The sequence below is a fragment of the Notechis scutatus genome, chromosome Z (assembly GCF_049901735.1).
Source record: "Notechis scutatus isolate UNSWTSFEM ecotype Mainland chromosome Z, rNotScu1.2, whole genome shotgun sequence".
NCBI classification, from domain to species: Eukaryota; Metazoa; Chordata; class Lepidosauria; order Squamata; family Elapidae; genus Notechis; species Notechis scutatus.
Window position 1 is genome coordinate 116456482 of NC_142025.1, and position 72089 is coordinate 116528570.

At 39.7% G+C, this 72089-nt stretch overlaps 2 protein-coding genes, 1 long non-coding RNA gene and 1 pseudogene across 3 annotated transcripts; all 4 read left to right on the forward strand.

The window, feature by feature from the left end:
• The first annotated feature begins 8270 nt into the window (after positions 1–8270).
• On the forward strand, positions 8271–18228 carry LOC113428046 (vomeronasal type-2 receptor 26-like). The gene is made up of 5 exons (XM_087945613.1): positions 8271–8836; positions 9270–9564; positions 13970–14197; positions 15341–15467; positions 17153–18228. Exons 1-5 carry the CDS (start codon positions 8622–8624, stop codon positions 18055–18057), a joined length of 1770 nt encoding a protein of 589 aa, XP_087801739.1. The 5' UTR covers positions 8271–8621; the 3' UTR covers positions 18058–18228.
• Positions 10135–12028, forward strand: LOC148129173 (uncharacterized). Its single transcript, XR_015745657.1, has 2 exons — positions 10135–11246; positions 11664–12028. It is a non-coding gene; the product is annotated as an uncharacterized LOC148129173 (long non-coding RNA).
• Positions 18229–25824: 7596 nt separating the features above from the next.
• On the forward strand, positions 25825–28556 carry LOC113428120 (vomeronasal type-2 receptor 26-like; annotated as a pseudogene).
• Positions 28557–32450: 3894 nt separating this feature from the next.
• On the forward strand, positions 32451–50158 carry LOC113428119 (vomeronasal type-2 receptor 26-like). The gene is made up of 6 exons (XM_087945612.1): positions 32451–33003; positions 36685–36979; positions 37751–38584; positions 42786–43013; positions 44599–44725; positions 49097–50158. The coding sequence occupies exons 2-6, from the start codon at positions 36899–36901 to the stop codon at positions 49999–50001; spliced, it is 2175 nt and encodes a 724-aa protein (XP_087801738.1). The 5' UTR covers positions 32451–33003; positions 36685–36898; the 3' UTR covers positions 50002–50158.
• The last annotated feature ends 21931 nt before the right edge of the window (positions 50159–72089 follow it).

Genomic DNA, 72089 nt, shown 5'->3' on the forward strand with positions numbered 1-72089 from the left:
ACCATTCATTGTCAACTTGGTTTGATAGTCCAAGAACCAAGGATTGGTCAATAGGGCCATTTTCAATTCTGTAGTCAGCTTATGTTCCAGGTGTTTGGGGTTGCAGTTGGCTTGGGCTCGAGTGGTCTCTTGGCCTGCCGATTGAGCTTCTGAAATTAAGGCTTGTACTATTTCCTCTTGGTGGTTGTCAAACAGGTTTTCTGGACAGAGCGTCCGCCAGTATGATTTTCCCTCTGGGGATATATTTAATGTTGAAGTTGAATCGTTTGAAACATTGGGCCCAGTGGACATGTTTGGGTGATAATCTCCTAGGGGTCTTTAGAGCCTCGAGGTTCTTATGATCAGTCCATACATCAAAGGCCTCTGGCGCCCCTTCTAGAAAATGCCTCCAAGTCAACAAAGCCCATCGTACGATGAATGCTTCTTTCTCCCAGACTGCCCACCTTCACTCAGTGTCTGTCAGCTTTTTGGACACATAAGTCAAAGGCATCAATCGGCCTTCAGAGTCCTTTTGCAGCAAAACAACTGCCACCGCTACATCACTTGCATCCATTTGGACAATAAAAGGCTTGGTCGCATCTGGGTGCTGGAGGATGGGATCATCTACGAAGTGGTGTTTTAAGGCCTCGAAAGCTTTCTGACAGTCCATAGTCCAAGCCAGGGGTTGACTTGGCTTCGGTTTGGTGGGCAACGGGCCCATTTTTAATAGCTCCGTCAATAGGAGGGCAACTTCAGCAAAGGATGGAATGAATTGTCTATAGAAGTTGGCAAACGCCAAGAAACTTTTGTTTTCAGGTTCTGGGGGGTTGCCAGTCCAGCACCGCTTTCACCTTTCCGGGGTTCATTTCAATCCCCAGGTTGGATATTCAGTAGCCTAAGTAGTCCGGCGACTCTTTGTGCGCCAGACAGTCTGCTGCTCTATGGCCGGCTTGGCCACATCGGTAACATTTCAGCACCCTGGTAGGTTGGGTACAAGCAGGTTCGGCTGATCTGGTTGGCAGTCTCCTAGCCACAATTCTCTTAGGCAGGGCTGCTGGAAGGGGTTTCCTATGTGGGTTGATGCTGCGATCTAAGCTGAGGGATGCGACATACCATGATTGTAAGGTCTCTGGAATTCTCCTACCGTGTTTCTCCAACAATACGGCCTCCACCAATAGGAAGCCCCAGCATGATTTATTGGCATAAAATCAAATTAAGTCCCTCCCCCCAATTAAGGCCCATATTAAACATGCGAAATGGGGGGAATGGCGGGGGAATGGCGGGGGGCTTGCCGTTAGGAAGTACTTTGTTGCATGCCTGGATATGGTGCTGCCTGCGTTGGTGGAGCACTTCATATCGGGAGACCTTCCGCCACCGTTAATTTCCCTTCTCCCTTGCTGCCATAGCGTTACAGCAATGCCGCAGCATTTGGCGCAGCCACGTGCAGCCAGTCAGGGCTCCTCCCTGCAACCGCAGCCCTGAGGAGACACTTGGCTTCAGGCGCTCCTGTGGCCGCCTTCCCTTTGCCTTCGATGGCAAAGTGAATTATTTTAAAACCTCCGCTCAACCTATCAGGGCCGTGCGAGCTGAGCAGAGCCGGGAAAGCAAGCCGCGGGTGTTTCCTGGTTCTGCCCAGCCCGCACGGCTCTGCCTGTCCTGGCGGGATGAGCAGAGGTTTTTAAAATAATTCACTTTACCTTCGAAGGCAAAGGGAAGGCGCCACAGGAGCGCCAACAAAACAAATCCTCAAGGTGGGCTGGAGGGAGGTGGCTACGTGTCCCCGGGCTGCTTCAATGCAAGGTCCTGACTTGCAGCATCCTGCCATTGCCGCCGCATCCTTTTCGCCGCCGCCTCCCTCTCCGACTGCGAAACTCGTGGTGCTTCGCCAAACGCTCCGAGCGAGGCGAGCTCTTTCATACATAGAGAGGGAAAGACGCCGACGTGCTCCGAGAGGCTGGCTCTTTTCTCTAGCCGAGGCTGACATCTGACTGAATCTCTATCCCGCTCCTTTATCCTCACGATAAAGGGGTCGGTAGTGACGCTCTCTGGTGCGGCCACCTCAGCTTGCCAGCCTTGCCCCGCTATGAGATGATACTGTGACAGCCGCTGCTGCCGCACTCCCTTCTCTTTCCTCGCCTCTCCTCCCTTCGCCGGCAGGAGTGTGCGCGCCTGCTGCCACTGCCGCCGCTCCTGAGGCCATCTGGGGTGGGCAGGTGGGAAAGCAAGCAAGGTGGCTGCGCTGTCTTCTTTTCCCTCAGCGAAGCGCCGCCGCTTGCGCCGCCACCGCCACCTGCGATGGGCGAGGAGGCGGCGGAGGCACCAAATGTCACCAAGGCAACGAGTGCCTCCCCGCCGGGCCTCCGCTCATCCCGCCAGGGCCGTGGCAGAGCGTGCGCGCTGGGCAGAACCAGGAAACACCCGCGGCTTGCCTGCCACGGCCCTGGAGGCACTTCCTGTCAGCCTCGGCTAGAGAAAAGAGCCAGCCTCTCGGAGCACGCCAGCGTCTTTCCCTCTCTATGTATGAAAGAGCTCGCCCGCTCGGAGCGTTTGGCGAAGCACACGAGTTTCGCAGTCGGAGAGGGAGGCGGCGGCAAAAAGGACGCGGCGGCAACGGCAGGATGCTGCAAGTCAGGACCTTGCATTGAAGCAGCCCGGGGCACGTAGCCACCTCCTCCAGCCCACCTTGAGGATTTGCCTTTGTTGTTGGTATACTTGGCTTCAGGCGCTCCTGTGGCCGCCTTCCTTTGCTTTGAAGGTAAAGTGAATTATTTTAAAACCTCCGCTCATCCCGCCAGGGGCGGCAGAGCCGTACGGGCTGGGCAGAACCAGGAAACACCCGTGGCTTGCTTTCCGGCTCTGCTCAGCTCGCACGGCCCTGATAGGATGAGCGGAGGTTTTTAAAATAATTCACTTTACCATCGAAGGCAAAGGGAAGGCGGCCACAGGAGCACCTGAAGCCAAGTGTCTCCTCAGGGCTCTGGTTGCAGGGAGGAGCCCTGACTGGCTGCACGTGGCTGCGCCAAACGCCGCGGCGTTGCTGTAACGCTACGGCAGCAAGGGAGAAGGGAAATTAACGGTGGCGGAAGGTCTCCCGAACATCCAAGCTGTCGCCGCCCACCCACCCGAGGATGCAAGGGGGAAATAGTCACCCCCGAAAAGACGGCCTAGCCGGTTTTTCGGGGGTCAAAAAAAAATAAGGCCCGGCCTTATTATGTGAGAAACACGGTAATTTCACAGGCTTTCTTTACTTCTGGATCAATGGCATTTTTAAAATAGTGTAATATCATTCTTTCAGGCCAATCCATGAAGTGGCTTGCGATCCTTCTAAAGTCCCAAATAAATTCTGACAAGGGTCGCTTGCCTTGCCTCATTTCCATTAACTTCTCTTCATTCTCTGCTACCCTGTCTGGATTTTCAAATCTGAGCCTTAATAATTTAATAAATCCATTTACATTGTGTAATTCGGGAGCTTGTTCACTGTGTAGTTGGGCCACCCAGTCTGAAGCATCCCCTTCATTCATCCCATTTGTTATGGCCGTAACCAAATCATGCTCTGTGGTGTATTTGTTAAGCCTGAATTCCCCAACAGTGTTAAGGAAAACAAACTAAACAGAATGTGTAGCGTATTCAGATAGGCAGACAGGTAAATGTGTGAGATAAGTTTGTATTTTAGTTAACACGCAGTAAAAAACAGATACGCTTGTGCTATCAGAAAATATAGTTTATTCCATTAGGAATTATAGCATAGTCAAAATAAACGGTCCATTAGTCATGTATCATTTCAGTCAGTCCAGTTGAGGATACTCAATTTGCAAAGTCCGTGTTGAATAGCCAATGTCAGTTCACTTACAATAAATCAGTCCGTATTTTCTCTTCTCTCCGTTGAGAAATAAACACTCTTTTCTCTCCTCCGTTCCAGTAAGGAAAAACGCAGTCATCAATCCATCCAGTAATTAGGGATCATTAAGCCAGAGAGAGAGAGCTGCAATTGACTTGCTTCTTTTATGGTGCTTTTACAACCACACCCTTAATTACATTCTTGTAGTTAAAGTTACACACACTTTAACCAACAAACCATGATAACTTATTTATTATTTTTACCCAAACCAGTTAGGGTAAACAATGTTATACCTAACAGTATTGATCTCCAAATTTTTCTATATGGGATCAGATTCAATTGAGGAAGTAATTGAAATGTTCATGGCAGCCATCGAATATGGCCTTAAAGGGTATTTGGTCTGGCCTGGGTCATGGTTGTGGAGGTGGCACAGGCCAGGCCCTGCAGGTTGTACTGAAATGAAAGGAACTGGCCTGGTGGTGTACGTAGGCTGGGTAGGCCCCCTGTATCCTGGCTGGGTGGTGCCTCTCTGGAATAGGGGTCCCTGTGGCCTCGCTGCCAGTTGGGGCTGCATTTGTGGTTGCCAGGAGGAAGATTGGTGTGGCCTAGTTCCCTGGTCAGGTGGAGGGGAAGTGGCTGCTTTCTGTTGTCTGGGAAACCCCCCTTCAGACCAGGGCTGTGTTGGTGCTGGCTGCCATTGGCATTGAATCCACCCCTGGCCTGGATAAAATCCCCACTGTGGAGGGATACTCTCTGCAGGGGGCAAAATTCCCTTTGGAAAATGAAGGGATTGCCTTGGAAGCTGCAACATACCTCTATCAGTTGATGTGTCTTTCTGGCTTCCTCCAACTGGCATCTGTATAGTCTCCTCCCTCCAATCAGACAGAATAGCAATCTGCCTGGGGCTTGAGAAAGATTTCTCTTCAAACAGCTGGGTTACCTCTGGGTTATAACAACTTCTTGAGTTGAAACGCTTCAGTATAGCTCCCAAACCTCTTTCTTCTACTGTCATTCTGAAAGCATCCATCATCTTCTCCAAACAAAGGCTTGCAGATTCAATTAATGTTCTGGAGGGAGGGCCCCCATACTCTCCCGCCTGCATATCTCCAACTTTGGCTAATTGTTGATCTTTCTCCATCTCAAGGAAAAAAACTCCGGGGTATCAGCCAAGTCCCTTCAAAAAAAAAGTTTGACTTGGGAAATAAATGTCAGGCATCCAGAAAGTATCCATGATATCAATCACTCTGAGACATTTTCTCTCCAATTGATTTATTTAGAAACAGATCTGGCATGTCAAAGGTAATTTCCCAAGTGAAATTATTTTCACACGTTACACAGAATCCACCTTCTCTCCTCCCTTCTCTCCTCCCACTTCTACACTTCATAAATCACAATAACCAATTAACTGCCACTGGGATTTCTTCATACGACATACAGAATAACCTTGAACTTTTCAACTCCTCCAACTCTCTTTAAAAGGGGGGGGGAGCTGAATTTTAAAGCTGACAGTTAGCTTAGGAATTCTTAGAGTTGAAGTCCACAAGTCTTAAACTTGCCAAGTTTGAAGACCCTTGCCCTAGTCCTTCCTTTTTCTAGACTAGCTAAACCCAAATCCTGCAACCATTCTTCATATGCTTTTTGTCCCCAGCCTCTCACTCGAGTGTTACCCATCCACTTTTCCATTTCATTGAAATCCCAGTATAGAAAGTGAATTTAAAGACCAATTAGTCCCATATATGGTCCACTATAAAATCTCCAGCAGATAACCATTGATGTCCTGGGTGAAGAATTCCTCCAAAAAGCAAAACAAAACTCATTACTTCAGATGTCCCCTGATGTTACACACTATCTTCATACGATTAAAGATAAAGGTTCCCCTTGCACATACGTGCCAGTCATTTCCAGCTCTAGGGGGTGGTGCTCAACTCTATTATAATGCCAAAAGCCAGCGCTGTCCAAAGTCGTTTCCATGGTTATGTGGCTGGCATGACTAAATGCCAAAGGCATACAGAATACTGTTACCTTCCCATCAAAGTGGTCCCTATTTTTCTAGTTCCATTTTTACATGCTTTCGGACTTCTAGGTTGGCAGAAGCTGGGACAAGTAACAGGAGTTCACTCTGTTATATGGTGCTAGGGATTCAAACCGCCAAACTGCTGACCTTTCTGATTAACAAGCTCAACGTCTTAGCCACTGAGCCACCACGTCCCTTTGAGTAAGGGGAAAATCAAAAATACTTTCTGAGTCTGATGGTAAGAAAGGTTTAATCTAGGAGCAAGGCAGAATCATTTCCTTCTATTCTTGCTGATATTCCCAAGGTGCAGATCCTAAATCAGAATCTCAACTCCAAAAATGTTGGAATGTCACAATTGCCCCATGAAAATCAGAGAGATCATCTCATAGCTTGAATTTATAATCAGAGGTGGCTGGCCCTATGGAACTTTGTGCCTTAGTGTCCTTTTATGTTATTGAGATAATTTCTGTCACTCCACAATCTTATCTACCGATTATTGTAATTTTAAGGAGAGCTTGGGCCCATAGTCAATGTCAGACCCAAGCAACCGGAACAGAGGTGGTATTCAGCAGGTTCTGACCAGTTCTGGAAAACCAATAGCAGAAATTTTGAGTAGTTCAAGAACCAGCAACTGGCCCCGCCCCATGTATTCTCTGCCTCCCAAGTCCCAGCTGATAGGCTGGTCTTCTTTTGTTGCCCTGCATGGGAGAATAGAATTGGAAAGCAGGTTAGTGGGGTGGGGAGAGAATGGAGATTTTACCGTATCCTTCCCTTGGAATGAGGTGGGAATGGAGATTTTGCAATACCCTTCCCTTGGAGTGGATGGGAATAGAATAGAATAGAACAGAACAGAACAGAACCAGAACCACTAGTGAATAACTTTATAATTATTGAAACTTTATAATTATTATTAGCATTAGTGTTAGCATTATTGTTATTAATATTGGACTGTATAAGTAAAATAACTCAGACAATGCAATATTCACTAATCACTTATGTTGATTAAAACAAAACAAACAAACAATAAATCCCTAAGAAAATAATAGAATAACCCTTACTGACCCCTTTGAGGTATATTGTGCTCAATGGTTGTCCAAAGACATATATTTGGAGAATGTTAAGATTTTGGTTCTAAGTATTTGATATGAGATGAATCCCATGGTCAGCTGGGGGAATTTGGGCCAGTCATTTTTTCTTATGCCAAACCCACCTCATAGGGGTACTGCTGTGGGAAAATTAGGAGGAGATAAGGTATAGGACAGGGGTCTCCAAACCTGGCAACTTTAATATTTGTGGACTTCAACTCCCAGAATTCCCCAGCTAGTCATGCTGGCTGGGCAATTCTGAGACTTGAAGTCCACAAGTCTTAAAGTTGCCAAATTTGGTATAGAGTTTTCTGCCTGAGAAGGGAGGTTGGGCTAGAAGACCTCCAAGGTCCCTTCCAACTCTTGTTATTCTATTCTATTCTATTCTATTCTATTCTATTCTATTCTATTCTATTCTATTCTATTCTATTCTATTCCATTCCATTCCATTCCATTCTATTCTATTCTGTGATGACCCAGAGTGTAACACAGATGTAACAAAATCCAAAACTTAAATAAATGTTCTTTAATGCCTCCAACTTGGCCCCACTGTTCAATAATTCGCAGTTGGAGATAAAACGTACTCAAAAATAGTCTTCAAAAGAAAGCAATACAGTCTGAACTTAATGAGCAGATAGAGGTGAAATAAAAAACAAAGCAAACTACAATGATGAAATTTCCACAATGGAACAGGATAAGTAATTACCAAATTCAAGGAGATAACAAGGCACAGTCTGTTGGAAGGAGGCCAACCAAGATAACTTCAGCCCAAGATAAAATATGCTTTGCTTCTGGCAACTCTGTGTTGTAACCATCTCTCTTATATACTAGTCTTCCCAGCTGCAACCAATGAGGAGGATCATGGCCGTGTCCTCTCTCATAAGCCAAGTTGTTGTCTTCTCCGTTCCTCCCTGTGTGTCCTAGGATGCAGAGGGGATGGGCCTGGTTCTTCCTCTGACTTCCCAGCCAGGTTCTGTCCTTCCCCAGCCTCCTCCACAACCTCCGGAGCCACACCTCCACTCCCTGTCAGCTGTTCCTCCTCTCCCTCAGAGTCCGACTCTACCAAGGGCATGACTATTCTATTCTATTCTATTCTATTCTATTCTATTCTATTCTATTCTATTCTATTCTATTCTATTCTATTCTATTCTATTCTAGTCTAGTCTAGTCTAGTCTAGTCTAGTCTAGTCTAGTCTAGTCTAGCCTATTATGTGTTTGATAAGGTTGAGTTATTTGTAAAAACAATAAAGGCAGGGAATAAATAAATAAATATTTTATGTAGTATCTTCTTAAAGAGCTACAGAGATGTTTGTCTTCAATGATGTAACATGGAAGTGAAATAATAGCTCTAAACCCAGGGGTTTTGTTTGGCAAAGGTGACTATTTATTGGCAATTAAGCTAAATGACTACCATTTAACTCTTTGATACAGCTCCAGCAGCTTTCCCCAAAAATATTGAGAAACAATTCCAAAGAAGTTATAAGTAGCTTCATATCTTGCAGTTGAGCACAAAGAGACAGGCAGGATCTTGTCCCTTTGAATTGTGCCAGTGATTTCAATTTATTGGACTTTGCTTGTTTATCAGTACATGCTTTGCTAACTTCTTGATGTCACTCGTTGGATAGGAGAACTGATATCCTTCCAAGTGTTAGCCAAATGTCTTCCTAGATTTTGCCATTGATGGAAAAGAATTGCTGAACAAAAAATGTGGAAGACAATGATTATAATGTGGTTACTGGTTGACATTAAGTGCTGGACCAATGCCACAACTTGCCCCCAAACTCATACGTCTTCTATCCTTCATGAATGGTATAAACCAGGAAACCTCCTCATTGGTGGGATCACAGCTCAGATTGTATATGTACTTGAGGAAAATTCCTTTGAGGAACATCCTTCAAAGAAATCATTTATGCCACCTCTGTAAGAATTTCTTTTCCTTTTCCTTACTCTCCATATATTGTTGGAGACTGCAAAAATCTATCGATTGTCTGTCTGTCTGTCCCTCCACCCTCCCTCTATCCATTTATCTCCTGACTTTTTTTATAACTTAAGAATAGAATGTAAGAATGTAAGAAAGTATTCACTTGCACTTCAACTTGCATTGATCATAATAAAAATAATAACCTTTTGTATGTTTTCTAGCTCTGCAGTTAAATTGCACATCATATTTTCCCACAAGCTAGTCCAGTTGTAGACATCCATCTCATGATGCATCAAATGTTTGTCACTGTTTTTATATGGTGTCTACTGTCTATTACAATTTTCAAGTTTCATATTTTTCCTCTTGCATCATTCAATACATTCTTCTTTTCTCAATTAGTTTCATTTCACTTGTCTCCAATTATGTTATCAGAGCCATTTTAAAGTTGTATCAGCATTCCCTGATTTTGGCATTTGCGGTGAAACAGATAAATTCAAATCCAAGACTCTTGTGTAATGTTACTCTGGGATTTTTCATCTGTGATAACTATTTTGATGCCCAGCTGACTTACCGTTCCACTTTGGACCTGCTCTTTCGATCAGACCGGTTGTTTTTCAACTACAGATGTGATATCAAAGAGAATCTCATTTTGGCCATTATTGGTGGATTTGGTGCTGATATCTCATTCTTCATGTCAGATGTCATAAGTCTTTATAAAATCCCGCAGGTAAAATACAGTATGTATTGACATGTATGAAAACTCATCCATATGGCAAAATTGTAAGGAATTGGAAATAATCACTTATCAAGTAGAGATTAGATCCAGCTTGAATGATGCATAAGAGATCCTGATGAATCTTGGGAAATAGAATTGAACTACTGTATATTTGATGCATCGCATTGCAGAAGGTGAGAATTTAAGGTGCTGATGTTGATGTAAATCCATCCTGATCCATGGAACCTAACATGTCTATCACTTTCTGTCAGCCAAACCTAAGTTATGCTTAGAGACCTGTGGAAGTGCTCTTAACTGCCTGAACAAAAGGCAAGATATGAATCTAACAAAGAAATCAATACAGTAATGGTCACAAGATTTATTTAGAATTGAAAATGGAATCCCACACATGGAAAGAGTTTGGGAAAAATGCACATATCTGCATGTTGTTTAAGAAAATACAATTCTCATGTTTGTTGAGACATTCCAACCAGAGGTGGTATTAAGGGGTTCTGACCACTTCTGGAGAACCAGTAGTGGAAATTTTGTGTAGTTTGGAGAACTGGCAAATACCACCTCTGACTGGCCCCACCCCATCTATTCTCTGCCTCCCGAGTCCCAGCTGCTCAGCTGGGTCTTCTTTTGTTGCCTTGCACAGGAAAACAGAGCTGGAAAGCAGGTTAGTTGGGTGGGGAGGGAATGGAGATTTTGCAGTATCCTTCCCTTGCCATGCTCACCAAACCACACCCATCAAGGCATACCATGTCCACCAAGCCACGCCCACAGAACCAGTAGTAAAAATTTTTGAACCCCACATCTAATTCCATAAGAACCAACTGAGCATCTTATTTTAGCTTGCTTATGGCTCCTTTGCTCCAAAGAAGCATGGAACAAAGATGGCGACTTCCTTTTACCGGATGGCACCAGATGAAAATCTTCAGATTGCAGGAATTATCCAGTTGCTGAAGCATTTTGGATGGACATGGGTTGGTCTTTTAATTCTGGATGATGACAGTGGAGACAATTTCCTCCAAGCCCTGGACCCACTTCTTTCTGAGAACAGGATCTGTGCTGCCTTTGTGGTGAGAATGCCCAAACAAGCTTTTTTTTCTGTGTTTCAAAATGCAATTGTGGATAGGATAAATAATTATTGGCTGGACATCAAAATCAATACATTCCTCTTCTATGGGGAAAGCACCACAGCAATGCTTCTGTTTATGTTCCTTAAATATACATTTTCTTTGAAAATATTGGGAAAAATGTGGATTCTGACAGCTCAAATGGATTTAACTTTAACGAGTCTTCATAGACCGTCAGATTTGAAATTGTTTGATGGAGCAATTTCCTTTGCTATTCATTCCAATGAACTGCCAGGATTTGAAAAATTCCTTGGGGCTCTCAAACCATTCCAGACCCAACGGGATAGTTTATTGAAAGAATTCTGGGAACAAGGCTTTGATTGCCACTTTTCAGGAAGTAACACATTGGCAGAAAGTAATGAAACATGTACTGGGAAGGAAGAGATGAATAACCTTCCTCAGCATTTATTTGAAATGACCGGCCACAGCTACAGTATCTACAATGCAGTCCATGCTGTAGCCCATGCTCTTCATGGCATGAGCATACATAGGTCTAAATACAAAAGAGTAGCTGAAAGTATAAGGGACAAACTTCAAGATCAAGGGACCTGGAAGGTAATAACTTTTATTATATAATCATAAAATATGAATAGGAGAACTAGTAGGAAAGATAAGAAGGATAGTGCTGTGGGAATTAGATGTTCAGCAGCATGATGGCATGAGGCAAAATCTGTACTTGTGTCTATTTGTTTTGGTATGCACTGCCCAATAGCAGTGTTCTGAAGGATTGCGTTGAAACAGTTTATGTCCCAGTTGTGAGAGGTCTGTAGATATTTTCAGCCCTCCTTCTGAAACGGACAATATACAGGTCCTCAATGGAAAGTGGGCTGGTTGCAATTGTTTTTTTCTGCAGTCCTAACTTTCAATTGAAGCCTGTACTTGTCCCCTTTTTGTTTGCTGTACCAAACCAGACAGTTATAGAAGTACAAATAATTACTGCATGTACTTCTTCCTTTTTCTCAAATTATCCAGGAGGCTTTGGAGAAAAGAACCCAGATTGTTGGAGGCAACATGCTGTCTCTGTAAAACCTCTTAGAGAAGGCTGTAAAGCACTATGAAGTGGTATATAAGTCTAAGTGCTATTGCAAAAGCCACTTATTCAGTTCTGGAAATAGGTTGAAATTGAACACTGATAGAATTCTTTTCATTTAAGTAAGACATTGACATGATCCACTAAGACAAGACAATTCACATTGTCCTGAATGATGGGTCAGTGTTGCAGATGTGTCTTCTCAGCCCTCCCCAGCAGTAATTTATTTATTTATTTATTTTTGTCAAGCAAGTATTAGATAACAGGTATAAGTATAAACATGGTTATGAATACATGAAATGGATACGAATATAAAGAAACATTAGGACAGGGATGGTAGGCATGTTGGTGCGCTTATGCATGCCCCCTACAGACCTCTTTGGAAAGGGGTGAGGTCAATAGTAGACAGTCTAAGGTTAAAGTTTTTGGGGTTTGAGGAAGAAACCACAGAGTCAGGTAGAGTATTCCAGACATTGACCACTCTGTTGCTGAAGTCGTATTTCTTGCAATCAAGTTTGGTACCTTGAGTTTGTATCTATTGTGTGCTTTTGTATTGTTGTGGTTGAAGTATTCAATGACAGGTAGGACATTGCAGTAGATAATTTTATGTACTACACTTAGATCGGGCTGAAGGTGGTGTAGTTCTAGGTTGTCTAGGTATAAAATTTCAAGTCTGGTGGCATAAAATATTCTGCTACGAGTAGAGAAGTGAAGAACTCTTCTCATGAAATATTTCTGGACTTTTTTGACTGTATTAATATCCGATATATAGTGCGGGTTCCAGATCGATGAGCTGTATTGGTCTAGCAAATGTTTTGTACGCTCTAATTAGTAGTGCAATATTACCAGAGAAAAAGCTATGTAATGGCTGAATGTCTTCAGTTTGGGTGACTATGATACAAGTATGGCATTCAGGATTTGTTCAAGGCACCCAAGTTGATATACCTTCATTCTGTACCTCATGTTCACCAATCTGATGCTGATTTTGTCAAGGCTGGATGGAGTGTGTTTCAACATGGATTCTAGATAGGAGAAGTCCCCAGTCTGGAATAACTTCTTCATAGGTTGAAGCCACCAGTCTTCCTCATATTTTTGCAGGAAATGGTCAAGAGGAGATTTTAATGGAAGAAACCTGAAGGAACATGAGTGTCTCATTTCAAAATTTCAAGGTGATAGCTTCACAAAGCAGCTACTAAGGGGCATTTTGAACCTGGAAATGGGTCCATTCCTAGTCACCAGAAAATGAGAGGGATCCCAAGACACTGGAAAAATTTGAAAGATGAGTGACTTTGTAGCTTAAATATTATGCAGGTAAAGGAACTGAATGCATTTAGCCTAAAGAGAGAGAGAGAGCTTAAGGGCAACTTGGTAACAGACTTCCAGGAATTGAAGGCAGGGGTGGGATTCTTCTGGTTCGGACTGGTTCTGGTGAACCCCTTGTTCCAATGTTCAGCTCACTCTGAACTGGTTCACTGCAATGAGGAAGTGGGTCTTCCTGCTCACCCGCCCCTGTTCTTTCCTGTGCTTTATGCCTTTGTTTAGAACACAGTTGATTTGTGCGGCACAGCATTTTGCTGTGCCTCAGCTGTTTCCTTCACAGAGGCTGCAGTTGAAAGTAAGTATGGGCTTGCCTTTTAAAAATGCAGAGCACACATGATCACCGATTATACTGGTGGAATCCCACCCCTGATTGAAGGACTGTTAACCTAGAAGAAACTATGGGTTTATTCTCTATAACATCTGAGGGAACCCAAGAACATATCAATCTGAGTAATTTCTATGTCCACAATTCCCCATTTCTTCCTCCATTTTGTTACTTAAGTAAACTACTATTTCCACTAACAAAAGATAGTTCTCATGAGTTAGGTCAGGTGTCAAAAGAAGCAACAAAAATGCTTGCTTCCAAATCTCATTATAAAGTCTGCAAATGATTGGATTTTGATATCATTCAGTTCCAGAATGCTCTGATGTGTCTTATTTTGCTTTTAAATCTAAGTTTGAGGATGGTAGGTATCTGGAACAAGCCATTATGATATCAATACAATAAAATGTGTTCATATTTGTTTCTCTTGTGGAAACCCATAATTGTGATTTTTGCAAGCTGAGATGGGATAGTCACGATTATAACTGATTGATAGAAAAGTCATACTATTTTCATTTCTATAGATATAATTTTCAAAAATATAAATTTCTGGATGTTATCCATTGGTTTGTTTTCTTTTCTTTGTTTCCTGTCCTTTTAATTTAGCTTCACTGGTTTCTCCAAGGCCTTTCATTTAATAATTCACTTGGAGAATCTGTGTCCATTGACCACCATGGAGAAGTGCTTTCTGGATTTGATATTGCAAATCTGGTCATGTTTCCAAACAACTCCTACCGTAAAGTGAAAATTGGAAAGATGGATCCCAAAGCAATTGAAGGAGAAAAATTTGTGATTCATGAGCATTTAATTGTGTGGCACAAAGATTTTGAGCAGGTATGGATTTTGAAGCACCCATGTTTCCCCCAGAATAAGATACTGTCTTATTTTTTTGCCACCAAAAAAGGCACCAGGTCTTATTTTCGAGGGATGTCATCTACTGACTAACCTCACTTGTGTGCATCACCCCCGTCTCCTTTTTGCTGTCAGAGGCCTTCAGTAACTTCTTCTTCTGCAGCTGGCAAGGCTTTTCTGAAGGCCTCTGCAGCCGATAACAAAGCTCCAAATCGATCCAGAACTCTGTTATTGGCTGTAGAGGCCTTCAGGAAAGCCTTGCCAGCCACAGAAGAAATGGCCCAGCAAGGCAGGTGTTGGGGTGTGCAAGGCCTAGCTGCAATGTCCGAAGGTAAATGTAAGGAGCTCCACCCCCGCATCCCAACCCTAACTTAATTTTTACCCATGTACTCTGGAGTGGATGAGGTCTTAATTAGGGTTGATTCTGGGGTTAGGGTTTATATTGGTGGCATGTATAAAAATCAAGCTAGGACTTACTTTCAGAGTAGGTTGTATTTTCGGGAAAACATGATATTTTATAATTTTCGATGAAAAATTTGGAGATCAAAGATCAGCTGTATTAAAGAATCTGTTTCATATTTTTATATCAGTTGGAATTAAGTATTCTATACTCAAATATGGGAGTTGTCTCCTAATCTGGAAGAACTATAATTGGCAAATAATTTACAGGGGGGCTTGGGAAGATGGAGTTTTTGCTGAACTTCTTACTTGGTTGTATGGACAATAGTGTAAAAAATGAGTAACTGATTCCTAAAATTATGGTTAGACATCCCAAATTCCATCAAGTAGATAAGTAGGAAGAAAATCCTAAATTTAGAATTTAAAAATTTCATGGAGTAGGAACTCAAAGGCACAATTAAGGCTGCAATTTTTTTGTATGTTCTACTTGTGTAAAGCTATATATTAAATCTCACAGTAGATATTTTTTTAAATCCAGAATGGTGAAGGGAGGGAAAAGCTTAGATGAAACCAGCTGCATTATTTAGGAAGTGTCAGAGAACTTTCTAGTGCTATACTATATGCCATGGTCCTTTGACTTCTGCTACTTTATGTATGCAGGTAGATTAGAAGATACCAGTATTACTCAAATCCTTAGTTTTGAATTCCATCCTGGTTTATCAACAGGTCTTGCCTCATTCAGTGTGTAATGATCCCTGTCCTGCTGGCCATCAGAAAAAAAAGAAAGAAGGTGAGAAATTTTGCTGCTATGACTGTGATCCATGTTCAGATGGGAAGATGTCAAATATGTCAGGTAAATTATTCTCTATTTTACTCTACTCTACTCTACTCTACTCTACTCTACTCTACTCTACTCTACTCTACAACATATTATATTTTTCATTGCAAAATTCACCAAATGGTAAATTACTTTTATTTATAGATGGAGCTGATTAGCTTGCTTCATTTATTCCAATATCAATTCTCATACTAGAAGATTTTAGTTGGCTGAAAACATAAAATTTAGTATTACTATGGTGAAAAGCTTTCAACTAATTCCTAAAATGAACAAAAAGAACATTAGATAGAGGCCCTGGATTAAATTGTGCCCATGCAACTCTCTTTTCTCCAGGTTTCCAGATTCGGTCTGGTTTAGTTTAGTTTACTTTATTGTCATTGCACCTCATACAATGAAATTAAATACCATCTTCAGTGTACATTATAACTATAAAAAGAACACAAATACACATCCTTCACATTCTATACAATTTAATTGAAAACCCAATATTGCATTAATATTGCACTATACAATAATATACTATACAATATTATACTCCGGATTTGGAACCAGAGAAGAGACATCTAGAATGTTGCTGACACTCAACAAAAGATGAATTTGGTCAAACAAGATTTAGAGTTGCAATTAAGATCTACCTTATGATGCTTAGGGCTGTGAAGTGTCAGTACCTATCCACACTTCTGAATCAGCAGATTGCCTCCCTCCAATCTTAGCCCTGTGTGTCAGATCACACAGGCATGACTGGTAAGAAGGAAATGAATAAAATATTCCTGGAGTATGCAGAAGAAATTGTGTCACATTTGTCAGATGCAATTACTGAAATTTATTCCTGATTGGATATTGGCCTTGATGCTTGACTGGACCTTGAAATCCAGAGAAAATTCCCAGGCAGAATTCTTGCATGATTATTTAGGAATGATTTGAGCCTGTTGGAGCTGAGGATGTGGAGAGAGTTGGGATTGTGAGTTTAATCACCTGTTTTCTAGATCTATGCCCCACTTGGGTTGTAAAAGTGCCCCCAAGAAAGAGACAGACAGATGACAAACAGACAGAGAGAAAGCTAGATATAGAAAGAGAGGAAGGGGAGATCATATGTGTGTGTGTGAGAGAGAGAGGTGGGTGGGTGGGAGGGAAGGAGGGAGGGAGAGACGAAGAGAGGAAGAGAGGGAAGGAGGGAGAGAGAGATTGAAGCCCAGAGAAAAAAAAGTAAAGTTTGATCATGTGATTTAAGTCCAATATCAATATTGGACATGCATGTAATAAATATGACACCATTTGAAAATGTGAAGGATTTCTGTAGTAGCATTTTTAAAAATGACAAGGCTTTAATCAAACCTTTGTGCCTACTATTTGGCATTTTGAAATACCTCTCATATGCATCCATGTCTAAGACTTGGAAAAGGAAAGACTGAAGAAAGCTTATGGTGCTAATGAAGTGTGATTACCACTAACATATTCCTACTCCAATAGCTTACTTTTATTCTCATCAAATAATCAAAATCCAGTCCTTTTCAAAATTAACTACTTTAATGGGGGGAGGATTCAAATCTGAGAATTCCAAAACCAAAATTCTGAGGTTTGTTGGGTAGACTTCTTGTGGTTAGCTTTGAAAAACCACTGATCTAATCTAATACTTCATTTGTGCTGTATTGATCATTATGATTATATTCCATGTTTCATAGCCTTTATCTTATTTGTAGACATGATTGCCTGTTCTGAATGTCCAGAAGATCAATATCCAAGTAAGGACAAAGTTCGATGCATCCCCAAAATTTTAATTTTTCTAACTTTTCAAGAACCTTTAGGGATCAGTTTGGTTGTGGTTGCTACTTTGTTCTCAATCATTACAACATTCATACTTGCAATATTCATTAAGTATAAAGACACTCCAATGGTTAAAGCTAACAACAAGGACCTGACTTACACTCTCCTTATCTCCCTTCTGCTTTGCTTCCTCTGCTCTTTCCTCTTCATTGGAAAACCCCTTAGATTGATTTGCTTCCTTCGACAATCCGTGTTTGGCCTTATCTTCTCTGTGGCTATTTCTTCTGTATTGGCCAAAACCACCATGGTCATTGCAGCATTCATGGCCACCAAACCAGGATCTAGCATGAGAAAATGGTTGGGAAAAAGACTGTCCTTCTTAATTGTTTTTCCTGGCTCCTTCCTTCAAGCAGGCATTTGTCTGGCATGGATGATCACTTCTCCCCCCTTTCCAGAACTTAACATGCGATCCATGACTGAAGAGATCATAGTAGAATGTAATGAAGGGTCTGTTGTGATGTTTTATCTTGTCTTGGGCTATATGGGGTTTCTATCTCTGATCAGCTTCATGGTGGCTTTCTTGGCTAGAAACCTGCCTGATACATTCAATGAAGCCAAGTTCATCACTTTCAGCATGCTGGTATTTTGCAGTGTTTGGTTGTCTTTTGTTCCAACGTATTTGAGCACCAAAGGAAAGTATATGGTAGCTGTGGAGGTCTTTTCTATCTTAGCTTCTAGTGCTGGGTTATTGGGATGTATCTTCTTCCCCAAATGCTTCATTATTTTGCTGAGGCCTGACCTCAACAGCAAAGGTCAACTTGTAAAGAGAAAGTATTTCTGACTACTAGATGGTGGCTGCATAGATTTCTACTGTGAAATGGAAATGATAATCCTTTTAAAGAATAGAGCAAAACTAAATAGCTCTGGCAATATTACCAATATTTTTAATGTATAATATAATAACAGTGTGTGACAAATTCTTATAGCAATAGAAATAGTCATAGCATTTAGACTTATATACCATGTCATAGTGCTTTTCAGCCCTCTCTAAGCAGTTTACAGAGTCAACATATTACTCACACAATCTGGATCCTCATTTTACTGACCTAGGAAGGATAGAAGGCTAAATCAACCTTAAACTGGTCAGGATCGAACTGCTGGCCATAAACAGAGTTAGCTTGCAATACTGCATTTTAATCACTTTGCCAACACATCCACTCCTTTCGAACAAAAATGGAAAATAAAATCTTTCACTGTATAATGAGTGATTCTGCTTTTAATTCTTTTAGTTCTGATTATTTTCATGGTCAATTGGGTCTTTTTCAAAAAAGATGCATTTGGTACCTGAAAAAAAGATATACTATCTGGGTAATATATTTCGGCTTTTATCATTCTGAAGCAGAGTAGAGAAAAAAGAAAGGGAAGGAAAAAAGAAAAGAAAAATGTTATAAAGAAAGAGCTTCTTCTTAGCAGCAGTTGCCATTGAAATTATCATAAATACTTGCCTGAATTTGTTGAATCATATGCCTGAATTTGAATCATATGACCATGGGGATGCTGCAATGGTTATAAGTGCAAGGACCAGTTGTAAGTTACTTTTTTCAGTGTTGTTGTAACTTTGAATGTTCATTAAATAGATAATTATAAGTTGAAGACTATCTGCAATGTCTTTCTCCTTGCAATCATGCCATGCACACCATTATTACACAGGATTCTTCTGATGATTATCTCATGAATGCTGACATTTGTTAATGCAAGGGAGGTTTTTTAGTTCCTAAATGTTAACTCTGGGATTCTGTACATTTCTCTGTCTATGGTTATAGCATCCAGATAATTCTCAATGTATGACTATACACTGAGCAACTATTTGAAGTAATTATGGTGTTGAATGAAGGGACCTATGACCCATGTTCAAAGTTATGGTCATTGCACTGCCCCTGGGGTCATGTGATCAGAATTCAGGAGTTTCACACCCTGCCTCGACTTAATGACCGCAGAGTCATGTTAACTCACTGATCCCTTCCTCTAATATAACCCCTTTTGACTTTCCCTTTTGACTTCAACCTCTTGTTGCTCCTACTTTGGCAGCTTTGGCTTAGGAAAAATGAAAAAGTCCCCCTTGAAAAGAGTTCCTATGGGGCCAGGATGAAGGAAGACATACTGGTATGATTTCAGTAAAGAATACTTCTTTCTAGTCTGGGGTCAGTAAAAAATCTTGGAGACTGTAAATCAAATCACTCTCATTTATAGTGAGTTAATTAAAGTGTAGTCTATTTGAATGAATGCAAAGCATTCTTCCCAACCATTTCTATAGTTTTTGGAGATTTGGAGATTCAAGGTGTTGTAGGATGTAGTGCAGAGCCATATTAACAGCATCATCTTTTAATCTTTTGCTTGGTACGTAAACTGCATGAGATCTAACAGTGGATCTGTGGTGGTTTTCAGGTGGGACAGCACTAACCTTTCAAAGGTTTTCATAACTACAGATGTTAGAGCAACTGGTCTGTAGTTATTCAGTTCCTTGATGGAGGGGTTCTTTGGCACTGGGATGATGGTAAAACGTTTGAAGCAGGAAGGAACATAGCACATCTCTAGTGATTTATTGAAGATTTGGGTGAAGATGGGGGCTAATTGGTCAGCACAGACTTTTAAGCAAGAAGAAGATTCTTATCTGGCCCTGGTACTTTTCCTGGCTTTTGTCTGTGAAATAGATCTTGCACTCCTTTTTCTGTGATCACCAGAGGTTGTGAACCTAATGGGTTGGGGTCAGTTGTAGGAGGCTTGGCTGTTGTTGGTGTGTTTGAGATGGGGCTTGTGAAGATAGGTGGCTGTAATTTCCTTTCAAACCTGCAGTAAAACACATTCAGGTCATCTGCTAGTTGTTGATTTCTTTCTGCCTGGGAAGGAGGTTTGCTCTAGCCAGTGATGTTTTTAAGAGTTTTCCACATGTTTGCTGGTTCATTTGTTGAGAACTGATTCCTTAACTTTTCAGAGTAGCTTCTTTTTGCTGCTCTCTTGTTAATATGTTTCTGGCCTGATTGTATAGCATTCTGTCACCTTTTCTGTAAGCTTCCTCTTTGGAATGATGTAGCTGCTTAAGTTTAGCTGTAAACCAAGGTTTATTGTTACTATATATGTACAGGCTCCTTGTTGATACACATAAGTCTTTGCAGAAGCTGACATATGATGTTATGGTATCTGTGAGCTCATCTAGGTCTGCAGAGGTATCTTCAAAAACATTCCAATCAGTGCAATCAAGGAAAGCCTGGAGCTTCAGCTTTGCTCATCAGACCAAGTCCTCACTGATTTAATTATTGTTTTCATGGTTTTAAGTCTTTGTCTGTAAGCAGGTACAAGGTGAATCATGCAGTGATCAGAGTGTCCCACAGCTGCTCATGGTAAAGACCTATAAGCATCTTTTACTGTTGTGTAGCAGTGATCTAAAGTATTTTTGCCTCTGGTGGGACAATTTACATGCTGGAAATATTTTGGGAGCTCTTTCCTTAAATTTGTTTGATTGAAATCTCCTAAAATGATGGGAAGGAAATCTGGGTGTTTGGCTTCAGCCTCCATAATTTGATCAGCTAGAGTTTGTAATGCCTTGTTTACACAGGCTTGTGGAGGAACATACACAGCTATTAGGAGAAATGAGGAGAACTCATGTGGAGAATAAAATGGCTTGCAGTTCATATGTAAAGACTTTAAATTTTAATCATGGAATTTATATATTATATCCTGAGACCAGCTGTTGTTGATATATAAACATTCCACCCTTCATTTTACCTGATATCTCTTCAATTCTGTCTATCTAAATATCTCAAATCCTGGGATGTATATGCTGTTGTCATCATGAATTTGTGCATTAAGCCATGTTTCGGTAAAACAGAGAACTGCTGAATTGTAGAAATCAGAATTGCATCTATTTAAAAGACATGTTTCATCCATCTTGTTAGCAAGTGAGCATAAATTAGTCAGAAAGACTGAAGGGAGAGGGTTCCCCCCCACATTCCTTAGTCTATTTAAAATTCCCGTTCATTTACCTTGTCTCCTTTTCTGGCACTGCCACATTTTTTCCTTTGTTTGTTGTAATCCATAGGACTGGGGAATTAGTTAGAATCTCCTCTGTGTTTTCAAAGACAGGTGGGGGTGAGGAATCAGAAAGCTGCTCCTTAAAGAAACATTGCCCAATTCTTAGCAAATGGTCTCGTGAGTATGAAATCCATTGTGAATTGCAGAGAATAATAAAGAAAAAAAGAAATCATTAGAGAGCATTTCACTGGGGCAGTTGTTGTTGGCACCATCTTGGATCATATGAGGAGAAGATTAGTACCATCAGGAGAAGAGTAGTACCATCTAGAAGGGGTGTCAAACTAGTAGCCTGCGGGCCAGATGTGTCATGCACAGGCTATGCCATCCCAGCTCTGTGAAGGGGGAAAACATCACAATATGTCATGTGATGGCAATGTGGCATGCCAAGTTTGACACCCATGATCTAAGGATAAACTAAGCCTCTTCTTATTTCTTAAATTAGTGAGAAAACAGTGGAAGAAAGTGATTTACTCATTACTCAGGAAAAAGCTGATGTTAAATGTTGACATGATTCTCCTAATTCAAATAAGTAGTGATATGATTCACTACTATAAAGCAATTCACAGTGTTGTAAGTGAAGTCTTTTCTTAGTCTACCCCAGCAATCCTGGCTGAAGATGTTCATTGCTGGATGGTTTTGACACAAGTGTGGAATTAAGCCTACTAGCTATGGCCCCTACAGCAGCCAACATCTTGCACAGAAAGAGGAAGCTCAAGGGCAAAGCCCAAGAGAGGGTATAAATAACACTCGCTCTCCACTCCATGTGGTCAACTGCTGTGGCCCTGTCCATCAATAAATCATCTTTCCAATCAGCCTCCATGTTTCCAGTGTCTTTCTTCCCACTTGGAACTGAACCAGATGAATATTTCTTCCAACACTACCATCTAAAGGTATACTGAGGTTCTTCCTCCTTCTGAATTTAGTGAGGAGGTAGTAGACAAAAGTGAGTTACTCACTTCTGGAAAGACCTGTGTTTAAAACACCTGTGCAAAATGAGTTATTCACTTCTGTCAATAGGTTGACATCAAATGTTGATACAATTCTCTTCATTCAATTAAGGTAGCGATAGGGATTCAGTACAACAAAGCAATCCAATTTGTCTTGAAGTATGGATCAGTGCTACAGAAGTCTTTTCTTAGTCCTCCCCAGTAGTTCTGGTTGAAGGTCTTTAATGTTGGGTAGTTTTGATTCAATAGCACTTAGACTTATATACCACTTTACAGTGCTTTACAGACCTTCCTGGGTGGTTTACAGAGTCATCATATTGCCCTAACAATTTGGGTCCTCATTTTACTTGGAAGGATGGAAGGCTGAGTCAACCTTGAGCCTGGTGAGATTTGAACTGCCAAATGGCAGGCAGTCATCAGTCATCAGTAGTAGCCTGCAGTAATGCACTCTAACCACTACGCCACCATGGCTCACACTCACAAGCATGGGATTACCATTCTCTTGAAGTCACACAACCTGTAATATGTGCCCAATCTGGGGTCAATCTTCCCAAGGCTGAGTAGAGTGTGTCAGAGGACAGATTCTATATAAAAGGAATCCCCATCTTGGCACAGGATGAAGGTACTATGTTTGCAGAAAGTTTTGTAGGACAAGGCTGAAAGGGATTTTTAAATGGAGTGACCTGAAGCAACAGAGTGCATTTCAACAGTGCAATTCTCCATAACACCTGAAAAAACCATAATTTTACCAATGGAATAATTTATACTTCTCTAAGTCTCATCCTCTATTTTGAACCCAAAGGAAACATCAATTTCACAGCCAAAGGCCATGTCTCTTCAGTTGGGTGAGATGACAAAATAAACAACAAAAATACTTGCTTGGTTTAGTGATACTCCTTCTTAAGATTGATTGTCAGAAATCAGGGCAACTTTAGTTGTGTCACTTTTATTTCCATAGAGAAAAAAATCATTGAATCTTGACAAAATCCACTGCTTTGTTTCATCTTATTTATTCACTCTCCTTTTTTAAAAGTTAGCTTCATTGGTTTCTTCAAGGCCTTTCATTTAATAATTCAATTGGAGAAACAGTGACCATCAACCAACATGGAGAAGTGCTATCTGGATTTGATATTAGAAATATTATGATGTTTCCAAACAATTCCTACTGTAAAGTAAAAATTGGAAAGATGGTTCCCAAAGCACTTGAAGGAAATGAACTTGTGACTCATGAAGATTTAATTATCTGGCCCAAATATTTTAAGAGGGTATGGATTTTCTGATATTTTATTATTTGGAACAGTTTCCCTGAGCTGGTGCGGTTCTTTACTTGGGCAGCCAGATGCCCGCAGCAGCAACAGGCAGTTCCGCCCGGGCTCCGCTCAGGTGTCCAGCCTGGGCTGTCAGGAGTTGCTACCACCGGCTCAGCTCCGTGCGGCTCCAGTCCTGCGTTGTCTTGGGAAGGGAAAGGCAAAACCAGGAGCCACTGAGCCTGAGCCTCCGGTGCTGCTGCTGCCGTTGCAAAGCGCCGCCGTGGCTCTTCCTTTGCCTTTCCTTCCCGAGGCAACGCGGGACTGGAGCCGCCAGCGAGCCGCGCCGGCGGTAGCAACTCCTGACTCAGGAGGCCTCCGAGGGGAGGGGAAGGAGGAGAAGAAGGGGGGAAAGGGTGGGGTGGGCGATTCCCAAAAAAAACAGAATTCTGATTTTAATTGGAAGAATATCATGTCTGCGCATTAGGCGCAGTGACTTGATTTTGTCTGTCTGTCCCTCCACCCTCCCTCTATCCATTTATCTCCTGACTTTTTTTTATAACTTAAGAATAGAATGTAAGAATGTGAGAAAGTATTCACTTGCACTTCAACTTGCATTGATCATAATAAAAATAATAACCTTTTGTATGCTTTCTAGCTCTGCAGTTGAATTGCACATCATATTTTCCCACAAGCTAGTCCAGTTGTAGACATCCATCTCATGATGCATCAAATGTTTCTCACTGTTTTTATATGGTGTCTAAGGTTAAAGTTTTTGGGGTTTGAGGAAGAAACCACAGAGTCAGGTAGAGTATTCCAGACATTGACCACTCTGTTGCTGAAGTCGTATTTCTTGCAATCAAGTTTGGTACCTTGAGTTTGTATCTATTGTGTGCTCTTGTATTGTTGTGGTTGAAGTATTCATTGACAGGTAGGACATTGCAGTGGATAATTTTATGTACTACACTTAGATCGGGCTGAAGGTGGTGTAGTTCTAGGTTGTCTAGGTATAAAATTTCAAGTCTGGTGGCATAAAATATTCTGCTACGAGTAGAGAAGTGAAGAACTCTTCTCATGAAATATTTCTGGACTTTTTCGACTGTATTAATATCCGATATATAGTGCTGGTTCCAGACCGATGAGCTGTATTAAAGTATTGGTCTAGCAAATGTTTTGTACGCTCTAATTAGTAGTGCAATATTACCAGAGAAAAAGCTATGTAATGGCTGAATGTCTTCAGTTGGGTGACTATGATACAAGTATGGCATTCAGGATTTGTTCAAGGCACCCAAGTTGACATACCTTCATCCTGTACCTCATGTTCACCAATCTGATGATGATTTTGTCAAGGCTGGATGGAGTGTGTTTCAACATGGATTCTAGATAGCAGAAGTCCCCAGTCTGGAATAACTTCTTCATAGGTTGAAGCCACCAGTCTTCCTCATATTTTTGCAGGAAATGGTCGAGAGAGAATTTTAATGGAAGAAACCTGAAGGAACATGAGTGTCTCATTTCAAAATTTCAAGGTGATAGCTTCACAGCCATCAGTCAGCAGAAGTAGCCTGCAGTAATGCACTCCAACCACTACGCCACCATGGCTCACACTCACAAGCATGGGATTACCATTCTCTTGAAGTCACACAACCTGTAATATGTGCCCAATCTGGGGTCAATCTTCCCAAGGCTGAGTAGAGTGTATCAGAGGACAGATTCTATATCAAAGGAACCCCCATCTTGGAGATCTTTGGCACAGGATGAAGGTGCCATGTTTGCAGAAAGTTTTGTAGGACAAGGCTGAAAGGGATTTTTAAATGGAGTGACCTGAAGCAACAGAGTGCATTTCAACAGTGCAATTCTCCATAACACCTGAAAAAACCATAATTTTACCAATGGAATAATTTATACTTCTCTAAGTCCCATCCTCTATTTTGAACCCAAAGGAAACATCAATTTCACAGCCAAAGGCCATGTCTCTTCAGTTGGGTGAGATGACAAAATAAACAACAAAAATACTTGCTTGGTTTAGTGATACTCCTTCTTAAGATTGACTGTCAGAAATCAGGGCAACTTTAGTTGTGTCACTTTTATTTCCATAGAGAAAAAAATCATTGAATCTTGACAAAATCCACTGCTTTGTTTCATCTTATTTATTCCCTCTCCTTTTTTAAAAGTTAGCGTCATTGGTTTCTTCGAGGCCTTTCATTTAATAATTCAATTGGAGAAACAGTGACCATCAACCAACATGGAGAAGTGCTATCTGGATTTGATATTAGAAATATTATGATGTTTCCAAACAATTCCTACTGTAAAGTAAAAATTGGAAAGATGGTTCCCAAAGCACTTGAAGGAAATGAACTTGTGACTCATGAAGATTTAATTATCTGGCCCAAATATTTTAAGAGGGTATAGATTTTCTGGTATTTTATTATTTGGAATAAAGGATCTGGAGATCAGAGATGAGTTTAATTATATAGCTGGATGTCAAGTCTTTTAATCAATTAAAATTAACTACTCTGTACTTAAAATATAACTGTTTTTCTGGCTCTTGGGGAAATATAATTGGCTGATAAATTACAGAGGGGATGAGGGAAGATATGGTATTTTGAAAGCTTCCAATTTAGTTGTATGAACAATACTGTAAAAGTGCAGACTCCTATTGTCAAGGTTGGGAAAAGAATAGCAAAAATCCTAGAACTGTTTGGCTTTTTTGGCAGCTGCTGCACACTGCTGGTTCATCAATCAGATATAGAAGGGGAACTGTGTCCCAAACTGTTTTTTCAAAAAGCAACTGGACTTTTTTTGCATTTTCTGGAAGACATTTCATTTCTCATCCAAGGAGCTTCTTCAGCTCTGACTGAATGATGGAGAATAGAAGGATTTATATTCCTTGCCTTCCATTCTCCAGAAATCAGTCAGAACTGAAGAAGCTTTTTGGATGAGAAGCTAAACATTTTATGCCACCAGACTTGAAATTCAAGACCTAGAAAACCTAGAAGTACGCCGCCTTCGGTCCGATCTAAGTATAGTATATAAAATTATACATTGCAATGTCCTATCTGTCAATGAATACTTCAGCTTCAACCATAACAATACAAGAGCAAACAATAGATACAAACTCAAGGTTAATCGCACCAAAGTTGATTGCAGGAAATACGACTTCAGCAACAGAGTGGTCAATGTCTGGAATACTCTATCTGACTCTTGTGGTTTCTTCCTCAAACCCCAAAAACTTTAACCTTAGACTGTCTACTATTGACCTCACCCCTTTCCAAAGTGGTCTGTAGGGGGCATGCATAAGTGCACCAATGTGCCTACCATCCCTGTCCTATTGTTTCTTTTATGTATCCATTTCATGTATTCATAACTATGTTTATACTTATACCTGTTATCTTATAATCACTTGACAAAACAAACAAACAAACAAACAAACAAATAAACAAGCAAGCAAGCAAACAAACAAACAAATAAATAAATAAATCTTTAGGGAACAACAAAGAAAGTCCAGTTGCTTCTTGAAAAAAGGATTTTGGAACAACCATGACCTGGCTGAGAATCTCCAAAGATCAGAAGGAATATGCTAAACTTTAATATCTGAGTCAGTGCTCAGACGCACACTTAAGATGGCTATTTAAATTAGTTTTCTGGGTGTACTAAGCTAAATATTACATCTTGCAGCATGCATTTTTAAAAACTATTTCTCCTCCTCCTTCAATTAATCCAGAGAGGGGAAGGGAAAGAATAGTTTGGATGCAACTTGGAAGTGTTAGAGAGATTATCGGGTAGGACATTTTATTTCATTTCATGATCCTATGATCTCTGTTACTCTAATTTCTGCAGACAGACTAGACTAGAGGATGACTGTTCAATATTATTCAAATCTTCAGTGCTGAATTCTATCCTGGTTTATCAACAGGTCCCGCCCCTTTCAGTGTGTAATGATCCCTGTCCTGCTGGCTATCAGAAGAAAAAGAAAGAAGGCGAAAAATTTTGCTGCTATGATTGTGATCCATGTTCTCATGGGAAAATGTCAAATATGTCAGGTAAATTGTAATATGTTTTACTCAGCTTTTCTATACTCTACACAAATCCTTGTTTTACCTTTATGTAATAAATGTCACACCTGTGATTCCATGCTTTATGGCCTCTCTTTTATTTGCAGACATAATTGCCTGTTCTGAATGTCCAGAAGATCAATATCCAAGTAAAGACAAAGTTCGATGCATCCCCAAAATCATAACCTACCTAACCTTTGAAGAACCCTTAGGGATCATTTTAGTTGCAGTTGCTGTTTTATTCTCAATCATTTCTATATTCATACTTGCAATATTTATTAAGTATAAAGATACTCCTATTGTTAAAGCTAACAACAAGGACCTCACCTACACTCTTCTAATCTCCCTTCTGCTTTGCTTCCTCTGTTCTTTTCTCTTCCTTGGAAAACCTCTCAAACTGATTTGCTTCCTCAGACAAACTGTCTTTGGTATTATCTTCTCTGTGGCCATTTCTTCTGTGATGGCTAAAACCATCATGGTTGTTGCAGCATTCATGGCCACGAAACCAGCATGAGAAAATGGTTGGGAAAAAGACTGTCCTTCTTAATTGTTTTTCCTGGCTCCTTCCTTCAAGCAGGCATTTGTCTGGCATGGATGATCACTTCTCCCCCCTTTCCAGAACTTAACATGTGATCAATGACTGAAGAGATCATAGCAGAATGTAATGAAGGGTCTGTTGTGATGTTTTATCTTGTCTTGGGCTATATGGGGTTTCTATCTCTGGTCAGCTTCATGGTAGCTTTCCTAGCTAGGAACCTGCCAGACACATTAAATGAAGCCAAGTTCATCACTTTTAGCATGCTGATATTTTGTAGTGTTTGGCTGTCTTTTGTTCCCACCTATTTGAGCACCAAAGGAAAATTTATGGTGGCTGTAGAGATCTTCTCCATCTTAGCTTCTAGTGCTGGGTTATTGGGATGTATCTTCTTCCCCAAATGCTTTATTATTTTGCTGAGGCCTGAGCTCAACAGCAAAGGTCAAGTTGTAAAGAAAAAGTATTTCTGACTATTAAATCATGGCTATATCTGTTTTTGCTGCAAAATTGAATTAGGACTGATCTGTTAAGAATTAAAAACAGAGTTTGTTTATCAGGTTTGTCAATGTTACCAATATTATATATCCTTAGCATTTATAAGTTTCTGTCAAATTCATATGAATGGAACTGGAAAATAAAATTGTTCACTGTATTATAAGTGACTCTGCTTTTTAATAAAGTTTCTTCTTTTAGTGAGACTTGAACTGCTGACAGTTGACAGAGGAATTAGCCTGCAATATTGCATTCTAACCGCTATGTCGCCATGATAAAATTGAAGAAGAGTGATCTGTATCATTGCTAGTAGTCAGCAAAGGACAAACTCAATAAACACACCTCAATAAAGCTGTTATTTAGGCCTACTTTGTGATGCTGTGTGGTAACGTCCAAGTGCTTCTCCAACCTTACTTCATTCACAGATAGTCTTCCCCATTTTTGTTTCAGAGGACACAAGCCATGGTGGGTAAAAAAGGCAAGTAGAATGACTTACAGAGGCATAAAGAAGATATTACATAGCATTTGTACATAAAGAGATTTCTCAGATTTGTTCTGAATTGCACACTCTCCTTCTTGTAGGTCCAGAGGAGATTCCAGGAGAGCATTCTTGCCTGTTGGATCTCTGGAATTTGATAGGTTCCTCAGGACTGAAAGTTTAGCTACCTGCTCCCTAAATCAAAGTTGAAAATCATGCTCAATAACAGATCAGGCTTTTAAAGAAGAGGGGTAGTAGATTAATGGAAAGGAACATTCCACTAAAATATGTAGACAACTGACCTTTATTAAGAAAGTGTTTGAGAAGACATAGACCATTTTGTGTTGATTCTTGTGAGTAAAATGTTTTAACTTAAGGACTTAGTCTAATGTAAAGGAGTCATCAGATGACAGATATTAAAACCAGCAACTTTATCTTTTTATAAATATTTTATATTTAGAAAGGAAGTTCAGTGAAAAGGAATTGCTATCAGAGAAAATACAGTTGAACTTCAAGGAATATTAAAAGATCACCACCTGGAATTTAATGCATGAATGGTAAGTATTTTTCTAGGATATGCTGAAGGTCTGGAATTAAGTATGTTTCCCAACTATAACTAGAACCAAAGAAACACAGGTTCAAGCTTCCGGTTGCGTGGCTTCGGTGGCAGCAGGAATTCGTGACTGCTCGCGATTCCTGCTGTGCTTGCTGCCAAGGTGCCCCCGATCCAAATGGGTCTGGGGGATATGGCTGCCCTGTAGAGGCAGCCAAAGAGAGAGGGGATCCGGACAGGGGTTTGGGGTGTCGCAGACCCCCTTCCCAGCCGGAAAAACCCCTTTTTCCCAAGGTGGTGGAGCGGCGGTCAGTGATGGCCGTCACAAAGAAGCCTGCAGCCGGGTAAGATTTGTGCTGGAGGAAGCTGAAAGTAAAAGTGCTGGCTGAGCCGAGACAATAACAACTCTTAAATACCCTGGAAACTGAACTGTTTGAATTGCCTGAGGATACATTGTTTCCCAAAGAAGATCGGAAAGCTGCGGTGAAAGCTGTCAAGGGGAAGTTTTTTTTTTTTTTACTCTCCCTCCCCATAGAAATAACAGACGGAGATCTGGAAAATCTACTTGGGCACCGAAGGTAATTTAATTTGAAACTTAAAGCCAAGGGATAAAGGATTTCTGGACATTGGATTTAAAAAAATTAAAATTCCTTTTATTTTTTACAAGGGGAAGGGAAGAGATAAAGACTCATTATAAGATTGTACTGAAGGAGATTGCTTTGAGCCTATAAGAACAGGATTAAAAGACACTAAGACTTCTAGAAGATCATCTTGGAAGTGTGTATTTGAATTCTACCCTAAAGGAGGTGAAAAGATAGAAAGAAGAAAGTGCTAAATGAAACTGTTTGCTCTGATTTGGTTTGCTTTGTGACTTTGAGATTTCTGTGAAAGCTTGTTAAAAAAAAGGGATTAAAGACATTAGGGTTGCGTTAAAAAAGAAAGAAAGAAAAAATGGCATTATCTTTTGAAGGATTACAAATGGAATTTCAAAGACTGAAAAAAGATAAGGGCTCTTCTGGATCTATCTTTCATTTTTTGGAAATGGCGATTTCTACCTATCAAGAAATACAACAACGACAGGAAGACTGGGATGAAGGAGAAGAAGCCATCTTTAATGGACAAACGCACTTAGTGGAGGATGAAAAGTGGAAGGGGGGCAAGGAAAAGATGAACTTAGAACTTAAAAAAGCAACCAAGAAAAAGAAAAATGAGATGAAAAAGCGATATGATGTCAGAAAGCAACAGAAAAGAGAAATACAACAGAGAGGGAAGACTAAGAGAGTGAAATTGGAGAGATGGGGGGGGGGGGTCAAAAAGTTAGAATGGAGAAGAAAGAAAGGGGAAAAGGAAAGAGAAGTCATAAAGGCTTTAAACAAGATACTAAAAAACGAACTTTTTTCAGATATAAGGGGTGAGATGATTTTTTAAAAATGATTCTGCAAAAGTACATAAGAATGCATTGTAGATATTAGTATTTGAATCTGAGTTAGAAAAGATAAATATATATATAGAAGTGTGATAATTTGGAATTATCCTCTTTTTAAATAAGATGGTTTATTTGTTTCTTCTAGAAAAGATATTTTATGTTACTACATCCTATGTTTTGTTTGTATGTGTTAAAAAAATTAATAAAGTTTGTTTAAAAAAAAAAAAGAAACACAGGTTCAAGTCTATCATAAAGTTTACTAGAGAACTTACTAAACCCTAACCCTAATTAATTCAGGATTAAGCCTCAGGATGCTTCTGGATTGAAAAGATTAGCCAAGTATAAACTGTTACCCAGGGGATACCTGAATGTGTTCACAGCACACATTCTTCATGGAGGCTCCTTTCATGTCCCACAATAATGTTGCTAATGCAATTAATTGCTAATGCCAATAATGTTGCTGTCAACTCATGAAGCATTCCTGACCTTCTCTCGAGTTGCCATAGGCAGGGGGATGGGGAATCGAGCCTCCCAGTTACATAGAGGAACTTGTATTTCAGTCAAAACAAAGCATATTCCAGCTGGCAACATCAAGGTCATCTCCACGGAGATCCACAGTGGCTGGAGGGAGTGAATTCTACAACCCACGAAATTGCTTCATTGGGGAATGTGACTGATGACACACCTTTTTTTGGGGGGGAGGGAGAAACCGGGTCAGAGCCAAGGTGCAAATTAAGTGAGGTCAGAGTTGACGTCACTTGGTCTGTGCCGACATGAAGCTCCTGATGGATTTTTTTGAAGCTTGGCCTGAGGCTCATGATTTAATTAGGGCATCGGTCAGAACCCTGACAGTTGCTAGTTTCTGGGCAACATCTGTTTAATATATACATATTTTAATCTTGTATTTTATGTATTAAATTTTATGTCATATTGTATACCTTATTTTAATTGTGATGCTTCTGACAAACATGAAAACTCCTTCAACTTCTTGGAGGAAATCTGGGATAGATCTTTTAAAAAGTCAAGTGAAGAGTCAGCCAGGATAAGCAATATATCACCTATGGACTAATTTTGCACTTTATATAAATGATTTAATGAAAGAATGAGCAATCCCTAGAGTATAACTCTCAATGACTCCTTTGAGGTTTATTGTGCTCAGTGGTTTGCTAAAGAGACATATTTGGAGAAGGTAGAGATTTCAGCTATAAGCATTTGCTTGGGAAGAATCTCATGGATAATAATTTTATTGAAATAATCATATGTAATTCTTTTATGTAGAATCAAAGCCAAGAACATAGTTACACACAGGTGTAATGTGGAAGTGAAGTAATAGCTCTCCAAACATGGGAGCTTCCTTTTGCAAAGATGAATGTTTGTTGGCAATTAACCTAAATGATTATCATTGATGCTTTATGACACAGCTGCAACAGCCTCCCAAGAAATACAGAAAAAAAGAATTGACGAGTCAGTCTGGAAGAGGTTATAAAATCTTTCATTTCTGGAATTGAGGGAAAAGTAAGAGGCAGGATTTTGCCTCTTTGGATTTTGGTAGTGATTTCCATTTACTGGAATGTGCTTGTCTATCAGATATGTTTTGCTAACCTTCTTGATGTCAATGCATTGGATGAGAGAACTGAGTAAACCATGGCTATTAGCTGAACATGTTCCTTGATTTTGTCATTAATGCAAAACAGTCTCAACATAAGCAGCAGTGGGATTGTGACTAAGGACAAGTAAGCCTCCTCTAGACAAAATGTTGAGGGTAGTGATCATGCTATGGTTGATGGTGGATATGAAGTGCCAGATGAATGCTACACTTTGCCCCAGGAGTGATCCTTTTCCTATCCTTCATGAATGGCACAAACCAGGAAATATCTTTATTGGTGGGATCACCACTCAGATTATATATGTATTTGAGGAACTTCGCTTTGATGAGCATCCTTCGCAGAAGTCATTTATGCCCCCTCTGTAAGAAATTCTCCTTCTCCTTTTTCTTCTTCTCCACTTGTCTTCAGAAACTTAAAAAAAAGATTAGTCCCAAATGTTGTTGTATAAGTTAAGCAGAAAATGTTTCAGAGTCTCACACCAATTTTTAACTGGCTCTATTTGTAATCAGAGTTTCCTAACCATAGACAATGTTGCAACCAGATTGCAAAGAGCCTTTTTGAATGTTATGGACCTCCAATTTTATTATTACATATGGTTTTGTGGATAAAGTTGTCCGATCATAAAATCTTTTACGGCAATGCAACAGTTATTTCATAAGCATCTCTGTTGATCAATATGATCCAGGGCATTATATATTTTTGGTTTGCAGATGGGTAGTGATTATAGCTGGATGGCTGCTGAATCAGCAAATGCATAAAATTATCTAACAATTTCTATGCACTTCAGACAATATTGCAAATACAGGGCAGTGCCTTTTTGGTACAGTTCCTACATCTCTACTATGTAATTCCTTCCTTGTATTCAAATCTCACTGCCTTAATCTAGGATAATATTTGACTTCCCAGTCTAGTCTACAGCTTTGAGTTTTCTTGAAGGAAATCTATTTTATCTCTGTGAGAGATGGGCTGTTTCAAAAGTTGATAAATAAGTACATTTCAGCATAAAATCACAGAATCAAAATATTTTAAATTTGAAGGTTTTTTTCTTAAGTAGAAGAAACCCTGAGCAGCATAGCCAATCTAAATTAAGTGGGTTTGTTTGACTTGCAGAGCTAAGAATGATGTAATTACTTTTAAGGATTGCAAGAATGGAAAACTAATATAATCAAAGTTCTTTGTGGTGAAACAAAGTAAAACAAATAGCAAGATTTAGTAGGAAAAAATAACACAATGTAAATGAACTTAAGGAATTCAATCAAGCTTCAACTAGACCTTGCATTATTATTGTAATATTACTGGAATATCTGAAAAAAATACCAAAGGCAATATTGTTGGGACCACAAAATAGACAAAAACAAACAAACAAACAAACAAACAAAAATGAAGAAACTAAAGTTTCCTGGGACTTTAGTATTTGAATAGGCAAGCACCTTCTACAAAACATTCCAGACTTAGCAAATGTCAATAATAAGGACAAAAATGTTTGGGTAATGGATATGGGACTGTTGGGAAATAGCAGAATAGAAGAGAAATAACTGCAGAAACAGCAAAATGTGAAGACTTGCAAATAGAAATAAAATGACTGTGGTAAAAGAAAGCAAAGAGTACTAATATAATAGATGACTTAGATCAGTGGCCCCCAACCTTTTGGGCACCAGGGACCAGTTCCATGGAGAATGATTTTTCCATGGACAAGTGGGTGCATGGTTTTGCATGCTGCCTCATCCCATAGATGGGGCTCCACTTCTTTTTCACAGTCTGGTTTCTGGCATGCCATGAACCAGTGACAGTCCACAGACTTTTGGGGACCCTTGCCTTAGATGCAATTCTAAAACAATGGGAGCATGAGCCTCAGTGGCGCAGTGGTTAGAGTGCACTACTGAAGGCAGATCGAATCTCACCAGGCTTGACTCAGCCTTCCATCCTTCCGAGGTGGGTAAAGTGAGGACCCAAATTCTTGGAGGCAATATGCTGACTCTGTAAGCTGCTTAGAGGAGGCTGTAAAAGCACTGTGAAGTGATATATAAGTCCAAGTGCTATCTCTGGAAAACCATACAATAAAAAAATACCAAAAGAAAAATAAAAAAACAACCTATACAAAAAATTATGGGCATGGTTTATAACCCTCTATTGTATCTTTAATATCATTAAGCAACACTATTTGCTATCCTAGTTCCTTGTGAACAACTCTATAGGTGGATAAAAATGGTAAATTCAGTCTAAACATTTGGATCAGAGGTGGTATTCAGCAGGTTCTGACTAATTCTGTAGAACTGGTAGCAGAAATTTTGAGTAGTTCGGAAAACTGGCAAATACCACCTCTGATTGACCCTGCCCCCATCTGTTCTCTGCCTCCTGAGTCCCAGCCGATCGGCTGGGTCTTCTTTTGTTGCCCTGCACAGGAGAACAGAGCTGGAAAGCAGGTTAGTGAGGTGAGGAGGGAATAGGAATTTATTTATTTACTTATTTATTATTTATTTATGTCAATTGCTTACAAAATAATACGTATAAGTAAAAACATAGTTATAAATACATGGATACATACAAGAAAAATAAAAAATAAAAATAAAAGAAACAATAGGACAGGGACGATAGGCACGTTGGTGCGCTTATGCATGCTCCCTACAGACCTCTTAGGAAAGGGGTGAGGTCAATAGTAGACAGTCTAAGGTTAAAGTTTTTGGGGTTTGGGAAAGAAACCACAGTGTCAGGTAGAGTATTCCAGACATTGAGCACTCTATTGCTGAAGTCGTATTTCCTGCAATCAAGTTTGGTGCGGTTTACCTTGAGTTTGTATCTATTGTTTGCTCTTGTGTTGTTATGGTTGAAGCTGAAGTATTCATTGACAGGTAGGACATTGCAATGTATGATTTTATATACTATACTTAGATCGGACCGAAGGCAGCGTAGTTCTAGCTTTTCTAGGTCTAGAATTTCGAGTCTGGTGGCATATGGTATTCTGCAACAAGTAGAGGAGTGGAGAACTCTTGTGAAATATTTCTGGACTTTCTCAACTGTGTTAATATCAGATACGTAATGTGGGTTCCAGACTGATGAGCTGTATTTGAGTATTGGTCTAGCAAATGTTTTGTATGCTCTAGTTATTGGTGTAATATTACCAGAGAAAAAGCTATGTAAGATTAGGTTAACAACTCTTAACGCCTTTTTGGCTATGTAGTTACAGTGGACTCTAGCATTTAGGTTATTAGTACTCCAAGATCCTTGACAGAGTTTGGATCATCGACAAGGTGTCGACTATTCAGCCTGTATTTTATTTTCTGATATATATTTTTTGCCAATATTTTGCAGTAACCTTCTCCCAGGAGTGGAGAGGGAATGGAGAGTTTGCAGTATCCTTCCCCTGGAGTGGGTTGGGAAGAGAGATCTTACAATATTCTTCCCCTGTCACACCCAGCAAGCCATTCCTACCAAGCCACACCCACAGAACCAGTAGTACAAATTTTTGAATCCCACCACTGATTTGGATGATGGTGTGATGAATCATACTCTTCCATGATATACCTCAGACTTTCTAGTATTGTACCAGCAAATAGAGGTAGAATAATTAAAGTCAAAGGAATAAAAGATAGCTCTCTTCCACTGAAGCAAAGAAAGTACAGATAGTCTATAGGCACCTTGGGTGCCATTCTAAAACATTTGAAGCATCACTTCAAAACATCAAAAAAGCGTCCATCAATTGAAAAAGGCTGCTTTAGTGAAACAACCTATTTCTTAACACAATATTTTTAACCCCACCCAACAAGAAGTTCTACCTATTCCCAGAACTGATAGGTGGATGAAACTGCCATATCCAGTCTAAATATCTGGTTGAATGTGTGACCAGCTATAATCAAGCTACATTCTAGATCTAAAGTTGAATTGCACAAGATATTTTCATGCAGGCTAGATATACTACACGTTCCTCATTGGTCTTCATATCTGATGCCTACAATGATTTGCAAATTTCATATTGTTATTGTTGCTTCGCAGAATATATTCCTCTTGCCTCAATCCCTTACTTATCTTACAATGACATTTTCAGATCCATTTTAAAGTTGTATCAGCATTCCCTGATTTTGGCATTTGCAGTGAAACAGATCAACTCAAACTCAAGATTTTTATCTAACATTACCCTTGGATTTTTCATTTGCGACAACTATTTTGATGCCCGGTTGACTTATCGTACCACTTTGGAGATTCTCTTCTGAACAGATCAGTTGGCTGTCAACTACAGATGTGCTATCAAAGAGAATGTCATGGTGGCCATTATTGGTGGATTTGGTGCTGATATCTCATACTTCATGTCAGATGTCACAAGTCTTTATAAAATCCCACAGGTAACACATACACATGTATGAAAATCCATCCATATGGAAAAACTGAAAGGAATGGGGAATAATTGTTTCCCAAGTAGACTCTACTTCAATGATACATCAAAAAGGACTGATGAAATTTGGAATTAAGACATATTTGATGCAACATATTGAAAATAATTTGTTAAAAATGGTTATCAGTTATGAGAGCTTTAGGTGGTTATCTAGGTGTAAGTTCATCCTCAACCATGGAAGCTAATAGGGTCTCTCAGCAAAAGCTATGTGGTTGCTTCTTGTTGTTGTTGTGTCTGACCCATCATGACCCCGTGGACAATGTTCCTCCAGGCCTTCCTTGCCTCTACCATCCCCCAGAGTCCATTTAAACTCACACCGACTGCTTCAGTGATTCCACTCAGCCATCTCATTCTCTGTTATCCCCTTATTCTATTGCCTCAATCATTCCCAGCATTAGGCTCTTCTCCAATGAGTCCTTCCTTCTCATTAAGTGGCCAACGTGGGGTTACTTAGAATACTCCATATGTCTTCTTGGGCACCTGAAGAAAAGGCAGGGTATATATTTAAGAAATAAACAAAAAAAGTAATGTTCTATTTATTTAGTATTCAGTGCATAGCAATCATAGTAGTCAACTCTTTGTTTGCAATTGAAAATGTAAGCCCATGCAAGACAAGAGCTTAAAAAAAATGTATGCATCTGTGTGTTCTTGAAGAAAATATATTTCTCAAGGGAGTGGAGACTTTCCAACCATAATGAACGAACTATACATTTTATTTTAGCTTGCTTATGGCTCATTTCCTCCCAAGAAGCATGAAACAAAGATGGCTGCTTCCTTTTACCGCATGGCTCCCAATGAAAAACTTCAGGTTTTGGGAATAATCTGTTTGCTGAAGCATTTTGGATGGACCTGGATTGGCCTTTTAATTTTGGATGATGACAGTGGAGACAATTTCCTCCAAGCCCTGGAACCACTTCTTTCTGAGAACAGGATCTGCTCTGCTTTTTTGGAGAGATTTCCCAAACAAGCCTTTCTTTTTATTTTCCAAAATCCTATGGTGGGTAGGATAAATGTTCACATGAGGGAAACCAAAGTCAATACATTTGTCTTTTATGGTGAAAGCTTCACAGCAATGCTTCTGTTTATGTTCGTTAAATATATAGATGAAAGCTGTGGAAAAATGTGGATTTTGTCTGCTCAAATCGACCTCACATTGACAAGTCTTCATCGACCCTCAGATTTACAGCTGTTTGATGGAGCAATTTCCTTTGATATTCACTCCAATGAACTGCCAGGGTTCAATGAATTCCTATGGGGCATAAAACCATTCCAGACCCAAAGATCTAGTTTGTTCAAAGAGTTCTGGGAACAAGGCTTCGATTGCTCCTTTTCAGAGAACAATAAACCAATGGAAAATGGTGAAGCATGTACTGGGAGGGAAGATCTGCGAAACCTTCCCAGGCATTTATTTGAGATGACCGGTCACAGTTACAGTATCTACAATGCAATCTATGCTGTAGCACATGCTTTACATAGCATGAACTTACTTAGGTCTAAATATAAAAGAGTAGCAGAGAGAACAAAGGATGAACTTCAAGGTCAAGGCACTTGGAAGGTAATAATTTGTGAATCAAAGACTTGTGAATCATTGCAAGGAGCAAATTAGTAGCAGGTAAATGTATACCAGTCATCCTCAACTTATAACAGTTCATTTAGTGACCATTCAAAGTTACAATGGCACTGAAAAAAGTGACTCATGAAAAAAGTGAGCTGCAGTAGCGCAGTGGTTAGAGTGCAGTACTGCAGGCTACCTCTGATGACTGCCGGCTGCCTGAAGTTTGGCAGTTTGAATCCCACCAGGCTCCAGGTTGACTCAGTCTTCCATCCTTCCGAGGTGGTTAAAATGAGGACCCAGATTGTTGGGGGCAATAGGCTGACTCTGTAAACCGTTTAGAGAGTGCTGGAAAGCATTCTGAAGCGGTATATAAGTCTAAATGCTTTTGCTATTGCTTGTGGCCATCTTTCACACCTACAACCATTGCAGCATCCTCATGGTCATATGAACAAGATTCAGATGCCTGGCAACTAACTCATAGTTATGACAGTTGCAGTTCCCGAGGATAAGAACCCTTTTTACAACCTTCTGACAAACAAAGTCAATGGAGAAGCCTGATTCACTTAACAACTGTGTTACTAACTTCACTACTGCAATGATTCTCTTAACAACTTTGGCAAGACAGGTCATAAAAGGGGGTGAAATTCACTTCATAACAGCTTAGCAACACAAAATTGTGGGCACCATCATGGTCGTAAGTCAAGGACTACCCATAATGAGGTCTTCCTCTTTCTCTAATTTGTGAGCAGTATTGGCTGAAGGTCTTCAGTGTTGGGTCACTTTGACAGAAGGATGGGATTCAGTCTCCATTTTATTTATTTATTTATTTATTTATTTATTTATTTATTTATTTATTTGTCAATTGCTTACAAGATAATAGGTATAAGTAAAAACATAGTTATGAATACATGGATACATGTAAGAAAAATAAAAAATAAAAGAAACAATAGGACAGGGACGGTAGGCACGTTGGTACGCTTATGCATGCCCCCTACAGACCTCTTAGGAAAGGGGTGAGGTCAATGGTAGACAGTCTATGGTTAAAGTTTCGGGGGGTTAGGGAAGAAACCACAGTGTCAGGTAGAGTATTCCAGACATTGACCACTGTATTGCTGAAGTCGTATTTCCTGCAATCAAGTTTGGTGCAGTTTACCTTGAGTTTGTATCTATTGTTTGCTCTTGTGTTGTTATGGTTGAAGCTGAAGTATTCATTGACAGGTAGGACATTGAAATGTATGATTTTATATACTATACTTAGATCGGACTGAAGGTGGCATAATGGTGGCATAAGGTATGGTAGCATATGATGGCATAAGGTATTCTGCAGCAAGTAGAGGAGTGGAGAACTCTTCTTGTGAAATATTTCTGGACTTTCTCAACTGTGTTAATATCAGATACGTAATGCGGGTTCCAGACTGATGAGCTGTATTCAAGTATTGGTCTAGCAAATGTTTTGTATGCTCCAATTATTAGTGTAATATTACCAGAGAAAAAGCTACATAAGATTAGGTTAACAACTCTTAATGACTTTTTGGCTATGTAGTTACAGTGGGCTCTAGCACTTAGATCATTAGAGATGAGTACAGAGAGAGTTTGGATCATCAAACAAGGTCTTGACTATTCAGCCTGTATTTTATTTTCTGATTTTTTTTGCCAATATGTAAGACAAAGCATTTGTTTGTTGAGCTTTGAAGTTGCCATTTGTTTGACCATTCTGATACATAGTCAAGGTCTTTTTGAAGGGTAGCAGTATTGTCTGTGGTGTTGAATAGCTTTACATCATCAGTGAAGAGAACACAATTGCTCTTGATATGATCACAGAGGTCATTTATGTAGAGTATGAAAAGAGTTGGTCCTAGAACACTGCCTTGGGGAACACCACTATTGACAGTTACAGAATTTTATAGGACGCTCCCAATTTTGTCCATTTGTTGTCTGTTTGACAGGAATGCTTCTATCCAGTTATGCAGGTGTCCAGAGATACTGTAAGATTTTAGTTTTAGTAGTAGTTTGTTGTGTACCACTGAATCAAAGGCTTTACAGAAGTCTATGTAGATTGTGTCTATTGCCCTGATCAAGTTGTGTAGTCCATATGTTGTTGCAGTGTAAGAGTTGCAGATTACATGATAGCTTTTTCCTGAAACTTTTTCCTGAAACCAAATTGTTTATTAGAGAGTAGGCTGTTTGTTTCTAAGTGGAGGATGATGGATTGGTTAATAATTGATTCCATGATTTTACAGGTGACGCAGCATAAAGAGATTGGTCTGTAATTTTCAACTAGGCTGGGGTCTCCCTTTTGAAGATCGGATGACCCTGGCTTGTGACCATAATTTTGGCAAGGAGCTGGTCCTGAAAGATTTTTCAAAGATTATGCTTAGAGGTGCATAATGGCAGTGGATAGCTTTTTAAAGAAGTATGCACATATTCCATCCGGTCCAATAAATAGAGATGGTTTTAGATTGCATAGTGCTTTTTCAACATTGTCTTCTGTAAAATTGATATGTATTAGACCATTGTAGTTGTCTGTGGTTAAGCCACCCAACCTGGAATAACTTCAGCATGTTCCTCACGTCCACCAATCTGGGGTTGATCTTGCTGAGATTGGGTGGGGTGTGTTACAGGATGGATTCTAGCTGCCAACAATGATTGCCAATACTTTCACAGAAGAAGGCTGAGACGGACTCTAAAGGGAGTAACCTGAAGCAATATGGGTGTTCCATTTCAACCTCACTGTTTTACTAAGCAGCCTCTAAGGGACATATTTGAACCTTGAGAGCAGGTATCTAGTGCTGCATGCCATGATATGAGAAACATCCTGAGGCACTGAAAAAGTTGTAAAAAAGAAGAGGGGGCTTAGAGCATAAATCTTATTCTCATACATTTATAGTACATTTTCCCACAAAAAGAGAAAACTAAGGGGAAATATGATAACCATCTTCCAGTGCTGAAGATCTGTCACGTACTATAGAAGAGAGCTTGATTTTATTTTCCCTAACACTGTGATGGTGAACCTATGGCATGCATACAGAAGTGGCATGCAGAGCCATCTCTCCAGGCACATGAGGTGTTGCTCATTGCTCTTCCAGGAGCTTGTTAATGCTGAGCTTCCAGTTTCCAGTGCACACATGCATGCCGGCCAGTTGGTCTTCATGCATACCTGCCAGAAACCAGAAGACCAGCTGGCTGGCATGCATGTGCATGCATGGGAGCTCTGGAAACCAGAAGAGCTGCCCCCCATGTGTACCGGCCACCTGGTCTTCCGGTTTCTGGAACACATGCATATGCAAAGACCAGCCCATCTTTGCACATGGGTGCACATGCCAGAAACTGGAAGACCAGGTGGCATGCCTGTGCTGGAAACTGGAACCTCAGCTTCCCAGCATGTGCATGTATGCTGTGGGGTGGTGCTCTTCCAATTTCTAGCACTCCTGCAGATGCACACCGGGGAGCTAACCCCCCCCCTACACATGCGCTCCTGTTTCAGCACTCGGTGCCAAAAAGATCTGCCAACACTGCCCTAACACATGAGAGAACCAGAAGACCTTTACCAATGGAGTCAATTTATACTTCTGCAAATACTCATTTTTCATCTACTCTGAACCTGAAAGAAACAACAATTTCAACAGCGAAAGATGTATCTCATAGGTTGGGTGATGAAATAAGCAAGAAAAATGCTTCTCACTAACAGAATAACAGAGTTGGAAGGTCTTTTGAGATCTTCTAGCTCAGCTCCCTGCTCAAGCAAGAAATCCTATAACCATTTCAGACAAATGGTTGTCCAGTCTCTTCTTAAAAACCTTCAGTGTTGGAGCCCCTAACAACTTCTCGAGGCAAGTCATTCTGCTGATTAATTGTTCTAATTGTCCATTGAATTTTTTGGATTTTGATAGCACCTGGAAGTAATCCTAAACCATGATATGGATTATTTTTCTTCGAACCTAGCTTTTCATATAAGAGGTATCCACTACAAGCCACCATGATGTCAATATGGAAACGTTCCATATCTCTGCCTCACTTGTAGAAGACAATAGCTGTGACTAGTGCAAGATGTTGTAGTTGAATGATAGTCCTACTTAAATTTGATTGATAGATAATGGTGGGAGTTGACACTTTTGTTTCTCTACAGATAAATTTCAGGAAGTCTTGATGTATCCCATAACTTTGCTTTTTGTCATTTTTGTTCCCTCTCATTTTTATTTAGCTTCACTCATTTCTTCAAGGGCTTTCATTCAATAATTCACTTGGAGAAACTGTGTCCATCAACCAAAATGGAGAAGTATTTTCTGGATTTGATATTACAAATGTGGTTATGTTTCCAAACAATTCCTACTGTAAATTAAAAATTGGGAAGATGGATCCCAAAGCACTTGAAGGAAACAAATTTGTGATTCATGAAGATTTAATTGTGTGGCACAAATACTTTAAGCAGGTTTGGATTTTTGATTTATTTCATTATTTGAATGAAAGATTTGGAGATCAGAGATGAGTTTGATGATACAGCCTGCTTTCCTATCCTTTAATCAATTAAAATTAATTACTCTGTACTCCAATTCTGGCAGCTTTTCTGCTGAATGGGAAGAATTTAAGAGATTATTTTTTTGGGGGGGGGGGAGATGGAGAGTTTGCTGTTTATTTTATTTCATTTTTTATTTTATTTATTTTGTTTGTCAAACACGTACAAGATAACAAGTATAGGTATGAACATAAACAGGAATAAAAAAAATAAATACAGATAAATGGGGACAGTAAGACAGGGACAGTAGGCATGCTGGTGTGCTTATGCAGCCCCCCCCCCTTAAGGATCTCTTGAGAATGTGATGAGGTCCACGGTAGACAGTTTGAGATTGAAGCTGTGAAGGTTTGAGGCTGTAACAACAGAGTCTGGTAGAGCATTCCAGGCATTGACCACTCTGTTGCTGAAGTCGTATTTCCTGCAATCAAGTTTGGTGCGATTAACCTTGAGTTTGTATCTAATGTGTGCTCTTGTATTGTTATGATTGAAGCTGAAGAAGTTATTGACAGGCAAGTCATTGTAGCAAACAATTTTGTGTACTATGCTTAGATCAGACCACAGGCAGTGCAGTTCCAGATTGTCCAAGCCCAAAATTTCAAGCCTGGAGGCATAGGGAATTCTATTGTGAATGGAGGAGTTTTTCTTGAGAAATACCTCTGAACCCGCTCAATTGTGTTAATGTCCGATATACAGTGTGGGTTCCAGGTGGGTGAGCTGTATTTGAGAAGTGATCTGGCAAAGGTTTTGTATGCCCTAGAACAATAGAACAAAATTTAGGAATAATTGAATAACAGACATTTAAAAATAATTGACCAGAAAATAAAAAGTTGATGAGTTATAGGAAGTCTGAGAATCAGTGAGCCAGCTAATGTTGCACATGCTGATTTCATTGGGGTTGAAAAAACAAAACTTCTGGTTTAATTATAGGAGCAATATAAGTAGTCCTCAACTTATGACCACAATTGAACCCAAACTTTCTGTTGCTAAATGAGACATTTGTTAAGTGAGTTTTGCCCCATTTTATGACCTTTCTTGCCACAGTTGTTAAGTGCATCAATGTAACTGATAAATAGTAACCTGGTTGTTAAGTGAATCTGCCTTCCCCATTGACTTTGCTTGTCAGAAGGTTGCAAAAGAGGATCACATGACCCAGAGACACAGGTCATAATTATGAACTGGTTGCAAGCATCTGAATTTTGATCATGTGATCATGGGATGTTGCAAAGGTTGTAACTGTGAAAAACGGTCACAGTGCTGTTGTAACTTTGAATGGTCACTAAATGAACTGTTGTAAATTGAGGGCACCTGTAGAGTAGAAACTGAGTAGCTCACTCTTCATGTCATGGCTGGAGAAGAACATTCAAAAGTCCATCAACTAGAAAGAGTATGAAGAAAATGTTAACTTGAATGCCTCGATTAAAGGAATTGGCTTAATTATGGTGGTGATTTTTTAAATTTGTTACATCAACAAATCCTGGTTTACATCCTGGTTTATCAACAGGTCTTACCCCGTTCAGTGTGTAATGATCCCTGTCCTGCTGGCTATCAGAAGAAAAAGAAAGAAGGCCAAAAATTTTGCTGCTATGATTGCGATCCATGTTCTGATGGGAAAATGTCCAACATGTCTGGTAATTTTTGTCTCTGTTTTACTTTATTCTTCTGCAGTCTATTTTTTTCCTTGCAAAATTGAGCAGATAGTCAATTAGTTTTATTTGTATATGTTGCTGATTTGCTTGCTTCATTGACTCCAGGACCTGAAACTGATACTGGAAGATTTCACAAGGTGGTATACATAATCAAGCAGAATCAATCAGTATAGTGCTGGAAGGGACCTTCAAGGTCTTCTAGTCAATCCCCTCCTCAAGCAGGAAACCCTATACCATTTCAAATAACTGAGTGTCCAATCTCTTCTTAAAAACCTCCAGTGATGGAGCACCCACAACTTCCATAGGCAAACTAGTTAATTATCCTCACAGTTAGGGAGTTTCACCTTAATTCCAGGTTGCTTCTCTCCTTGATTAGTTTCCATCCATTGTTTCTAGTCCTGCCCTCTGGTGCTTTGCAAAATCAATTGACCCCCCTCTTTTTTGTGGTAGCCCCTCAAATATTGGAATACTGCTATCATGTCCCCCCTAGTTCTAGTCATTTGGCTAGTCTAGTCTAGCCAAACCCAAATCCTGCAACTGTTCTTCATATGTTTTAGTCTCCAGACCTTTAATCTTCTTAGTTGTTCTTCTTTTTCCAAAGTCTCAACATCTTTTTTGTAATGTGACGATCAAAACTGAATGAAGTATTCCAGGCGTGGTCTTGCCAAGGCTTTATAAATTGATACTAATACTTCGTGTAATTTTAATTCTATGTTTTCACATAAAATTGGATAATGCCACAGTGAACAGCTTTCAAAGTATTTCTGAACAAAAAGAATGTTAGATAGAGGCCCTGGGTCAGATAGTGGCCATGCCTTCTTTGTCCTCATAGGGATCCACATCTTATAGATGAGCTGAAGGAAATGAAATGATGAAAGAAACATTTAAAGAATACCTCATGCTCTGCAAAGATTGAACTTGACCAAACATGGGTTAAATCTGCTATTAAGGTTTTAGTCCAAGCCTTGCTCAAGCAGAGACTCTATACCATTTCAGAGAAATGGTTGTCCAGTCTCTTCTTAAAAGCCTCCTATGATGGAGCACCTACAATTTCCGAAGATAAGCCATTCCACTCAGTGGTGGTATTCTATCGATTCGGCCCAGTTCTGCCAAGCCGGTAGCAGAGATGAGCAGTGAACTGGTTCTCTCTGCCACTCTGCTGTTGGACCTGCCCATCCACCCAGGCTCCCATACTCACCTTTATCCTCTGCTTTTGAAGTGTAGCTGCTTTGTGCGGCACAGAAGAGTGCTGCGTGGCAGCTGCTGAAGCAGCCAGGAGAGTGCAGGCTTGCAGGAGGTGAGTTGGAATGCCTCTGCACCTGCGCAAATGCCTCTGCACCTGTGCAAAGTGTGCATTTGGCATACATGCACACATGAAGTGTGTGCATGCGTGCAAAGTGCACCCACCAAGCCACACCCACCAAACCGGTGGGAAAACTTTTTGAATTCCACCACTGATTCCACTGATTTAATTGTTTACTTCTGTGCTATTACTATGTCAACTGATTGCCTCCTCTTCCAAATTGTGTTTCAGGTTATATAGATCCTCCTGTTACAAAAAAAAACAAACATTTTTTGGGGGAGCATACATTTTTTGAGGACATAAAATATTTTACAGAGCAGTGCAGAGGAAATTGTGCAGCACTTGTTGGATAAAGTCACTTAAAGTTGTTTCCAATTGGACAATAGTCTTGACATAGGTGCAGAGAAGATTCTTGGATGAGAATATTTTTTTGCCTGGTTATTTGATAATGGTTCGAACGTGGACCTGAGGAAGTGATTCTCACCACTATGAACCTGGTTCCCTGCTCTCTAGATATATGCCTGACCATATTTGTTATAGCAGTGTAGTGGGAGTGGGTTCAGGTGTTTGTTAATTGTCCTTTGAGTAAAGGTGTTGTTCCCTTTCTCTTAAAGAGGTTCTGATTCAGCCCCTCCTCAAGAAACCATCAATGGATTCCACTATCCTGGACAAATGTCATTCAATATCTCACCACCAGGGGTGGGATTCCACTGGTTTGGCCTGGTTCGGGCCTACCAGTAGCTCTGAGGATCAGCTGGGAGTGAACCATTTCGGTTTGCTCTGACAATCAGCTCTTTGGCCCACATGCCTGCCCGGGCCCTAGGCTGTGCTTTATATCTTGTTTTTCAAGCTCAGCTGATTCATGCGGCAAAGCGGATTGCCGCACATCAGCTGTTTAACAGACAGGGATTGCTGGAGAAGGTCATTAGCAAAAGCTCTGTGCGCACGCAAAGTGTGTGTTTGGCTTGCATGTACATGGTCACCAAGCCAGTTGTTACACCAGTTGAATCGCACCTCTGCTCACCACCTTGGAGACTTTGGCAGAAAAAGTGTTTAAGTTACAGATTCAGAGAGTCTTGGATGAAGTTATCTGAATTCTTTTCAGTTGGTTTTCACACCAGGGTGCAGGATGGAAATGTCATTGGGTTTTCTTTGTATTAGCATGAGCAGGTTGGGGAATAGTGCATCCAACCTTGCCCTACATGGTTTCTTGGTAGCTGTTGATAGCATCAACCATGATACCATTTTGAAATCCTTGGGGAGGAGAGGTGCGGTGCTCAGCCCCTACAATGAGGAGTATAATAGTGTTCAGGGCTTGCCTTTTTAACATTTACACCAGGGCTGTCAAACTTATGGCCCATGGGCCAGATGAGTCACATGGTGGCCACACCCACACCTGGTTTAGCGAAGGAGGGAAAAGTCACGGTATGTCTCACATGACAATGACATGATGACATGAGTTTGCCACCCTTGATCTACATGAAACCACTGGGGGAGCACTTCCATCACCATGGGTGAGGTGTCATCACTATGCTGAAGATAACCAGTTGTTTCCCCTGACCCCTGACAAATTAAATAATGCCATGAACATAGCCCAATGACTTGAGGGTTTGAGGGGCTTGGTTGGAGTACAACAGGTGTCAGCATTCCAGGAATTACAGCCATTGAAAATCAGAACTCTGAGGCAAGTCAATTCCTCAGAGAACAATTTTTATTGGAAATACCATCCTGGTACAAACTAATGAAAAGCCAGCTCTGAATCTTCCTGGGCTTTTCACAGCCTTAAACAAAAAAGTTTCCAGTCTTCTCAAAACAATCAATCACATTGTCCAATCTGGATACTAGCTTGGTTGCCTGGTTACAACTCTCTTCTCCTCCCGGGACCAGCTAGCCTTTGAAATGCCTCTGATTCACCAGAGAGTTATTCTATTTTGTCGACCAAATTCTCTCAATTACTCCCCCTTCATCTCCACACTGTGTCAGCCTGAAATCCAGCTATGGGCCTGACAACAGGCTTCAGTTAAACCCTGGCAAAACTGAGTGGGTTTGTATCTGGGGGCTTGCTGGTTCCAGCTCTATACCATTTTGATATTCATGTATTTAGATTAACAGAATTGGAAAGGACCTTGGAGGTCTTCTAGTCCAACCCCCTGCATAGGTAGGACACCACTTCAGACAAATGGTTATCCATCATCTTTTTAAAAACTTTCACTGTTGGAGAATTCACAACTTCTGGAGGCAAGTTGTTCTATTGATTAACTGTTCTAACTGTGAGGAAATTTCTCCTTAGTTCTAAGTTGCTTCTCTCCTTGATTAGTTTCCACCCATTGCTTCTTGTCCTGCCCTCAGGTGCTTTGGAGAATAGTTTGACTCCCTTTTCTTTGGGGCAGCCCCTGAGATATTGGAATACTGCTATTATGTCTCCCCTAGTCCTTCTTTTCATTAGACTAGACATTTGCAGTTCCTGCAACCGTTCTTCATATTTTTTATTAACAATGACAATAACAATATCAGGAAGCACTTGGTGGCTTTTAACAAAATAAAACAATAATATGAAACTAGAGAGAGAAGGTGAGAAACTGGATGAAAATTATCCAGGCAAGTGAGATCTAGGCATTTTATTTTTATTTTTAAAGAAATCAGAGACTTTTTGAAAGATCCCAGGAAACTCCCTTCCAGGAGCAAGGAATTTATCACTTCCTGGACCAACCTAGTGGTCACTATTCTGGAAGCTTTCACCAGCAAGGAGGGACAGAGATCTAATTGGCATGTAGTTGCACTGAAAGCACAGAAGATACTGTCTGTTTCATCAGGTCCATCTAATGAGCTAATCCAATATTTTTCAAACTTACCAACTTTAAGGGCTCTGGACCTCAACTCTCAAAATTCACCAGTCATAATTCTGAGAGTTGAAGTTCGTACTTCTTAAAGTGGGCAACTTAGAAAACCAATGATCAAATCAAAAAGGAATTATACAGTATATTTCACTTAGTGCTACAGCAATCGTGACAACTAGATTCCATGATTCATGGCCTCTCTCTTATTTTCAGATGTGATTACCTGCTCTGAATGTCTGGAAGATCAATATGCAAGTAAGGATAAAGTTCGATGCATCCCAAAAACCATAACTTTCCTAACTTATGAAGAACCTTTAGGAATCAGTTTAGCTGTGATTGCTGTATTATTTTCAATCATTACTGTGTTCATACTCGGCATATTTATCAAGTATAAGGACACCCCTATTGTTAAAGCGAATAACAAGGATCTCACCTACACTCTTCTCATCTCCCTTCTCCTTTGCTTCCTTTGTTCTCTTCTCTTCCTTGGAAAACCTCTCCAACTGATTTGCTTTCTCCGACAATCAGTGTTCGGCATAATCTTCTCTGTGGCCATTTCTTCTGTGTTGGCCAAAACTATCATGGTCATTGCCGCATTCATGGCCACTAAACCAGGGTCTGCCATGAAAAAATGGTTCGGGAAAAGATTGTCCACCTTAATTGTCCTTTTCTGCTCCTTCATTCAAGCAGGACTTTGTCTGACATGGATGATCTTTTCTCCCCCCTTTCCAGAACTTAACATGCAATCCATGATTGAAGAGATCATAGCAGAATGTAATGAAGGATCTGTTGTGATGTTTTATCTTGTCTTAGGCTATATGGGGTTTCTATCTCTGATCAGCTTCATGGTGGCTTTCTTGGCTAGAAACCTGCCTGATACATTCAATGAAGCCAAGTTCATCACTTTCAGCATGCTGGTATTTTGCAGTGTTTGGTTGTCTTTTGTTCCAACGTATTTGAGTACCAAAGGAAAGTATATGGTAGCTGTGGAGGTCTTTTCTATCTTAGCTTCTAGTGCTGGGTTATTGGGATGTATCTTCTTCCCCAAATGCTACATTATTTTGCTAAGGCCTGAGCTCAACAACAGAGAGCAACTTGTAAAGAGAAAGCATTTCTGATTATGAAATGGTGACTGCATGTATTTCTGATTTTAAATGGAATTATCAATCTTTTTCTGTGGGAAAAAATGGGGATTGTTTATGAGCTCTACCAAATTTATTGATACAGAACATATTTGGTATGTGTTAAACATTTGGTGTTTATCAAATTCTTATAAATGGAAACAAAAAAATCACTATGGTTCTGCTTTGAACATAGCATTTTGTGTTAATTCTGGTTATTTCCATCATGTATTCGAAAATAAAAATTGAGTCTTCTTCCAAAGAGATTTGTTCTTTGGTAACCATTAACAATGATCTAATACACAGGTAATATAGTTTGTATCTTATTATGATGGATGGATGGATGGATGGATGGAAGGAAGGAAGGAAGGAAAATATGTCAATTCTAAGTTACAATGATGTCAGACTATCTGAGCAATTAAAAATGTATCTGATTTTCCCCCCCACAAGAATAATTTATTCTTATGCCCTATTAAGGCCATGTTTTGTGGGGGAAGAGAAACTTCCAGCTAAGCTGGACAGAGGGATCAAGGGAGGATTAGTTTAAAGTCATTGTATAGCTTTAAGTGGCATTAACTTGACCACCCCCAAGATCCATGGTCATTTCCAGGTGAAGGCAACCAATCTGGTGAGATTTTTTAAACAGGTATGGAAAAGAATTAAAGTGGATAAGGCAAGGCAAAGTAAGATTAGGCAAGGTTGTTAGGAATATAAGTCACCTAACAGGTATTTGGTTTAGAAATATATAAACCAGGATAAACATTTTAAAACTATCTTTAAGAAAATGCAAAACTGTAATTAGGTGTGGTTTCTCAAACGGCCATAAGATGGAGCCAGAAACCTGGGTTGTCTTAGCCTTAGTCTCAGAATAGAGTGTGAGTGTATCTCTGTTTCCTTCGGTTGGAAAGTATTGCCGTTCCTCCATTTCTTCTAATTGACTGATATTACTGGATTTGATGTAAGTCTGATACTGAACTGTTTTTGACACTGGACTTTGTTACTGGATTATCCCTGGATTGAAAATTGACTTATTTAACCTGTGAATGACTTTGGACTGCCTATTTTGAACTTTGCTTAAACCTTTATTGAAAGTAAAACCCTACATTTACTGTACAGTGTATCTGTATGCTGTGTGTGTATTATTCAAACACTATTCTCTATACATCTCCCTGTATGCGCTCATTCTCCTAACGGGGAATTACCTCAACACTGGTTATGGGCCCAGGTCATACCAGGCTCAGATAACTGAGAGTTAGTATGAATGCACAGTACTGTATACAGACAGCTGTTTACTGTTTAATTGTGGTTTACTATCCTGGTAAAGATGGCACAAGTCACTTCAACAAGTCTATCACTGATAACCTGGTTGGATGGAACAAACTATGTTTTCTGGTCTATGAAATGCAGTCTACTTCTGTGTAAAGAAGGTTTATGGAATGTAGTTCAAGACCCACCAGATGTAAATGCTTGGGATCCAGCTAATGAGGATGATGCCAAGAAGCTTGCTGACTTTAAACAGAACAACGAACAAGCTCTTTGTATAATTGGACTAACACTGAGTACACCAGCAGCTAGTCCATATTCATGGAGAAGAGTCTGCTGCTAGGTGTTGGGAGAATTTGAAGAGGATTTATGTTCGTGACAGTGTAGGTGCACACATACATCTTACATGTAAACTGTTTAGAGCACATCTTCTGAAAGGTGGAGATATGTTAGCTCATTTAAATTTCATGAAAAGAACTTTTCAAGAGCTACATGAAAAGGAACTGATATTTTCAGAGCTGCATCAAGTTTACATCATTCTCTCCTCATTGGATGAAAGTTATGATGACTATGTGTCGCGTTGAGCGACCGGTCTGTTGTTTAGATCTTCAGGTTGATTGCTGAATTCCTCTCAGAACGGAACCCTCGCAAGGGTGAGATACAGAGAAGCCCTCGCAAGGGCGAAGTTTGGCAAAAGCAGGACCCTATCCAGGGTGAGTTTAAGCAGCGTAACCCTAGCCAGGGTGATTGAGGAACTCTCGCAAGAGTGATTGCAAAGCTAAAAGAAAAAAGAACACAAGACGAAGATTTCTTTAGGTGAGACAGCGCATTGCTTGAGGCAGATGGAATTACCTCATTTGAGCCTGAGACAGATGGAATTGTTCAGGCTCCTGCTTGCTCTACGCTGTCCTCTTTATTATGCTGAAAAGAGGGGGTGAGGGGGTTTACAGAAAGACAAAGAAGTTACAAACTTTATCTTTTAAAACAGGCTTACTTGATACAAGTAACGAACTTCTTGACTGTTATTGATAAGCATGTTTTTTCCTGTATTTTATCTGACACAAGCTTCTGTGATGATACATCGTGACTGCTATCGAATACACATCCTTTCACAGGCTTTTGTGAAGTTCTTATCAACTTAGCTTCTTCCTGTCAGTTATTTTCCTGTCAGTTTAGTGAACTTTGCTCTGAGAGGTATACGTGCTGACAGGATTTCTCTTATGGAAAAATACTGAGACAGAATAGCCACAATTCCTCCTTTTCTTTATTTTTTTGTGCTCATGATTCTAGGTAGAGTCCTTTCTCCTCCCGAGTAGTCCCATAAGGTGACAACAAACCCTTCGGTTTGTTGGTGCCTTGCAGAACCAACTCATACGAGGAAAAGTCCTCATCCCCCAAATCATGACTTGGCAGAGTTAACAAAACTTCTTTTGGAGAAAAGGAGTTATTAGTGTCTATTTCTTCCTCTGACTCTTGGTCAGAGTACCATTCCAGCAAAGGTTTTTTGACAAGGTCTTTTGATTCAATTACAGATGTGAGAAAGCTAACTTCATTGTCAAGTGTTTTCAAACTATCAGTTTTGGATGAATCATTAAGTGTAGTTGCTAGCAATGTGTAAGAAGAATTGACCAACTGTACTAATGGATTCACCTGAATATTGTGTGTTTGTAGAAAGGTTGATTTCAAATTAGGATTGGGACCAACATCATAATGAGACATAGATATAGAAAGACGAATTGTAAAAATATTCCCTTCATCTCCTTGACCATCCCACTGACGTCCTCCCCAAGTGAACCCAACCATCCATTGTTTTCTTGCAAGTGTCTTTCCTTGTGCAGTAAAAGTGATTCTGAGTGGATTTATTCTCTGTCCACAACAAGGCCATTGAGAGCAGGGAAGATGTGCTTGAGCACGGGTAATATGAATATAGTCATTTTTGGTAGGTGCTTCCCACCAGATATGACCTGTGGATACACAACTCCATTTTTTACAATATCTGTCAACTACCCCACCGCAGGCAGAACGAGAAGTACCAGTATTGTGAGCAGGACAAAAATATAATCTAAAGTTGTCAGCAGGTGCTGGAGAACAGGAGCCTTGCTTGTCCCATGTATCAGCTTGTAGTTTTTTGTCTGCAAATTTTTCTACTCCTGTCCCCATTTCAGCAAAATCCATGAAAAGCTGAGGAGACCATGGCCATCTAGTATAATTAGTGGTGGTGTTTAAAATTTTTCCTTGAAAATCAAGGATAGTCCAGGTGTAAGTTTGAGGTTGATGTTCATTTGTAGAAGATGATTGTATGCTTCGAGGAATGCGATGATAGCCAAATCTTGGAACAGCATGAGATGCAGACTGCTTAGAGATGGAGTTGTCAGCGATGAAGGCAGGATACCCAAAATAGCGAGCTCGAATGGGAGCTGTAGTCTTGCGATGGATGTCATCAGGGATGAGGTAGCGTCTTCGCACGACAGGTGGTTTGTAGCGATCAGGAACCCAGGAAGATGAATGATGCAATATGCATTTGGTGACATCACAGGGTGGAAAGCAGCAACGAAGATGCCAGCGTAGTTTATCTCCAGGAAAAGTTTTCTCAGAATTAGCTTGAGATGGCAATGTAAGTAAAACAGAAGATAGTGGAGTAGATGCCACTGAAGAAGTTGAAAGCAATAGAACAGTGTGATTGAAATAAGTGTGATTGTGAAAAAATCCTAAGCAAGAATAAGAACCTATAGTAAGTGGAGTAACATGTATAGTTAAAAATATTAAACAAGGAGAATAGTAATAGTAAATAGTTATGTCAGAAGTAGGAGAAAGAAAACTACCATTGTGTTGAAAAACATAATTACATGCAGAAAGAAGATTATCTTTAAAAATAAAAGTAACAGTGTCAGTAAGGAAAGCAAAAATAGCATCAGGAGATGCCTTAAATTGAGAAAAGACAGGAAGTATTGATATCAGAAGAAAGATTAGGGTTAGAGTCAGGTTTGCCATGGTAAGGTCTGACACAGCGAGCAGGAACCCAAAGCACTCGATCAGGAAGTTGAACAGCAGCGTAACCTTTTCCCCAGGTGATGAGCTGTGCAGGACCTTTCCACGCAGGATCTGGAAGCTGTCTGAAATAAACAAGAGGACGGGAAGAGGGAACTACTGGCTTGGTGAAGTGGCGAGAAGCCGCTGTGGAGGGAGGAGAGCCAGTAAGATTGAGAAAGTTAAGAGTGTACAGACAAACATTTAAGATATTTTGCAACGTTGGGAGGTTTGGGGGCCTGAGCCTTTTTCCCCAAGTGCCTATCAAGGGCTTGTTTCAAAGTTAAATGCGATCTCTCTACAATCGCTTGACCTTGGCTGTTGAAGGGTAAGCCAAACTTATGTGTGATGGCCCACTTATGACAAAACTCAGCAAAGGGAGAACTGACATAAGCAGGACCATTATCTGTTTTGAGAATTTTTGGACATCCCAACGTTATAATGACCGAATACAGTGATTAATAACATTTTTGTAGCCTCTCCTCTTGCAATGTTGCTATAATAAACCCTGAATAAGTATCTACTGATACATGAATGTATTTCCAGGGAGCAAAGGAGGATAATGAGTGACATCCATTTGCCATGTATCACAGGCTTGAGTACCCCTAGGATTAACGCCTTCAGGGATACCTTTGGCCTGCAGGCTACATGTTGGACATTGTTGAATTATTGCTGTGGCTTCTTGATATGTAATTCCAAATTGTCTCACTAGGGCTTTCCTGTTTTGATGAAAATAATCATGACTCTCCCCAGGTGAAAGCTGTTGGAGAAGGGGAGAGGAGGCCATAACTTTACAAGCCTCATCTGCCATATGATTGCCTTCTGCTAGGAATCCAGGCAATTGCTGATGACTTCTGATATGAGCTACAAACAAAGGTTTCCTCGCTTTTTCAACAGTGTCTGAAGCTGTAAAAAAGTTTCATTAGAGAGGGAGGAGTAACAGGAGAAATATATGCATCAAAATATGAGCAACCATCTGAGTAACATACATGCTATCAGATATTACATTTAAAGATTGTTGTGAAAAAGAGACAACGCCAATAAGAAAGCAGCTAATTCAGCTTGTTGTGCTGATGATTGTGAAGTAGTTAAGTTGCTTATGCCATTGAGCATTTTCATACCATGTACATGCTCCAATATTTTTTGAACCATCAGTAAAGACAGTTAAGTTTCCTTCAATGGCTGTTGGACAAAAGGTGATTGTAAAACAAAGGAACTGTCCTCAACACCTGCAATCGTGAATCAGAGGGAAGGTGGCACGACACTTGGCCACACCAATCTTCCAACGCATCCTGCAGTGTTGTGGAAGTCTGAAAAAGAGGTTCCCATTGAGTGATCTTAAAAGGAATATACAATGTAAAAATATCCATTCCCATCAGAGCTTTGGTTCTCTTACGCCCTTTTTCTATAAGAGAAGCCATTTGTGCTGCTCTAGTAAAAATAGATGTTTTTGGAGTGTGTGTAACCATTCCAAGATTAGAAGATTTTTTGCATTTGATATTTGAACAATTATTGCAGTCAGTAGTTGATGAGTGGAAAGAATAGCAAGAGAAGGTGGTTTATCTGTGAGTGCACGATTTACCCATTGAGTTGCTAGGGCTGTGTTTACTTGTTTTAAAGCTTCTAGATGCTGATCTGAAAGATAGACCTTATCTGCAGGATTTTTCAATCCTACTAGTGCTTGAAAAAGTGGTGATAGCATCTGTGTGGTTAAAGCAAGATATGGTCTAGCTCAATTAATAACCCCCAAGCACTGCTGTAATTGAACCAGTGTTGTTGGCTGTGGAAGTGTAAGTGAAGGAATTTGTGGAGATGCTGTGGAAGCTAAAACCTTATGACCTAAATATTGCATTGGGTAGTGAGACTGGATTTTTTCAGGTGCTATATGTAACCCTGCTTTTGCTAATGTGGTCAAGAAGATTGGAAAAGTTTTTTGAACTGTTCCCTTTGGCCCATCAGCAGCAATTAAGATATCATCCATGTAATGATATACAAGAAAATTTGGGAATTGAGATCTATAAGGATGCAGAGCCTCATTGACAAAATATTGACACATAGTTGGTGAATTCAGCATACCTTGTGGAAGAACTTTCCATTGATACCTAGGTGTGGGTTTAGAGTTGCTAAGCTCTGGCACTGTAAATGCAAAGATGATCCTATCCTTTTGTGCCAAAGGTATAGAAAAGAAACAGTCCTTTAAATCTATTATTATGAGATCAAATCCAGCTGGGATCAAATTAGGATTAGGCAGACCACACTGCAGTGATCCCATAGGTTGAATAATTAAATTTATGGCTCTGAGATCATTAAGGAGACGCCATTTGCCAGATTTCTTTTTAATTACAAATACTGGGGTGTTATAAGGACTGGTGGAAGGTTCAATATGTCCTTCTATTAACTGTTGATGAACAAGAAGATGTAAAGCCTCCAATTTGTCTTTTGTGAGAGGCCATTGATCCACCCAAACAGGAATAGAGGTTTTAAGAGTAAGAGATAAAGGAGAAATAGACATTTTAATAGAAAAACTATGGTATCTGAATATAAGCCTGAAATTGAGAAAGTAAATCACGTCCCCATAGATTGCAATGTAGAGGAAGGATATAGGGTTTAAGATAAGCAGTTAAAGTAGAATGCTCAGTAGAAGCAGAGAGCCAATGAGAGCTGACCTTAGCAGCTTGAGCTCCACCTACACCCTGCACTGAAGAAGCTTCTGTGAGAGACCAAGAAGAGGGCCATTCAGAAGAACGAATAACAGAAACATCTGCACCGGTGTCAATCAGACCTTCAAAATTCGACCATTGAGTGTAACAGAAAGAGTTGGTTTTGAAGCTTGAACAGGCTGCTGTAATGCAAACAAAGAAAGTGGTTCAAAAAGAGGCAAAATTATAAGTGTTGCCACTACTGTCCCCTTTTTTAAAGTAAAGCAACCATCTCCTATTGCAGCCAATGCAAGATTATTAAGAGCAGAAGAATCATATAAGTAAGGAGCTGCAACCACACCCTCTATTGTAAGAGAAGAATTGGGAATAAGCAAGACAGGTGTGGAAGGAGGTAAAGGTTTGAGAAACGTTGTAGTTAAAGGAAGAGTAAAAACTGCACCAGGATCATCATACACAAGATCCTCTAACAATACCACAGGAAATGTTGTGACAGGTAATTCAGCCTTTGTAGCGGGGCTAGCTGAAGACCCCTCAATTAGTTTCCCAAAGGCTGAGAAGGAGAAGGATTAGAATGACAATTTGAAGCCCAATGATAGCCTTTCCTGCAGCGAGGACAGATAGTTTTTGGCTTAGATGAGGAAGATGGACCTCTGGTTTGGCCACGAAGAGCAGCTCCACCCCCTGGCATACGACATTGATTTTTAAAATGTCCTGGCTTGCCACAGTTAAAACAATTGCCATTGCGTGTTACAGCAAAAGCATCAGGAGAAGAAGTGGAAACAGAATTAGGATTTGGTAATGAAGAAGTGATTGCAGTAGCAAGCATATCCATTTTATGAGTGGTTGTTCCTACAATTCTACAGAGTTGTAAAAACTCAGCCAAAGTCACTCCTGGCTTATTAGCAACTGGCTGTAGAATTTTTTGACAATCTTGATTTGCATTTGAAAAAAGCCAATTTTATAAGTAATTCTTGTTTAGCAACAGAATTATCTATCTGTCTATCTAAGGCTGTTTGAAGCCGACTGATGAATGAAGCATAAGGCTCATCAGGACCTTGCATAATTTTTAAAAATGCTTGAGTGGACTGTGAATCTGAATCATCCACACGCTTTAAAGCATTCATAGCACACATATGAATAATAGCAAAACAACGACGGGAGAATTTTGTTGTTGTACTAAAGTGGAGAATTGACCTTTCCCCATTAAATGATCTTCAGTTACTCCAGCAGGCAAACCCCTACGAATTTCAGCCTCAATACCTTTTCATATTCAGATTGCCACACAACATATTGCGCTGGAGTCATAAGCATAGAAAAAGCATTTTCCAATCATACAATAACATAACTGTATTAGCTGTAACCAAAGAATCAAGTATTCCCTAGTAAAAGGAGAATGCAGTCCATAAGTTGTAACTGCATCTTTAATATTTTTCAAAACTTTAAATTCAATGTTAGTATGAACATTGCCTCCTGCTGCTCCAGGGATGATAGTCATAGGATAAGCAGAAGGATTTTCTGTTTCTAAAGATAGAGGTGATGACAGAAGATTAGTTATAATTCCTCCCACAGGTTTCATAGGAGAAAAATCAGGAAGAGAAGAAGGAGAGGAAGGAGGAGGGGAAGAAATGTCAGTATAAGGAGGTGATAAGGAAGAATTTGTATCAAAATGAGCTGCAAGAGACTTGGAATTTTTTAAATTAGAAGAAGGGGAATCAGAGGAAACAAGAGAAAAAGATTTTTCAGGAAGACTAGAAGATGGATAAACAATTGTTATAGCAGCCATTATTGCTCTCCAAGAGATAAGTATATCCATGGGAGCTCTGGGAATTTCATGTAAATATTTTCCTAATTTTTCCCATTGAGAATGGCTAAGAGTTCCAGCAGATGGATAGGCTGGACAGTGTGCCTCAATATAAATTATAAATTTATTTAAAGATTTCTTCAAATTGGGTACACAGTTGTACCATTAATTTTCTGAAAGGAATTAGCCTTCTTCACTAGACTATAAAGTTCGTCCCTGTGCCCTGACGAAACTTGAGAAAGTGAGGAGCCCATTACTTACGCTCGTACGAAACCTATGCCAGGTGCGTAGAATGGGAGTGAAGGAGATGCACCTCTAGCCAGGAGTCACACCTTGGAACCTGAAAATCGAAGAGATCCCGGACAAATCAAGGAATCCCGGACGAGCCCCCAGCTGTCGCGTTGAGCGACCGGTCTGTTGTTTAGATCTTCAGGTTGATTGCTGAATTCCTCTCAGAACGGAACCTCGCAAGGGTGAGATACAGAGAAGCCTCGCAAGGCTAAGTTTGTAAAAGCAGGACCCTATCCAGGGTGAGTTTAACAGCGTAACCCTAGCCAGGGTGATTGAGGAACTCTCGCAAGAGTGATTGCAAAGCTAAAAGAAAAAGAACACAAGACGAAGATTTCTTTAGGTGAGACAGCGCATTGCTTGAGGCAGATGGAATTACCCCATTTGAGCCTGAGACAGATGGAATTGTTCAGGCTCCTGCTTGCTCTACGCTGTCCTCTTTTATTATGCTGAAAAGAGGGGGGTGAGGGGGGTTTACAGAAAGACAAAGAAGTTACAAACTTTATCTTTTAAAACAGGCTTACTTGATACAAGTAACGAACTTCTTGACTGTTATTGATAAGCATGTTTTTTCCTGTATTTTATCTGACACAAGCTTCTGTGATGATACATCGTGACTGCTATCGAATACACATCCTTTCACAGGCTTTTGTGAAGTTCTTATCAACTTAGCTTCTTCCTGTCAGTTATTTTCCTGTCAGTTTAGTGAACTTTGCTCTGAGAGGTATACGTGCTGACAGGATTTCTCTTATGGAAAAATACTGAGACAGAATAGCCACAATTATGTATCTTCACTGGAAGTCCTGCCCAGAGATAAACTGACATTGACTGAAATAACTGGAAGATTGTTAGAAGAAACAAGAAGATGGCTGGATAGGGACCAACTGAGGAAGGGACAACCACAAGAAGAGGACTTGTCTTCAACTGCCTATACTGTTAGGAAATGTTTTTCTTGTGGGGCTAGGGGACATATAGCTAAATTCTGTAAGAAGGGAAAACAACAGAATACTGGTAATCACCAGAAGGCCAAGAAGAATGTTAGTTTAGCCATGCCTAGCAATTCAACTGTAAACCATGATTTGTGGGTTGTTGATAGTGGAGCATCACAATGAATTACTAAAGATAGAAACAAGTTTGTAAAGATGTTCACAAGTAAACAACATGTATCATTGGCAAATGGATGGAAGATTAACGCATCAGGTGAAGGTATTGCATATTGTTCTTGTATAAACGAACATTTAACTATGTTATATGTACCTAAACTGAAATTTAATTTGCTATCAGTAAGGGCTTTAGTTAATCTTGGTTATGTAGTAACCTTTAGGGGAGATAACTGTATAATAGAGAAAGGGGGTAAAAGGGTTACTGCTACATTAGAAAATGATTTATATGTGATACATGATGACCAGTTGAATGATGGCTAACTCAGTTTATAACAATGTTAAGCCACATGATGAATGTATACATTTGCTACATAGACATCTAGGGCACATTAATTTCAAAATGCTCAAACAAACTGTTGAATTGTCAGAGGGAGTAAAATTGAAACCCTGTAGCAAGTATTTAAACCGTAGTGCTTGTAGTCAAGAGAAGAGTAAGGTTACTCCAGCAAACAGACTTAATGGGTTTAAGACCAAAGAAACTTTAGAGGTTGTTTTTGCTGACATAATTGGTCCTAAGAAACCAAGTTTAGGAGGTGCCTGTTATATTTTGAGTATTATGGACCATTACTCACGATATGGTTTCTGCTATCTTATGAAAAACAAAACAGAAACATTCCAACATTTCTTTAATTGGCTAAGGTTTGCTGAGAGAAAAATGAAAACTAAAGTAATTACTTTAGTTACTGATAATGGGACTGAATTTGTTAACAAAGGATTCCAAACTATGTTAAAATTGGCTGGTGTTGAGAATAAACGTTCTGCACCTTACAGACCACAACATAACTCGTTTATAGAACGAAGAGGGCAAACATTACAAGCCATGGCTCGCACTATGTTATCTGATTCAGGTTTGCCTGAAACACTGTGGGGTGAAGCCATAATGTGTAGTAACCATGTTTTAAACAATGTAGTTAACACAACAACTGGAGAATTGCCATTCACTTGTTGGCGTGGCAGAAAGCCAAATTTAAGTTACCTACACACATTTGGAGCTCCAGTATGGGTGCATATTCCCTCACAAGTAAGACTGAAAGGGCAACATAGAGCTAAGTAGTTATTTTTTGTGGGTTATGAGGCCAACCATAAATCATTTAGATTCTGGGGTCAAGGCACAGCTCATGTTTATTGTAGTGCTAGTGCAAAATTTATTGAGCATGTTGGTTGGGATAAACTGGAACAGGAATCCAGCAATGATATTATTATTGACACCCAAATAGTCCCTAAATATGATATCAGTAAACAACAAATAGCCATTAAAGAAGAAGAACAGGAGGAAGTAGTAGAACAGGCACAGGAAAAAATAGAAGAACAGGAGCAGGTGGCACAGGAAAGTCCACCAGTTAGCCCTGTATTACCAAGACGTTCAACCCGAGTAACACGACCACCTGATAGATGTCAGGCTAGTGTTGTATGCCAAGTGAATACAGTTCCAAGGAACTATAGTGAACTAAAACTGTATCCTGCTAAAGATCAGGCTGCTTGGCAGAAAGCAATGGATAAGGAACTGGAATCATTAAAAAGACTGGAGGTATACGAAAATGTTAAGTTACCACCAGGTAAATATGCCATAGGATGTAAACTGATATATAAGCTTAAGACTAGTGTAGATGGGACTGTTACCCATAAAGCCAGGTTAGTAGCACAAGGATTTAATCAGACAGCAAATGACTACGATGAGGTGTTTGCACCTAGTCTGAAGGCTACTACATTAAGGGCAGGATTAATGTGGGCAGCTAAGGAGAAATACACTAAAAAATCATTTGGATGTAGAGACAGCTTATCTGCATGCACCGTTGCAACACACTATATATTTAAAGAAACCTTTAGGTATCAAAGATGATAATACAACTTATTGCTGGAAATTGAAAAAGAGTCTTGATGGCTTAAAGCAATCAGGATATGAGTAGAACCAATGTATAGTTAAAGAATTAACTAAAATAGGTTTTGTAGCTGGCATGGCTGATCCATGTTTGTTTAAAAGGGAAAATAATGGTGTAATTTCATTATTGTTATTATTTACTGATGACATAGCATTAATCACCAAAACTGAACAAGAAGCTACTGAGATAATTTCACTATTGGAAAAGAAATTTAAAATAAAACAATTAGGAGAAATCAAACAATATCTTGGTTTAAAGATAGATAGAACTAGGGGAGGATACAAAATCTCACAGGCAGATAAAATTAACCAAAACTAAAAGTTTTAAAATGGAACTTTGTAAACCGGCTAAGACACCAATGAGCCAGGAGTTTAGCCATAGTGATGTTCAAAGTCCTATTTTTGATAAGAACATTTATCAGTCCTTGATTGGTAGTTTATCTTATCTCATTAATTGGTCAAAGCCAGATATTGCATACAGTGTTAATCAATTAGTGAGATTTAATACTGAGCCGACTGAAAGGCACTGGCAAGCTGCTAAACATGTGTTAAGATACCTGAAACAAACAATGCATTATGCATTGTATTTGGAGCCTAAAAATGAACTGAGTTTAACTGCATATGCTGATGCAAGTTTTGCTACAGACATAAATACATGAAAATCTACATCGGGTAGTGCTGTATTATTGGGAAAAGCATTGATTGGATGGAGATCTATTAGACAGAAACATCTAAGTTTGTCAACAATGGAAGCTGAATTCTCATGTTTGTCTTTATTATGTACAGATTTAGTTTTGTATAAGCAATTATTAATTGATATGGGAATTAATATAACAGATTCTATTGTTGATTACGAAGACAACCAATCAGCAATACAAATGGCTTCAAATATTGCTGTTAAAACAAGAATGAAACACACAGATTTAAGATATTTAAATGTGAGACAACATGTGCAAAGTAAAATGATTAAGCTAGAATACTGTATGTCAGAAAACAATATAGCAGATCATTTTACAAAGGCCCAAGGCTCTATAAAGCATAAGGCTAGCTGTGAAGATTATGGACTTAGAATGTAAGGTTGTATATATTGTCTTACCCAAAAGGGGAGAATGTTAGGAATATAAGTCACCTAACAGGTATTTGGGTTAGAAATATATAAACCAGGATAAACATTTTAAAACTGTATCTTTAAAAAAATGCAAAACTGTAATTAGGTGTGGTTTCTCAAACGGCCATAAGATGGAGCCAGAAACCTGGGTTGTCTTAGCCTTAGTCTCAGAAGAGAGTTGTGAGTGTATCTCTGTTTCCTGCGGTTGGAAAGTATTGCCGTTCCTCCATTTCTTCTAATTGACTGATATTACTGGATTTGATGTGTCTGATACTGAACTGTTTTTGACACTGGACTTTGTTACTGGATTATCCCTGGATTGAAAACTGACTGATTTAACCTGTGAATGGCTTTGGACTGCCTATTTTGAACTTTGCTTAAACCTTTATTGAAAGTAAAACCCTACATTTACTGTACAGTGTATCTGTATGCAGTGTGTGTATTATTCAAACACTATTCTCTATACATCTCACTGTATGCACCATTCTCCTAACAGGGAATTACCTCAACAAAGGTCCACCGGCAAGATTAGCCAAAATGTTTAAAGATATGTCAGCTAAATGTTGGAAGTATAATCAGATTCTGGGCTCGTACGACCACATGTGGTGAACGTGCCCAAAAACTAAGACATACTGGACAAAAACACATACTTGGATAGAAAAAATGATAAAGGAACATATAGATTTAAAACCAGAAATATTTCTGTTGGGTATCATACCAGAAAAATATAATAAATGAACCATGTATATAATATTACACGTGTTAACAGTGGCTAGAATTGTATTTGCACAACATTGGAAAGGTGTGGAGATCCCTATAGAAGAAAACATAATAATAAAAAAAGACTAGAATGTGCAGAAATTGATAGATTAACACTTGAAATTAAAGAGAAGGAAGATGCAGAATATTTTGAAACATGGAATTAGTTTTATCAATGGTTAACTAACAGAAACAGAAGTTATAACATTTAAAATTATAAGAGAAGGATTAATTTTACCATGAGGGTTTATTATATGGTTATTATTAATATGATTTAGTATTAACAATTAAGTATTAATATCATGAGGAGAAAATACTGTTATTATATGATTACTTATTGTTATTATTGTTATTATTGTTATTATTGTTATTATTGTTATTATTGTTATTGTTGTTATTGTTATTATTATTATTATTATTATTATTATTATTATTATTATTATTATTATTATTATTATTATTATTATTATTATTATTATTATTATGGCGTTCGGAAAAGACTGAGCTGAAGTCTTCACTCTGGTCCATGTTTCCAGTGGGAACACAGACCGTTCCTATTGGCTGATGCCATTTGACAGCTGGCTATAAAAGGGAGCTATCAAACGGCATCAGCTGTTGTCTGCCAGCTGGCTGCCTTGTTAGCGCAGCAGCCACGGCAACCCTTTATTGTTACAATAAAGTAAAAGCTGAAGTTCACTCTGTGTTCACCTCAGGTTATTCTGCTGCTCTACAACACTGGTGATGAGGGCGGGATACATATAAGAGGCAACCGGGCAAAAAATCGCTGAGCGAAGTCACTACAAAAAGAGCCGATGTCACTACTGAGCTGTATATCACTTTAAGAGCTTACTGTCACTATTCGCAAGCACGAATTTCAACTTTCCTTGGAAGATCTGGCACCGCTGAGTCAAGATGTCTTTGAACCCTGTGTTCCCATCTTTCAGACCGTCAGCAGAAACATGGGAATCCTACAGAAACCAATTTGACTGTTTCCTAGATGCCATAGACCTTGCTGACATTTCTGACCATAGGAAAAAGTCCTACCGTATTTGCCGGCGTATAAGACGACTTTTTTGCCCTGAAAAACATGCCTCCAAGTGGGGGGGTCGTCTTATACGGCGAGTATATAACAAAGGTCGTCTTATACGCCAGCAAATACGTTGTCACTCGGTGCAAGAGCTACGGGGGCGGAGCTCCGCAACTTGCGAAGCCCCTTCAAGCCCAGCCGGAGTCTCTCTTCCTCCTCCTCCCCCACCCACCCACCCACCCACTCCGCTCGTGCGAGCGGACAGGCAGGCTCCAGGCTTTGCCCCCATCCCTCACCTCCTTCCATCCCCTCCACCCCCCAGTGGCAGAAACTTCGCCGCACGTGGGGACGAGTGGAGGGGGTGGGAGAGCAGCGACGCAGCTCAAAGCTGAGAAAGCGCCATCCTTGCTTTTGTGCTTCGGGAAGAGTTCGTGTTTTTGTTTTTTTGTTTTTCTCCCAGGAATGGGATGCTGCTCGTGCGATTTTCTTTGGGAAGTTTTCTCTTCCCGGTTTCAGCCTTGCTCGAATCCTCCCCCGATTCACTTCTGGAAAGGATGCTTGTGTAACTCTTTTCCTAAGCGTTGCTGGGGTGGAGGGGGGGGGCAGTGTGCAGCGTGAGCGAGAGGCTCTTTTCCTTTCTCCCTGAGTGCAAAACCGTCTGCCTTCTTCTCTCTTGGACGGACCGAGCAAGGCTAATAAGATAATAATAAGATAATAAGATAAGATCCTAAGCGCGTTGTGGAAACAGATCTGGATCTCATTGGAGAAAGGTAGCAAATGAATGAACTGGACTTTTGGCAAGTCTCGGGGTAGGAACTCAACGCTTTCTGGAAAGTTAGTGAGCAGGAAAATAGACATCCTTTCCGCTTTCTCCCAGCGTGGGTATTTCATTATCCCTCCCTGTAAGAAGTAACAACCACAAAGCCAAGGGATGCGCAGGAAAAAGCCACAGTAGGAAGCAAAGATTTCTCCCCCCCCCCACCCTCTCTCTCTGAAATAATTAATGTCGCAATCAGTGTGGTGCACCCTTGGAGACAAATTGGTTGGGGAGGTGGAAAGATATTAAGAAACAACTCGACTGTTTTTCGTCCAGTTTTATTTTTATTTATTTATTTTCCCTGAAAAAAAGCAGATCGCTCAACGGTGTCACAAAGAAAGGGAGAGGAATTGAGTGCCAGCCTGAGAAAGGCGAAGCTGCCTCTCTAAAGCATTTTGGTGGCTTTGTAAGTTTGGGGGAAAGGGGCGGGGGTGTCAATCAAGAATTATATCCAGAATACCCCAAGTGTTACAACTTAACCGTATTTGCCGGCGTATGACTTTTTTGCCCTGAAAAACATGCCTCCAAGTGGGGGGGTCGTCTTATATGGCGAGTATATAACAAACTCTATATTTTGAGTGGAAATGTTGGGGGCTCGTCTTATACGCCCAGTCGTCTTATACGCCGGCAAATACGGTACTTTTTAAGTTTTTGCAGAGCCACAATGTTTGACACTGCTACGGCATTATTGGCTCCATGTTCAATTAAGACTGTTCCATGGGAAGAATTGCAGGAAATTCTTTCTAACCACTATTCCCCTAAGCCATCCTGAATTGCCAGGCATCATGCTTTTAGAAGACGGATTCAGGCTGAGGGAGAGACTATTAGTGGGTACATGGCTGCCCTACGAACAGCTGCCTTGCACTGTGGGTTTAGAGATTATCTGGAGGACATGTTATTAGACCAACTAATTTATGGAGTCAGGGATTTAAGGCTACAAAGGCGTCTGTTGGCTAAAGGGTATTTAACCCTTAAATTAGCAATTGAAGAGTCTCAAGCTGCTGAACTATCAGCACTTTCAGCAGCAGAAATTCAGGAAAATCCAATTAGCCAGAGCAGCTCAGCCATCCATTACGATGAAGCCTCCACAGAAGAAGGCTATGAAGAGGCTAATGATGTAAATCACCTCAGGCAGCAAAAAACCAGTCAAAGGGAGAACAGGCCAACCCCCAATCAACCTCCACAGTCTCAGCCCATTTGTCTAAGCTGTGGGGGAAAACACCTCAGGGCATCCTGCAAGTTCAGGAATGCCATTTGTCTAAAATGCCAGAGGAAGGGTCATTTAGCCAGGATCTGTAAAGCAGGAAAGACTTTTGCCCCAAAGCCTCAGACAACTCAGCATTTCCAAAAACAAACTGAAGACTGCTTAACCTGCTATCAAGCCAAGCTGACTAACAAAGGCTCTAACAAAATCAGTGTTTTTGTTTCTATAGAAGGGAAACCTTGCAGGATGGAGGTTGACACAGGCTCAGCACTGTCCATCATCTCACGGAGCACCTTGAAACAACTGCTTCCCAGAATGGCTAAGAAGAGGCTTCACGGCTGCCAGTTAACCCTACATGACTACCAAGGCAGAACCATCCCAGTCATCAGAAAAGGCAAGTTTTTTATTCAATTTCAAAATTTTAAAGATCACTTGCCTTTAGTGGTAGTGGATGGTGCCCTCCCTAGCCTGTTGCGGTTAGACTGGTTCCCTGCCCTTGGCCTCCATATAAGTGGAATCCACTCTGTTGAGAATGCTGAAGTGGACACCTTGTTTAATGACTATGCTGATGTGTTCAGCGAGGGGGTGGGCTTCTCAGGAACCCCAATATCTTTCAACTTGGACCCTCTGGCAGTACCAATCCGTTTAAAGCCTCAAAGGGTACCTTTTACAATCCACCCCAAATTAGACATGGAGCTTGACAAATTAATTAAACAGGGTGTATTAGAGCCTGTGGACTTCACAAAATGGGAAACCCCTACAGTGACACCCCTGAAGAAAGATGGTAGCTTAAGAATCTGCGCTGATTACAAGACCTCATTGAATAAATATTTACAAATCAGTGCTTATCCAGTCCCTGTTATCCAGCACCTACTACATTCTTTTGAGCCAGGAACCATTTTCGTGAAATTAGACATGTCACGGGCCTATCAACAGTTCCCTGTTGATGACACAACTGCTGAACTACAAACTATTGTAATGCAAAGGGGTGCTTTTAAATGTAGGTGCCTGCAATTTGGCGTAAGTGTGGCCCCAGGAATTTTCCAATTTTTAATGAAAAGACTTCTTCAAGGATTTCCAGGCATAATTTCGTATTTTGATGACATTTTAATATCTGCCCCTGACAAGTCTCAGTTACTGCAAAGAGTCAGGTGAGTCCTCGATCATTTCAGGAAGCATGGTCTTAAGTTAAAGAAAGAGAAGTGCACTATTGCCACCCCTCAGGTAGAATTGTTGGGATACAGAATTGATGCCTCTGGTATTCACCCAATCGAATCCAAAGTAAAGGCTATTCACGAGGCACCCACACCAACTAACAAAACTGAGCTCCAGGCCTTTTTAGGACTTCTTAACTTTTACGCTTCATTTTTGCCACACAAAGCTTCCGTTGCAGAGCCTCTGCATAGACTCTTGGATAAGCAATCCCCCTGGCACTGGGGACCTAAGGAAGCCCATGCTTTTTTTTTTTTTTTAATAAATAAATTTTATTAAATTTACAATTAAAAACATATCGACATTACATACACAAAAGGGAAAAAAACAAAAAAAGAACACTCGGTCTTATGAACTGGAAAGAGAAGAGAAGAAGAGATGTAAAAGAAAGAAAGAAACAAAGAAAGAGAAAGAGAGAAAAAAGAAAGAAAAGGATACGTTTAAAAACAGACAATATCCTTTTTGACAGTCTGCAAGATCCAATTCTCCTACCTTAATTTGAATACACATATCTTATCGATATCTATGCTTAAATTACCCATTGTCCATTAAGCAGTTTATCTCTGGACTAACCAATTATACCAAGAGTTCCAATTATCGTAAAATGTTGAAGGCTCTTTGTTTTTAAGTGCTATAGTTAATTTATCCATTTCTGCACAATCACATATTTTCTGGATGACCATTTGTTCTGTAGGTGTATAGGGTGATTTCCAACACTGGGCGAACGCTAATCTGGCCGCAGTTAGGATATGAATTGTTACATATTTCATCTTTTTGGGTAAATGTTTATCGGAGATCCCAAGTAGGAAGAACTCTGGTTTGTATTTGATTTGTTCTTTGGTTATGTCCTCCAACCATTTTCTGATTTTTTGCCAATATTTCTGGGTTTCTTTGCAAGACCACCACATATGAAAGTAGGTTCCTTCTATGCTTTTACATTTCCAGCATTTTGGACTCGTGTTTGGGTTCATTTTCGCCAACCTCGAAGGGGGCAAGTGCCATCTATAAAACATTTTGTATGTATTTTCTTTATATGCTGCCGATTTTGTAATCTTAATATTTTTGTTCCAAATCTTTTCCCATTCTGATAATGTAATACTTCTTCCAACATTCCTGCTCCAGGCTATCATGTTCCCTTTGACTATCTCTTGTTCTAATTCTACTTCCAGTAAGTATTTATAGAATTTGGATATGTTCTTTTTGTTTGATCCTAGTAAAATTTTATCTAAATACTGCAGTTTGTTATAAATTCCAAAGTCTTTTATATCTTGTTTGTATCTGCTATGGATTTGTATATATAACCACTGATCAATTTTAAATCCCTGTTCCTGTAATTCTTGTCGAGTTTTTAATTTTCCTTGTGGATCTAATAAATCTTTATATTTAATCATTTTTGTTATGTCCAAATTATTGGGGTGTACCATTGCCTCCATTGTTGATAGCCAGATCAGAATTTTTAGATAGTGTTTTTTGCATATTTTTTCCAATTAATTAATAATGAGTCCCTAATGAGGTGTCTATGAAAGTAAGACTGCTTGGGTTTCCCCACTTCCCATAAGAAGGCATGCCACCCTCTCTGGAGGTCATGCCCTTCTAATGCTAAAATTCTTTTATTAAGTAAGTTCACCCAGTCTTTTAACCATAATAGGATAGCTGCCGAATAATATAATTCCCAATTTGGAAGAGCTAGACCCCTCTACTTTTCGCATCTTGTAAGGCCTTTACATTGATCCTGGGTTTTTCCCCTGCCAAATAAATATAAGTGTGATCTTATTTAATTCTTCAAAAAAAAAATTTTGGCAACTTAATTGGAATTGTCTGGAATAAATAAAGAAATTTTGGTAATATGTTCATTTTAATCGAGGCAATCCTGCCCAATAAGGAGAGCTGCAGCTTATTCCAGGATTCTAAATCTTTCTTTGTTTGTTGAAGTAGTTTATTATAATTGTTCTCTTTGAGTGATTTACCTTGTGGTGTTAACCATATTCCTAAATATTTGACCCTTTTGTTACCTGTATCCCCATCATTGCTTCTAATTCTTCCTTCTGGTTTTCTGTTAAGTTTTTGGTCATTAATTTCGTCTTTTTCTATTAATTTTTAATCCTGCCACTGCGCCAAATCGTTCTAATTCTTTTATTAGATTATATCCTTTTTCCATGGGTTCCTCCAAAAAGAAAAACCATATCGTCAGCAAACGCTTGTAGTTTATATTCTTCTGATTTGACCCTCACTCCTCTAATTTCAGAATATTGTCTAACCCGTGTTAAGAGTGATTCTAGGGCAAAAATGAAAAGAAGAGGTGAGAGAGGGCAGCCCTGTCTGACACCTTTTTCTATATTTATTGGACCTGTTTGTTCGCCATTGATTTGTATATTAGCCTGTTGTGGGTTGTAACTTGTTGTTATAATGTTTTCAAATTTGGTGCCAAGACTCATATTGTAAATTTTTTGAATTAAAAAGTGCCAATTTAAGTTGTCAAATGCTTTCTCAGCATCTAAAAACATGAGTGCGGATTGTTTCTCCGGGTGGGCTTCATAATATTCTAGGACATCGATAACGGTTCTTAAATTGTTCTTTATTTGTTGGGACAGAAGAAATCCATTTTGATCTTCGTGGATATGTGGATTTAAAGCTTGTTTTACTCTATTAGCTATGATAGAAGTAAATAATTTATAATCAGCATTTAAAAGTGAAATCGGTCTATAGTTGTTGATGTATCTATGATCTGCATCCTCCTTCGGGATTAGCGAAATCAGCGCCCCCCTCCACGAGTCCGGCATCTTGGCTGCCAGAAGTACCTCATTAAACACTTCCAGCATCAGTGGTCCTACTAGTTCCATTATTGCCGGAATCCCATCTGGTCCAGGAGATTTGTTATTACTTTGATTCTCCGTTGCTGACTTCAATTCAGACCATGTAATATCTTTATTCAATAACTCTATCCATTCCTCTCCAATTACCTTGTCATTCGTCTCCTCTAAATAAGTTCTTATTTTATCTTCATTAACTTCCTCCTTTTTATATAATCTTTGAAAATAGTTGTAAATGATATCTTTTTTCTTCTCTATCTCATGTTGTAAGACATCTTTCTCATCCATTAGTTGGTGTATCAATCTCTTTTCTTTCACTTTTTTAAATTTATGGGATAACCATCTTCCTGGTTTATTTGCATGCTCAAAATAATTTTGTTTGGACCTTTTCAAGTTAATTTCTATTTTATCTTGTTCAAGTAAGTTCAATTTATGTTTAATTGTTATTAACTGATTTTGTGTTCTCTGGTTTTTAGGGGATTTTTGTAGTATTTCTAATTCTTTAATTTGTTGTTGGAATTTATTTTGTTGGGCATGTATTCTTTTATTTCTCATGGCATTATAAGAGATTGTTGTTCCTCTTATATTTGCCTTCATTGTATCCCAAATATTTTGTTTCGTGGTTGCTTCATTATTATTTTCTTTTAGAAAATAATTTAATTCCTCTTTCAGCTTCTTAATGTACTCTTCTTCGTTTATTAACTGAGTATTTAGTGTCCATCTTTTCTTTGTTTTTCTCCTATCTCTCCAAATTAATTGTATTGGGTTGTGGTCGGCCCATTCATTTGGTAGGATTTTAATTTCTTTTATTTCATTGGCCAATTCCCCATCCATCCAGGCCATATCTATTCTGGTCCAGATTTTGTGTGGATTTGAATAATATGTGAACTGTTTCTCTTCTGGGTTTAGTTTTCTCCATAAGTCTATTAAGTTTAATTCTTTCATCATGTCCTTACAGGGCATAGAAAATTCTCTTTTCCCTTTCTTGTTCTTATTCACATTACTATGGTCTTTTTGATGATCAGCAATGGAGTTGAAGTCGCCTATCATGCAGATATTCCTTTTTT

What these genes read in the sequence shown, in the direction of transcription:
- LOC113428046 (XM_087945613.1), top strand. Translation starts at nt 8,622, where the DNA reads ATGTGGAAGACAATGATTATAATGTGGTTACTGGTTGACATTAAGTGC. An exon ending in GGCACAAAGATTTTGAGCAG is followed by an intron (nt 14,198 to 15,340) that starts GTATGGATTTTG and finishes GTTTATCAACAG; the next exon opens with GTCTTGCCTCATTCAGTGTG. An exon ending in GAAGATGTCAAATATGTCAG is followed by an intron (nt 15,468 to 17,152) that starts GTAAATTATTCT and finishes TCTTATTTGTAG; the next exon opens with ACATGATTGCCTGTTCTGAA.
- LOC113428119 (XM_087945612.1), top strand. Translation starts at nt 36,899, where the DNA reads ATGGTGGCCATTATTGGTGGATTTGGTGCTGATATCTCATACTTCATG. An exon ending in GTCTTTATAAAATCCCACAG is followed by an intron (nt 36,980 to 37,750) that starts GTAACACATACA and finishes ATTTTATTTTAG; the next exon opens with CTTGCTTATGGCTCATTTCC. An exon ending in GAAAATGTCCAACATGTCTG is followed by an intron (nt 44,726 to 49,096) that starts GTAATTTTTGTC and finishes TCTTATTTTCAG; the next exon opens with ATGTGATTACCTGCTCTGAA.